Source organism: Momordica charantia (assembly GCF_013281855.1).
Source record: "Momordica charantia cultivar OHB3-1 chromosome 10 unlocalized genomic scaffold, Mcharantia_2.0 BLBB01000010.1, whole genome shotgun sequence".
NCBI classification, from domain to species: Eukaryota; Viridiplantae; Streptophyta; class Magnoliopsida; order Cucurbitales; family Cucurbitaceae; genus Momordica; species Momordica charantia.
The window spans coordinates 10435312-10507400 of NW_028275158.1; the positions used below are offsets into that span (position 1 = coordinate 10435312).

General features: G+C 35.9%; 3 protein-coding genes, 1 long non-coding RNA gene and 1 pseudogene across 10 annotated transcripts; 4 read left to right on the forward strand and 1 right to left on the reverse strand.

Annotated features, from left to right (window-relative positions):
• The first annotated feature begins 2451 nt into the window (after window positions 1–2451).
• On the forward strand, window positions 2452–37434 carry LOC111019037 (RNA helicase family protein). Of its 7 annotated transcripts, none has more exons than XM_022295325.2 (16): window positions 21021–21693; window positions 21767–21805; window positions 23022–23155; window positions 23975–24026; window positions 24135–24178; window positions 24282–24362; window positions 24448–24664; window positions 25330–25750; window positions 26028–26231; window positions 26506–26666; window positions 26778–26963; window positions 27088–27319; window positions 27825–28024; window positions 36326–36460; window positions 36639–36839; window positions 37163–37434. In XM_022295325.2, the coding sequence occupies exons 4-15, from the start codon at window positions 23989–23991 to the stop codon at window positions 36820–36822; spliced, it is 2103 nt and encodes a 700-aa protein (XP_022151017.1). In that variant the 5' UTR covers window positions 21021–21693; window positions 21767–21805; window positions 23022–23155; window positions 23975–23988; the 3' UTR covers window positions 36823–36839; window positions 37163–37434. The 7 variants fall into 7 exon arrangements, with proteins under 7 accessions (XP_022151022.1, XP_087973508.1, XP_022151017.1 ...); XM_088117381.1 differs by having other exon boundaries at window positions 23022–23089; XM_022295328.2 differs by having other exon boundaries at window positions 23090–23155.
• Window positions 28040–36319, forward strand: LOC148208521 (uncharacterized; annotated as a pseudogene).
• A 408-nt stretch (window positions 37435–37842) lies between the features above and the next one.
• On the reverse strand, window positions 37843–45353 carry LOC148208522 (uncharacterized). Its single transcript, XR_015787283.1, has 3 exons — window positions 44702–45353; window positions 44504–44613; window positions 37843–38991 (listed from the first exon to the last, which is right to left on the reverse strand). It is a non-coding gene; the product is annotated as an uncharacterized LOC148208522 (long non-coding RNA).
• A 13393-nt stretch (window positions 45354–58746) lies between these two features.
• LOC148208523 (uncharacterized) lies at window positions 58747–59259 on the forward strand. Its single transcript, XM_088119093.1, has one exon. It carries the CDS (start codon window positions 58747–58749, stop codon window positions 59257–59259), a length of 513 nt encoding a protein of 170 aa, XP_087975219.1.
• A 5621-nt stretch (window positions 59260–64880) lies between these two features.
• LOC111019006 (endoribonuclease L-PSP family protein) lies at window positions 64881–68965 on the forward strand. The gene is made up of 6 exons (XM_088119236.1): window positions 64881–65170; window positions 66311–66426; window positions 66676–66720; window positions 66793–66866; window positions 68086–68135; window positions 68680–68965. Exons 1-6 carry the CDS (start codon window positions 64978–64980, stop codon window positions 68772–68774), a joined length of 573 nt encoding a protein of 190 aa, XP_087975362.1. The 5' UTR covers window positions 64881–64977; the 3' UTR covers window positions 68775–68965.
• The last annotated feature ends 3124 nt before the right edge of the window (window positions 68966–72089 follow it).

Sequence of the window (72089 nt, forward strand, 5' to 3'; positions counted from 1 at the left end):
TTTTCTTCTTTAAAGTTTTGTTTCTTTTCTTCTTCCTTCTCCTTCTCCTTCTCCTTCTCCATCTCAACTCTTCCTCTTCTCCTTCTTTATTTTCTATTTATCATTTATTCTTAAATTTTGGTTTATTTCCTTCCCACTACTCTTCATCTTCATTGTTGGCAGCCACCTCCTTCGCTCTCTGCCACCGCCGTCGCCATCCACCTATTTTACCTTCATCAGATTGCCATTGCCAGCAACCACATCCTCATCTCTCGAAGATAAGAAACAAAAACACCAACTCAGAATCTGTATAAATCGAACTGAACCGAATATTCGGATCGGTTTATATGGGGTATACGGTTTGGTTCGATTTGAATTTTTTTTTAAATATTCGGTTTTGGTTTCGGTTCAACCCTTAAACCAAATTCAATCGAACCGTGAACACCCCTAGGAATGAGCATGACAAATCTTGTTATGAAAATGCTAACTTCTAAAAGATTTTATTCATCGTTTAGGGCTCGCATAACCTCCAGGTTACTAGACTCCATAAAAACAACTTACATTCAGGTTAGTTCCTATTGAATTGATTGCCTCTTTGATTGCAAAAGCTTCCAAGACTTTAACTGACCATCACCTCCATACAAATTTGCTCCCAAATCTCCAAATTTTGCCCGTCTAATCTTTAAGAACCATGCAGCATCGGTATTCCAGGCTTGGTTCAATTAGGTCGATTTCAGTTCATGAAGTTTGGTTTAATTTGTTTTAAATAGACAAAATCAAAGAAATTTATTTTACACTTTGTAAGGATTGATCCTACCAACCTTCTATTTACTCTTATTGTTTTTCATGTGTTAATTTTAAATACTTAAAAACTAGTTTTGTTTTTATGCTATTTTATTTCTTTGCTATTTAGTCTCAATTTAATTTTATGTGGCAAAGTCACTTCTTGATTTATTTTTCTACTGTTGTTACAGAAAATATGACAAGAACACCAAAACTGATGAGTGCAAGAGCTCAGAAGGTAAACTGAATAAGATGATAGAAGATTTATCCCTAATCAGTTTAGAATTGGGTCATGAATTAGATTTGATATACTTAGTTTAGTATATAATCCAAGTAAATAGTTAGCTTCAAATAATTATTTAGGAAGGAAGTTTGTTGCTAGGTGATAGGAGACTAAACGTTTTAAGAACACTCTTACCTCTTGAGTGCCTTAAGAATTTCTTAGATAATGTTTAAAAATCTATTTAATTTAACACGAGAGAAAAATCTCAAGTAGTGTCTGGCGCTTTATTGGTTAGCTTCTCAACAAACTTATTTCTCAGACAATTTCTTAAGTTGGCCGCTAAGGAGTCTTGCTAAACCAAAGCATAATACTGAAAGAGTTGGGTTAGGTAAATTAGTTGAGAGTTAATATGGGATGTGACTTAGACATAAGAACATAATTCTAAACATAGGTCCTCTGACCCATAAAAGTAGGTAAGTTGGTAATAACTTTATAGGAGCGTAACTAGGCGTAAACATATGATCTACACTAGGCTCTGAAACAACAAAAAACAATTTGTGATAAAGAGTAAACTTAGTTTCCAGTAAAGTGTCAAGTACCACCTAGCGCTTTTTTCACCATTGTGTTATTCTTTCCAAACAAAGGTAGGAAGCAAAAATGTTATATTTATTCAGTAGCTTGATATTTGCAATACCAAATTACGACTTCATCACCTATTTTTCCAATAAAACCCGATTACACTTTGAAATATTACATCAAATTCATTTTGAATCAAAAGTCTCTGAGGATACGAACTTGGAATTACTTTTCCCTGTATTACTTGTGACCGTATGCGCTTGTACACAATCTCTTATCTTTCGAGGTAAAGAATCTCAACAGTGAGCATCATGGTGCTGTCCTAAGATTGTGACAGACACGCAAAGCTCGTAGCACCATCACACTATAAGACAACATTGCAGCGCTGTAATTATGAGATTAGGCCCAATTTTTGTATGCAGGCGCATGGCGCTATGTGATGGTATTGTGGCACTGCTTTAAGATTTCCTTTTGTACTTTGACTCAAATTTTCCTCTCCATTAAAATCATTTATGCTCCAATTCTGTCTAATGACCCATTCCTGCAATATATATATATATATATATATAAAAGTAAGTTATGTATGTAAATATGCCATGAATAATCGAAAATTGCCAAATAATTCCCACCTAAATGTCATTAAACGTGGCTGATAAAATGCATTATCGATAGAGGTTGCTCATCTAGCATTTCGAGATCCCTAAATCTGATTTAGCATGATAAAATGCTATTTATCTTGTTATTCTCTTGGTCTAGTTTTATATTTTCTCTAATGTAATAGTTTGTTACTTTCTTTACCTATTGTATTGTTCCACGTATCGAGACTTTCCCTATATATTTAGAGTCTTATATCTATCTAAATATGACCTAAAATATTCTTATTTTGGTATAATGTACGGATTATCATTTCTTGGTATCAGAGCCCTAAGGGTCCTTTTTCTTCTCTAACAGCGTCAATGGCAGCATCTTCATCTTTTTCTTCTGGACAATTGACCACATCCATCTCCACTCCTTCCATAGCTTCTACCCCTATCCCTACTCTAGCCGCAACTCCAAATCAACCACAGTTCTGGCCGATTAATCTCTCCACTCTAGTGGCACCTCCACTCACTCAAACTCATCATCTTTCGCCCACCTGATTTCATCAACACCAGCCCATAACAAAATCAATTTCCTTTGTTCAATCAATATCCATATCTCCCATTTTACCCACAAAATTTCTTCCCTTCAGCTCCATCACAACCGCACCAAAATTCCTTTCCTAATCGTCCGATTTCATCACATTCGCACCCAAATACCAGTACAAGTCCTCAGTGCCCGCTATATTCCACTCCCAACCTAATCCATCATGTTCATCCTTAGCCAGCCCCGATGCAATTTCCGCCTCCGACACCAAATTTCTTTGCCCAGCCTCCAAATCCATTTTCGGCAAGTCCCTTTCCCAGTCTACCACAGCCTCTAAATGTCAAACTTAATGACAACAACTTCCTTCTATGGAAAAACAGTGGCCTTCAGGGATATCTTGATGGAACAATAATGCCGCCGCCGCAATTTCTGGATCACCACCAACTCCAACCGAATCCTGCCTATTATACTTGGGAAAGGTACAATCGCCTTTTAATATGCTAGATTTATTCTTCTCTATCTGAAGAGAAAATGGGTGAAGTTGTATCTCTTGAAACAACGTCAGAAATTTGGTCTTCTCTAACTAGAGTTTATGATTCTAAGACTACAGTTAGAATTATGGGCTTAAAAACATAGTTACAAAGTTTGAAGAAAGATGGATTATCTGTTAGTCAATATCTAGCTTTGCTGCCATTGGTGAACCTCTTTCATATCGTGATCATTTAGCTCATGTCCTAGATAGTCTAGGGAGTGAATACAATGCCTTTGTTACATCTATTCATAATAGGACTGATTCCCCTTCTTTAGAAGATGTTCGCAGTCTTCTTGTTGCCTATGAGGCACGTTTGGACAAACAGAATACGGTCGACTAGCTTAATATTGCTTAGGCAAACCTTGTCAATATTTCCCTTCAACACAACAATAAACGCCCTCCTCCGAAGTTCTCCTTCCTCAACCATTACAAACAATGTTTTCCTAATCCTCCTATTTCTGCTGCTCAATCTCAAAGTATACACGGTAAGCCACAGAGTGTTCACAAATGGCCTCCCAGGCCCTCTGGTTCCAAAACTCAATGTCAAATTTGTGGTCAATTTGGTCATTCTGCTACTGTGTGTTATCATAGAACCAATCTTGCTTGTCAAAATACTTCCCCTCAAGCTTTTTATCATAATGTTCAACCTTCACCCACCCATCCATCTTCTGTACATGAATTTCAACACCCTAATGAAAGCTGGTTTATGGATTTTGGTGCCACTCACCATATGACTCCAGACTCCTTCATCCTTTACAATCCAGCCCTTATAATGGTGGTAAACAAGTCACAGTTGGAAATGGTAAGAAAATGTCTATCTCTTATATTGGTTCACTGTCTTCTCCTTACAAACCTCTTATTCTCCACAATGTTCTTCACACACCTGCCATTTCTAAGAAATATTAGTATTGCTCGTTTGTGTAAGGATAATTAAGCTTTTGTTGAATTTTACTCTTATTTTCTTGTCAAGGATCTTCCGTCCAAGATGGTTCTTCTTCAGGGATCGCTTGAGGATGGATTATATCGTCTCTCTCCTGGTCTACAACGATCTATTTCCTATCCTATCCACGTTCTTCACCCACTACTGTTTGTTTGTCCTTGGTTAATTTTGCCCCAACTTGGCATGTGAGGTTAGGTGACCCTACTGCTTCTACTTTCAAGCAAATTTTGTCTCTTTGTCATGTTTCTCCTTCTAAGGATCATGTTCCTGATTTTTGTAATTCATGTCAGTTAGCTATGAGTCATCATTTACCTTTTAACTTGTCTACTACAAAAACTACCGAGCCCTTTCAATTGGTTCATTCTGATGAATGGGGACCTTCCCCTCAAACTTCTGTTAACGGAGCTCAGTATTTTCTTTTATTTGTTAATGATTTTACTCGATTTTCCTGGTTATATTTAATTAAGTCCAAACATGAAACCTTCTCTTGCTTTTTAACCTTTAAGTCTTTTGTTGAAACCCAATTTGGCAAGTCCATTAAATGTCTTCAAACTTATTTGGGGGGTGAGTTTCGCCGAGTATCCTCCTTTCTAAATTCTCATGGTATTGGCCATCGAATTTCATTCCCTTATACTCCTCAGCAAAATAGGAGGGTAGAGCGTAAAAATCGTCATGTTGTTGAAATCTGTCTTTCTTTACTTGCTCACTCTCATTTACCCTTAACCTTTTGGAGCTTTGCCTTTCAAACTGCGGTCTTTCTTATTAATAGATTGCCCACTCCTATTCTTAATTCTCTCTCCCCTTACCAAAAGCTTTATGGCTCTATTATGGATTATCACTTACTTAAATCGTTTAGGTGTGCTTGTTTTCCTTTTCCCATCCATCAACGGAGTGTCTTTTCATTGGATATAGTTCTCATCATAAATGTTACTTGTGTCTTGAACCCTTAGGATCTGGACAGATTTATATCTCTCGTCTTGTTGTTTTTAATGAATCTAGTTTCTCGTGTGCATCAAAATCTTTTTCCTTTGGTCCGGTCAAACAAACTTCTTCTCATTCTTCTTCTTTTTCCTCCACTTCTTTTTCCATTTTACCCACTTCTTTTTCACCTTCCCTGCCCATTTTTCCTCTTTCTACTCATCATGGTTCAACAACTCCTTCTTGTCTCCCTACTTTTTCTCCTACATTTTCTCATTGTGACAATGCTCACCATCACACCACTACTTCAGTTTCTGCAACACAAAATTCTTTGCCTATTACTTCCATCTCCCATCCATCCCCTACCACTAATACTAGCTCGTCTCCATTTGTTCCCTCACCTACTGCCATTTCTGAAAAACAGTGAATCCCATGCCACTCCATTTGTCTCCTCTCCCACTACCATTTCTGACAATAGTGAATCTCATGTCCCTGCCATCTCCGAAAGCCCTACCTCAGTGACCACTCAACCCCATATCACCAATGTTCATCCTATGATAACACGTGCCAAACCCGGATTTTTAAACCTAAGGCATGGCTTACCTCTTCTACCATTTTCCATCCTCTTCCAAGTGAACCCACCTCTTTTCGGACTGTTGTTAAATGTGTTGAATGGAAAGATGCTATGGCTAAGGAATATCAAGCTTTGGTTAGTAATGGTACTTGTGATCTTGTCGAACCATCATCCGTGTATAAGGTTATTGGATTTAAGTGGGTATATAAAATCAAGTTACGACCAAATGGAGAGATTGAGAGGTATAAAGCTCGTTTGGTGGCTCGCGGTTTTGACCAAGCTTGTGGGATTGATTACTTTGAGACTTTTAGCCCAATTATTAAACCGGCCACTATTCGTGTTGTTATTTCTCTTGCCGTTCAGTTCAAATGGCACATTCGGCAACTCAATGTACATAATGCCTTTTCAAATGGTGATGTTCAAGAGGATGTGTATATGTCTCAACCCCAAGGTTTTGTTGATGTAGATAAACCTTCTCATGTGTGTAAATTGTGAAAGGCATTGTATGGATTGAAACAAAGTCCTCGTGAATGGTTCTTGAAACTGAGTATATGTCTAGTTCAGTGGGAATTTCAAGGTTCGAAATTAGATACCTCGATGTTTGTTTATAACAAGAAATCTGTTTTGGTTATAATTTTGATTTATGTGGATGATATTTTGGTTACTGGAAATAGCCTCTCTTTTATACAACACTTTATTTCTTCCTTAAATTCCATGTTTGCTTTAAAGGACTTGGGTGAACTATCTTACTTCTTGGGTATGCAAGTCCTTTGATGTGGTGATTAGTTACATATATCTCAACATAAGTATTTCACTGATCTCCTACAACGAGCGAATATGGTTCATTGTAAACCTCTTGATACTCCGATGGCTACTGGTAAAGTACTTTCTCTTAATGATAGAGATCTATTTCATGATCCATCTCTTTATCGTACCATTGTCGGTGCTCTTCAGTATTGCACTCTTATTTGTCCTGATTTGAGCTTTTATGTCAATATAGTGTGTCAATTTCTCCATGCCCCAACGGTAGTACATTAGCTTGTTGTCAAGCGTATTCTTCGCTATATTAAACATACAGATAGGGCTTGGAATCACCTTTGCATACTCACCTCATAAAGCTTTAACTTGTTATACTGATGTTGATTGGGCCAGTTATCCAGATGATCGTCGGAGTACTAGTGGTTTTTGTATTTTCCTTGGTAATAATTTGGTCTCTTGGTCTTCATCCAAACAGAAAGTTGTATCTCGTTCCAATGTTGAGTTCGAGTATCGAGGAATGTCTAATGCCACTCCTGAATTAATATGGATCCAATCTGTTTTGTCAGAAATTGGTGTTTCTTTATCCTCGATTCCTTTACTTCTGTGTGATAATATTAGTGCCACATACTTGGCTGCAAACCCAGTGTTACATAAACGATCTAAGCACATCGAAATTGACTATCACTTTATTCGCGAGCAGGTGCTTCATAAACAGCTCTTAGTTCGGTTTGTACCCTCAGAGGACCAACTTATTGATATCATGACAAAACCTCTTTCTGCCCAGAGGTTCAGTAGCTAACGCACCAAGCTCACAGTGCTTAGCCTGACTTTACTTGCGGTGGATGATAAAATGTTATATATCTTGTTATTCTCTTGGTCTAGTTTTCTATTTTCTCTACGTAATAGTTGGTTACTTTCTTTACCTATTGTATTGCTCGACGTATTGAGGCTTTCTATATATATTTAGAGCCATGTACCTTTTCTAAATATGAGCTTAAATATTCTTATTTTGGTACAATGTACGGACTATCATTTCTTAAGTGTCATTGTTGTTGTTCAAGTTCAGAATCGGTCCACGACTGAAAACATGTTTATCAAAATCCCTCTACTCTCTCTAAATCTCACTTGTTATTCAAGTTCGAGAAGGTGACCTTCAATCTACAGATTTAGATGCTCTAAAACACCTCATATTTCTACCAAGATCCATTAACTATCTCTTCATAAAGCAAAGATTTATGTTTGTTTTTGTAGGAAGAAGATCGTGGTTGGGAAGAAAACTAATGAAACCTGATATATATATATTATTTTTTAATTATATATTTAGCTTTGTTCTGTCTCAATTGAACCGACCAAAAAACCTCCAATTCGAGAACCGAACCGAATTTTCAATGCTAAAAAAATTCAACCCAACCCAAACCCAAAAAAATGTAACCCAATCTAGGTTGGGTTGTTCGGGTTGCAGGTCACCAAATTTTTTTAACATCCCCAATATTCATTAGTGACTAATTTTAATGTTAAGAGCTTGTCAACTTGAGTATAGCGTAACTCGTTAAGATATATACCTCCTGAAGGGATTGAATCCCCAGCGGAAGCGGTTGATCGCTTGTGATTCAACTCGGATTAGAAAAGGAACGATACCGATTTAAAAAAAAAATAGAACATTTCTATTAATAATAAGGTTAAGCCTCTTGGGGAAGAGAAAAACTCACATTTGAAGATCGTTGACGGATTCTCTTCCTCGAGCACGAACGTTGTGACAACACGAACAATTCTTCACAATCGAAGTTAGACACTACCACAAAGTTACCTTACTATTCTCTTTAGGATCAAGATCAGGATTGTGGGATCCTTTCTACTTGGAAAGGAGAGGAAAACACAAGGAATATAATTTGAGATTTTTGAGAGAGAGATTTTATTTACAGGAAAATCAACCGAGAACTGTAGGAGTCAAAACATAGAGAGAATCTCTGTGTTTTGAAGGCTTGAGAGAAGAGAGAGAGAGAGGGAACACCTCACCACTCCCCAACAATTTTGGTAGGAGGTGGTGTGCTTGTTAATTATGGATATATATTTAATTATATTTAATTTAATAAATATATTAAATAATTAATTAAATTAAAACCTATTTTAATTTAATTAATAATTAATTAAATCTTATTTAATTAATTAATTAAATAAACATAATCTAATTAAATCACATTTAATTAAATTAATATTTGAATCATATTCAAATATACCTATCGCTCATAACCTATGTATTTAATATGAATCTAATTCACATTAAACTTTAACCTATAATATTTAGTATAAATCTAATTCACATTAAACTTTAACCTATAATTTTAATAGGAATCCAATTCATATTATTTTCTCATAATATATAGTTTTATAATGTATCATCATACATTATATTAAATTGTGTCATACAAAATTAACTCAAATTCTCTTTAATTAAATTTGAACAATTCAAATTCTTTCCAAGACTTAATGTTCTTAATTATCCTTTACGAGCTAACAAGGGGACCTAATGGACCTATAGATCAGAAGCTCCAACGTTACGAGATTAATCGGTTAAACTCATTAACCACCTTAATCAATATACGTTAACCACTAGTTACTCCACTAAAAACCCACAGCTGAACTCTTCTCATTATAGAGTATTTATGTGTTTACAGATAGCGACCATTGACGACAAGTCAATCTTTCACGAGTGTTCGTAACTACAGATGAGTCAAATTATCGTTGTATCCTTGTGTTACATCTTATACCTTAAGTACCGCTGATACTCTAATGAACAACCTAGTTAAGTTCCGCAATAACTGGAAGTCTCTCTCAGGCCAGTGAGAAGGTGGGGCCCCTTGTTCAAGTCCTAGAGTCAGCACTAAAGGAAACACTCATCTACTCCCCTAAAATTGGGAGGAGTGAATTCCATCTTGTGTAGTTATATTCCCACCTCCCCACTTGGTCTCGTCCCCAAAATGGTGGGAATGTGGAGTCGGCGACTCGGGCCACTCTCACCCATATAGATCAAAGAACAAACCCTCATGGGCAGGAGTCCATAATTCACTCATGATTGAGAATGAGTTGCCTGGTCATCTTATGAAATAGCAATTTATTAGTCAACGACGTTACATCTAAAGATCGACTATTTTGTGGTCCGGTCTTATACAAACTCATTTCAAGGATACCCTCACTCACATGTCTCCACATGAACGACATGGATTGAGTCGTCTGTAACATTTACAAAGTGAGTCGTATCCATAGTGTTGCCAGGATAAGGTATCCAGCCTTATCCATATACCATAGACCCTTCAGGTTATTTCCGAGACATTATCCACTTGTATATCGAGAGTATATCAATTATATACCCAGTATATATACTGTCTCGGTTACATGACAATAACCATGGATGTTTAGTTTATTGGATTAGATAATTGCAATGAATTCAAAAACAAATTGATTGAATATACCTTTATTGAATATAAATTTGTTTTTACATAAATACAAACTACGAGTTTAGAGCAACACACCCGACACCTCCAACTAAAAGATCGTGGGTTCGAACCCCTACTCCAATATGTTGTTGTACAAATATTTTAATTTTAGGAGCTTCAACCACCATCATTGTCGATCGCCATCTGTCCCACTTGCATTACCACCTCAAATAGGGTAATTAATCAAATAAATAAATCTCAAATTGATAAAACTTTTTTATATCTAAATCTGACTGACCTAAGAACATGTGCAAGGTGGAATAAACCGAGTTATTAATAGCGAGATATTGTGAAGGAAGACATACTCAAAAAGAACAAAACGCTACATTATGATACTAAAGTTAAATACAAATTCGATCTATAGCTCTCGGAATAAGACTTGCATACTTAGGTACGACAGTGAACGCCTATTTATATGAGAGAGATTGTGGTCTCATAGTTATATACAATTGAGCGAGATGCCTCAGTGTTAGCCTATATCTAGGCTATCAGCTGTCTTCCGGACCACGCTATTTGTAATTATTCCAATCCCCTATGTTTTTTCTAACTTAGCATGTATTTTTAAAAATTTTCAATTTAGTCTCATATGTTTTGACATTTTTCAGTTTAGTCTCTTAACATTGGTAAATTTTAAAATTGGCTTGAACTTTTATAACAAAATGTATTCGCTATGGTGTACACAGGTTGAGTTGGGTCGGGTTAGGGAGATTTTTTGGACCAACCCGAAAATTTGGAATCGTCTATTATACTACCCGAATAACCTGAATAAAGTTTGCAATCCAACCCAACTCAACCCTTATATTTTTTGGTTGGATTCGGTTGGGTTATTAAAGATATTTCCACTAGACAAGATATGAGAGAGAAATGAGAGAGACGAAAGACAGAGGTGGGGGAGGGAGACGAGAGAAATCGAAGGGGAAGGGGAGGAGGGAGACAAGAGAAATCGAGAGGGAATGAGGGAGAAGGGAGGAGGAAGACGAGAGAAATCAAAAGGGATGAGGGAGACGATCGAGAGAAATCGAGGGGAGGAGGGAGGAGACAGAAATCGAGGGGATGATAGCGGAGACAGAAACAGAGGGGGAGTGGAAGGGGGAGAGAGATGAGAGAGACACGAGGGGAGGGGAGAGAGATAGGAGAGACGTAGGGAAAGGGGAGAAGATGGAAACATATGAGAGGGGAAGTAGATGGTAGCTGGGAAGAAAAACTAATGAAACCCTAATTTAATACTCAATTTGGTTTGGTTCGGGTTGAACCGACCAAAAAATCTCCAACTCGAGAATCGAACCATTTTTAGAAAAAAATTCAACCCAACTCAAATCGAAAAAAAATTCAACCTAATCCAAATAAAAAAAAAAAATTCTACCCCAACTCTGGTTTGGTTGCTCAGGTCAACGGGTTTTTGAATATCCCTAGTATTCACTAGTGACAATGTTAATTTTAGGATCTTGTCAACTTGAGCATAGCTCAACTCGTTAAGATATATACTTCTGACTAAAAGGTTTGAACCTCCACTCCCACATGTTGTTGTACTAAAGATATATGTCAATTTTAAGAGCTTCGGCCACCATCATAGACGATGGCCCTCTGTCCCTCTTGCATCGCCACCTCGAATAAAGCAATTAATCAAAATAAAGAAATCTCAAATTGATAGAACCTGTTTATATCCAAATCTGTTTGTCCTGAGAACACGTGCAAGGTGGAATAAATCGTACGTTAATTGTATAAGATACAATTAATATAATATGTGTAGATTCATTTATAATGGATATGTATACATTATAATATACAGTTAATTTTGAATGAGATTCAAAATTAAACTTTATAATATCAGAGCTATATTTGAATAAGATTAAAATAATGATTAATATGAATTAGATTCATATTAATATTATAGGTTAATAGCACTAAAGACCAGTGTAACTCTTGCCACACAGGCTTCGATGCTTAAGTCAGAATCGGAGAAGTCAAGTATAGAGTGTAGGGTGTCATGAGCATAATAAAGAGGAAAGATTTGTAGCATCCCTTCATTATGAGTATTTACCTTCTATTTATAGAGGGAAAATCCTAAGGTCATCAGGATATTTATAGGATATATTCTCTTGAATGTAGGGGAAATCCAATACCATCAAGATTGAATTGCTTAAATAAGAATAATTCGAATCGTAGAAAATAGAGATTTTCTCATCTATAACAATAGCCCTCACTCTTAAAGTTGAAGGTTGTCAGATTTCTGCTTTGAGAGTATTTTATCGTTCATGGGTTGACTATTTTTGTGGAATAGCTCTCTTTTTTATCGTTGTTGGTTGTCATCTTTATGGGCTGGCTTCCTAGCCCCCATTCTTGTTTGTTATAGTTGACTGCAATCAAGTCTCTTGGGCTCACTTATACGATTAGTTTTAACTGTTAAATCTTGACCTTGGGATCTAACTTTTAGTTGGGCTAGTTGTGCCCCTTGGGTTTCTAACCTGTTTGCATTTTGTCCACGGTTTTATACTCTAGGGTTTACTCTTGGGTTTCCAACCTATTTGACTTTTGCCAATGATTTTAATTATACCCTAAGTTCAGTCAATACCCTTTTGTTGTTGTTAGTTGTCGTTTCATGGGCTGGCTGTCATAGCCCTCATTCTCTTTTGTTGTAGTTGATTGCAATCAAGTCTCTTAAGCACTGCTATACGGTTAGTATTTACTGTTAGATTTTGGCCTTGAGATTTAACTTTTCAGTAGGGCCAGTGGTACTTCTTTGAGTTTCTAACCTATTTGGATTCTGCCCATGGTTCTATACCTTAGGATTCACTCTTAGGTTTCTAACCTATTTGGCTTTCGCCAATGGTTTTATACCCTGAGTCTAGTCGGCCTTGAGTTTCTAACCTTTTGACTTTTGCCGGTTTTTTACCATAAGTTAATCAACACCCCTGGGTTTTTAATCTATTTTGGTTCTTACCAAATGGTTTTCTACCCTGGGTTTCATTGATTGGTTAGGCTTGCCTGCAACCTTACTGGATTTGTACGCGTGCCTTTCAGCACTTTGGGATTCTCTTCCCTAGTTTCACTGACTGACTTCTAGGTCTGTCCTAGTTAGAGGTCCTTGACCAACTGTTGATTTACTACCCATGCCCTCACTTGAGAAATTTTCATTTAGAATAAAAGATAAATGCTCAAATAGTAAAGATTTAATTACATTTTAAATGTCAAAAGTCTTATTCAAAATATAAAGAGATAATTGCTCAAGTAATAAGGAATTAATTAGATCCAGATGTTAGGAGTTTTTTTAAATCACAAACGAGTAAGTATCTTTGGAAACATAATATTTGACTTTATCAACATGCAGTTACCAAAAAACAGTTCTAAATTATGTGATCTACCAAATATGTGATTACCAGAAAATTAAACCAAAATTTTTGTAATCATAAACAACTAGAATTACACAACAAACTTACCATTGTCTGAGGTAGAATCCGTATGTTAATCAGTTGCTTTTTCTTTTCTGGGATTTACTGACTCGTTTATCCCAGAGTCTGTTTTGGAATCCGTCGATTTATTTCATTTAGGATTTGTCTTGGAATTTGTTGATTCGTACGTTCTGGATCCTGTCTTAGAACTTATTGATTTGTTTTTTTTTTCCGACTACCTCAATTAGGGAAGCCCCCGAGTCGTATGACATTCATCGTTAGAAAGTTGTGGTCTGTCTCCATAATACATGTCGATTTGTTTCTCCCGAGATCTCCTTGGATCTAAGCAGTTCTCGATCAATTCGTCATAAATTGTCATGACTTTTAGATCTTAGTCATCCCCACAGACGGTGCTAATTGTTGATGCAGAAATTTGACCTCCTGGGATCTCGCCAAACTCGCATTAATCTTCTAGAATAAAGGGATCGACGAGACCTGCAAAATAGAATAGTACTAAAAGATCGGTGTGGCTCTTGCAACACGACTCTGATGCTTAAGTCAGTATAGAGTGTAGGGTGGTGTGAGCATATCAAAGAGTAGAGATTTGTAGTATCCCTTCATTATGAGTATTTACCTTCTATTTATAGACGGAAAATCCTAAGGATATCAGGATACTTATAGGATATATTCTCCTGAATCTAGAGGAAATCCTAATGAATTCTCCTGAATCTAGGGGAAATCCTAATACCATTAGGATTGAATTGCTTGGAATTCGAATGGTAGAAAATAGAGATTTTCTCATTCATAACCGTTTGTATTGAGTTGTGTGAGAAACTTGTTATGGTTTTGGTTGGTTATAATTGTGGTTCGGTCGTATTTCTTTTCATAAGCATGTCTATTTTGTGGTCATGAGAGCATGTTGGATTTTGTCCTTTTATCATTTTGCCTTTTGTTTAATTATTATATTGGTTGTTACCATGCAGAGGTTAATGATGAAAATCAAATTAGTCTTCCCTCTTAAAGATGATCTTTTAACTTTTTTTCTTGATTTTTCCCAATTGGCACGATTTAACTTTCAATTTAACGATTTAGTTTACCCAATGATTATTTTTTAGTTGCTTTTGAAGATGGTTGCTAGATGATGATAAATCTTGAAAAATTGAATTAAATGCCAAACAACAATTGCAAAATCAATATATATCTTCTCGATAACATCAACAAAATTCCAAATATTTAACTATATCTAGCAATGCAATTTAAACTATTAAAATGCATTATAAGAATACGGGGTGTTACAAAAAAAAAACAAATGAACAAACTTAAGAAAATCTCCAACATCAACAAAATTCCAAAAATGTAAATGTTGATGCAAAAATTTGACCTTCTGGGATTCCGCCAAATTCGCACCAATCTTCTAGTATAAGGGATCGACAAGACCTGCAAAACAGAATAGCATTAAAGACCAAACCTACAAAACAGAATAGTACTAAAGACCGGTGTGGCTCTCACCACACAGGCTCCGATGCTTAAGTTAGAATCGGAGAAGTTAAGCATAAAGTGTAGGGTGTTGTGTGCATATCTTTAGGGTTTGGTTTACTTCCCTATTTATAAGAGTTGAATCCTGATCTCTCTAAGGATTGTGGAATTCGAATCCTGATACATTTAGGAAATCTGGTTATTTAAATCTGAGGAGAATCTTGAGGCAATCAGGATATCTTCTCCTTTTGAATATATGATATATTCTCCTGAATCATAAGGTCATCAAGATATATCTTCCCTTTTGAATCTCTTAAATAAGGGGAATTCGAATTGTAGAAAATAGGGATTTTCTTATCCATAACAATAGCCCCCACTCTCAAAGTTGAAGATTGTTAAAGTTCTACTTTGAGAGTATTTTGTCATTCATGGGTTGACTATTTTTTTGGAATAGCCTCTTTTTGGTCACTGTTGATTGTCATCTTAATACTGAGAGCACTTGTCATTGTCAATTGTCGTTTTATGGTCTGGCTGTCATAGCCCCCATTCTCTTTTGTTGTAGTTGGAACACTTGTTGTTGTCAGTTGTCGCTTTTATGGACTAACCTGTTATAGCCCCCATACCCTTTTGTCGAAGTTGACTGTAGTCAAGTCTCTTGATTTACTCTTGGGTTTCTAACCTACTTGGCTTTTGCCAATGGTTTTATACCCGAGTCAGTCGATACCCTTTTGTTGTCGGTTGTCATTTAATGGGCGTGCTGTCATAGCCCCCATTCTCTTTTTGTTGTAGTTGGCTGCGATCAAGTCTCTTAGGCATTGCTATACGGTTAGTTTTAACCCTTAGATTTTGGCCTTGGGATCTAACTTTTAACAGGGCCAGTGGTACTTCCTTTGGGTTTCTAACCTATTTGGCTTTTGTCCATGTTTTATACCTCAGGGTTTACTCTTGGGTTTCTAACTCACTTGGCTTTTGCCAATGACTTTTATACCCTGAGTTTAGTCGACACCCTTAGGTTTCTAACATATTTGGCTTCTGCCGGTTTTTTACCCCAAGTTAAATCAACACCCTCGGGTTTTTAACCTATTTTGGCTTTTGCCATATGGTTTTCTACCCGTGGGTTTCATTGATTGGTTAGGTCTGCCTGTTTTCTGTTTTAACCTTGCTGGGCCTGTACGCATGCCTTCTTCAATACCCTGGGATTCTTTTCCCTGGTTTCACTGATTGGCTTTTAGCTTATCGGCCTGCTTCTAGGTCTGTCCCTGTCGAGTTCCTTGACCAGCTGTTGATTTATTTACCCATGTTCCCACTCGAGGGATTTTCATTTAGAATAAAAGATAAACACTCAAGTAGTAAGAATTTAATTATATTTCAAATGTCAAAAGTCTTATTCATAATTTATAAAAAGATAATTACTCGAGTAATAAGGAATTAATTAAATTTCAGATACTATGAGCTTTTTTAAATCACAAACGAGTAAGTATCTTTGGAAACATACTATCAACATGCAGTTACCAAAAAATCAATCCTAAACTCTCGTAATTATGAACTACCAGAATTACACAACAAACTTACCATCGTCTGAAGTAGAAACTCCGTATATTAATCAGTTGCTTTTTCTTTTATGGGATTTGTTGACTCGTTTATCCCAGAGTCTGTTTTGGAATCCATCGTTATCTCATCCAGGATTTGTCCTGGGATTTGTTGATTCATTCGTTCTGGATCCTGTCTCAGAACTCATTGATTTGTTTCGAGTCGTATGGCATTCGTCGTTAGAAAGTTGTGGTCTGCTTCCAGAATACATGTCGATTCGTTTCTCCCGAGATCTCCTTGAATCTAAGCAGTTCTCGGTCAATTCGTCGTCAATCGTCTTGACTTTTAGATCTTAGTCGTCCTCACAGACGGCGCCAATTGTTGATGCAAAAATTTGACCTTCTGGGATTCCGCCAAATTCGCACCAATCTTCTAGTATAAAGGGATCGACAAGACCTGCAAAATAGAATAGCATTAAAGGCCGAACCTACAAAACAGAATAGTACTAAAGACCGGTGTGGCTCTCGCCACACAGGCTCCGATGCTTAAGTCAGAATCGGAGAAGTTAAGCATAAAGTGTAGGGTGTTGTGTGCATATCTTTAGGGTTTGGTTTACTTCCCTATTTATAAGAGTTGAATCTTGATCCCTCTAGGGATTGTGGAATTCGAATCCTGATACATTTAGGAAATCTGGTTATTTAAATATGAGGAGAATCTTGAGGCAATCAGGATATCTTCTCCTTTTGAATATATGATATATTCTTCTGAATCATAAGGTCATCAAGATATATCTTCCCTTTTGAATCCCTTAAATAAGGGGAATTCGAATTGTAGAAAATAGGGATTTTCTTATCCATAACAATAAATATATCTAACCATGCAATTTAAACTATTAAAATACCTTATATGAAATTTTGGAAGATCTGAAAGGTTGTTTCGTAAAATCCAAGCGAAAAAAAAAATAGAAGAATGCAGAAGATTCTATATAACCCAGACGAAAAAAGAGAAGAAGAAGGGAGATGATGGGACGATTGCGAAATAGGTGATTGAGAAGGAGAGCGAAGAGATATAAAAATAGAAACTAAAAAGAATTGAAAGGGAAAGGAAGAACCATGGCAAAAAGAGAGAAAAAATGGGAGGAGAAAAAGGGGGAAGAGATGGAAGAGAAACAAAGGTCATGTTTACTAACAAGAATTGGAGTGAGAATTAATCTAAATGAAATGCATCGCAATGGAGAATATTATTCCTTTGATGTTGTTTACTATAAATTTTCTAGAATCGGAATCAAAATTCCTTGGATGTTTTTTACTATTGTCTGGGATTGGAATCGGAATCAGATATATGACAATTACTATGATACTTTTTATTCTTTATAGCGAGTTACGAAATCATTATTGTGCCCATTTTTGTAAATAAATAATAATATTATTTTATTTTATTACTATTATTGATAGTAAATATATTTTATTGTAATATAGAAAATTTAATATTAACAAATAGTTCATAATTAAAATAAAATTACATCAACTAACATATTTTTCTGAGCAGAACAACCATCATTTAATATAAAATATTATTAAAATTTATTATTCTAATATTTAATAACGTTGAACTATATTTTAAAATTTTTATTAATATTAATTAATAATAACAAAGTAAAATAAAAAAATAAAGGAATAGTTAAAATAAAATTCCATAAACTAAAATACTGTTTTTTTTGTTACAGCAACTATCATTTAATATAAAATATTATTAAATTTTATTATTCTAATATTTAATAACAATGAATTCTATTTAAAAAAGTCTATTGATATTAATTAATAATAACAAAATAAATTATGTATAAATTTTTATTCAAAGAAAATTATTAGTAGTATAAATGAAAAATAAATAATAAAAGTATAAAACAATTAATAAAAAAAGTTATGGATCATTAATACATGAGAGAAAAATAGTAAAAGTAGTAAAATAACTATAATAAATGTGTATGACCCGCGTAATAAGAAATGAGAATGAAATTAACAAGGGCGTGGAAGATGAATGAGATTGTTCATTTTTAGGAAATAAGATTCTCAAATTTGAGATAGGTCCTACTATTTGATTTCTTTCCTGCAGTTTGGTAAACATCATAAAAAAAATGAAAAAATTCATTATCATTTGCTTGAGGCCCTATTTAGTTATTAGGAATCATAAAGAAAATCAATTGAAATGAGAATGTTATTCCTTTAATGTTGTTTATCAGAAATTTGTTGAAATTGGACCATAATGTATTTACTAAATCTGTCTGGAATCAGAATTTGTTATATATCAAATTACTAGTATATCATTTTATTCCTTTTAGCTAAATTGCAAATACATTGTTACGCTAAATTTTTTTAATTACAACAATAATTAATTTTATAAAAAATTTATTTTATTACTATTATTGATAATTAATGTTATGGGTAGCTTCCGAATAGGACACATGTTCGTCCCTCCATGGACATGGACCCACTATGAAATGAGAATGAGATTGATGAAGGCGTAAGAGAGAAATGAAATTGCTCTTTTTCGGTAACGGAAATGAAAAAATTGTGTGTCCCACTATTTTATTCCCACTAAATACCACGGAAAGAGAATAAAAATTTTGGTTCTCATTCCTTCATTCATTTTCTTCGAAGTAAACACGTCCAAAAAATAAGAAAATGAGAGAGAGAAAAGAGAGGCAAAAATATTTTCAAATAAGTAGGAAATCTAAGGGTGCGTTTGGTCTGTAACTAGAAAACAGAAATTGTGTTTGGTAGCATATTTGATAATTGAATCTCAGTTTAAAAAATGGTTGAAGGTCTATTTATATCTGTAAACTAAAAGTAATTACAAATTAAATATTTAGTTTAATCTAAAGTTATATTAACTAATTTATTAACATTTTGTATGAATTTTGAATAATTATTATTTAACAACGTTATTTACTTTGAAATAGATTATATATTACATGTTTTCATTTTAACAAATATAAAATAAGTTTATAACATGAAATAATATATTTATCAAAATTTTTTACTATTTTTAATGCAATTCTACCTCTTAAAATTTTCATATTGAAAACATACAAAAATCGTTTTCAGAATTTTTACTATTTGAATCAAAGAATTCGAAAATCTATACTATATTAAAAAGGTAGGATGTAGGAAAAACATTTTTGGACACTTTTGCCCTTTACTAAATTTACAAATTACAAATTATACCATTAATATATTATTACAAATATTAAATTAATTATTAACTATTAATTATCCATACTATAAATGCATGGAATATAAAAGGTTAGAATGCAAAAAGTTTTCTAACAACCTAAAATTAATTTTTTCTTTAATTAAAATTCATACTAGAATTTCAAGAGTTTTAGAATTTAAAAAGCTTTTGTAACATTTTATCCTCTACTACTATAAAAATAGGCTTTCTTCTACATGTTTTTCACAAGTTTCAATACTTTTTTATTCTTAGTTCCTTCAAACATCTCTCAAAGATGATTCAATCGTGAAAACATCTCGAAATATTTGTGACATATTCATCAAGTTGCAAGGGAGGCATATGTTGAATCTACATATCTCGAATACTAGGTTTGTGACATTACCATTCCACAATTTTACAAAGTTGAATAATAGTATATGTCAAGCAATCTTTAAGAATGAACATATTTACTCTAAAAGATGAGTGTATAGTAAGTATTTGGATTTTTTTTTTGTTACTATTGTTATTTTTCTAATTAGTGTGTTTTTTATTTGGAATGTTTCTTTTTTTAGCAATTTTATTTAGTTTAGGATTTGGATTTTTCTTTTTGTTACTAATGTTTTTTTATTGTTTAGTGTACTTTTTTTATTTGGACTGTTTCTTTTTTGAGCAATTTTATTTAGAATATTTGTTTAAAATATAGATAATTACAAGCTCATGTTCTTATTGTTGAAAAAAAAACAATCACAGAAGTCAATACATAAAAAAATGTTTAATTAATAAATTAATTATAAACAATAATTTGTATGGAATCTTAAAAGGTGGAATATAAAACTTTTGGTCATTTTATTTTCTTTTTAATTATAATATAAAATTAAATCAATAAAATAATTTATATTTAGTTAAAAAATTCAACATATATAACAAACGGTCAGTTTTAAACAAATATTTAATAAACAAACAAAATATTAAAAAAATAAAATAAAGGACCCATATTATGTTGAAATAATTTAAAAATAAAAATATTAAAATACCTATTTACTTTTTTATTAATATATAATTTTTTCCTTTACTTTTAATTTATTTATTTACAAAATATATCATTAACAATTAATTATAAATAGTATATTTAAAAAATAATTATAAATAGTACATTTTATTATTAGTAATTAGCTGTGAATAATAATAAATATATATAAAAATTAATCTTAATTATTTTTAGAAATAATTATACTTAAAATATTTTACTTGAAATTATATAAAATTTAAGTTACCTTATAATTAAAAAAAAATTTTACGTGCATTGCACGTGGTAATACACTAGTAATTTTAAAAAATAATATCTCAGATCCTGCTAAATACTATTCCCACAATCCATTTGATGAAGTGGATTTGAAAATAAACAATAGAATACGAATTTCACTCAAACATACCCTAAAAAAATCAGTGGAGGGATTAATACTACGTTGGGAAAATGTTTTTTTTTTTTTTTTTGATAAATATGTTGGGAAAAGGTTATTAATCCAAAAACTCAAAAAGAAACGGCTTTCGCTTCCTCCTGTGTAACAGACGACGCCGCCGCCCCCTTTTTCCGCCGGCCACCCCTTCTCCGACAAACGGCAGTCCCTCGGTTGAGTTGGTTGAGCAGCGGCGGCACGACGCTCCCCCACGAACCAGCAGCGGCGGCAGCTGAACCTCTCCACGGCCACCGCACCTTCGACGAACAGAAACTCCGCGGCCACGAACGGCGACGATCTGTGGTGGTGGCTCACGACCTGCGACGGTGCTTAACGAACAGAAGATACCCACGACGAACAGAGAAGTTTCGGCTCCTCCTCCGGCGTTCTTCAGTGTTCCGCCGACCCTCCACGGCGGCGCACGGCGAACAGCCCAGATCTGCGACGTATTTTTCGTTCCGGCGACTTTCGACACTTACCCACACCCAACCGAGGACTGATTTGAGTACCCACACCCACACCCACACGAAGTGTAATCCGTACCACCCTGTCGGCATCAGGATTTAGAAGCCCAAACCTCTTCGGCATTGATTCGGCCACCCAATTCGAACCCAAATCAGTTTAGGACCAAAAAGTTTGAGCCTTTTCGAACTCGATTTTGCAGTACCGAACTCATTAGACATCGAACCACTTTTAACCCAAGTGGTTTTAGCCTGAGTTAATAGGTAACGACTCACCTAAATTAAATTTTGATTTGATTAAAGTAATTTCTAACTCGAGCTTGATCACTTTTAATAGGACCCTTTCGGTGAAGCTTAGGAGCGTTAGGACCTGTTTGTAAGTGATCCTTACTTAGAGGACCTGTTTGTATGTAATTTCTTACTTGGAGGGATAATTCTTACTTAGAGGGATGTTTGTTGTGCGCTTATGTATGAATTGCACGTTATAACTTGTTTGTTTTATTAGTTAGGGCTCCTCCTCTTGGGCTTTTGTTTCTGTATGCCCTTTGTATTCGCTTCTTTTTTAATGAAAAGTTCGTTTCTTATAAAAAAAAAAAAAAAAACTTGTGTGTTTTATCATCTCTCTTAATGCTTGTTGGATATTGCTACTAGTTGTTTCTCTGCAAATGTTGGATGTTGACTATAAGTATTCTGGATGAACTAGGATTGGTTCTAGTTGTTTAAAATTGTTTGGCTATTGTTCTGTTATGGCTACAATGTTGACTATAAGTATTTTGGACGAACTATGATTGGTTCTAGCTGTTTAAAATTGTTTGGCTGTGTTTTGTTATGGCTACAATCATTGTAAAACATGCTGTTGTTGAAAATTATTATGTTGTAGAAACATATTGGTATTATTATTTCATTGTAAGCACGTTGCTTGTGGTTTAAGAAGCATGCTAAATTATTGTGAGACGTTTGATGCATGATCATGACTTAGAAGCATGTAGGACTCTGGTGAGAGTTTTGGTTTTGTTATGAAGTGAATGAGTGAGTATCCGGGTCAGAGGACTGATACGTCACTAGTTGGGAATCGAGGCTTTGGGTAACTGGTCGGGGGTCGATGCGCCAACTTTGGACAAAGATGAGTGTCGAGGTCTTAGCCATGTGTGGCTAAGAGTCAATGCAATGAGTCATAGAGGAAGGCAAGTACAGCCTTGAGAGGAAACGACAAGGGCCAATATGTTGCAAAGTCATCGAAGTCTTAGCTATGCATGGTTAAGGGTCGATGCAACCGTTCAGAGCCTTGGGTAAATGGTCAAGGTCGAATGTCAAGCGTCGTAGAGAAGTGTCGAGGCCTTGGCTATGCGTGGTCAGGGGTCGGTACGACTAGAAGGAGTAAGTCTTAGAATAGGAAAGAGTAGAGAGAGAGTTAGAGAACTCTAGGAAGGTTTGTGTTGTGGGGCTTGGGTTGGACATGTAGGATACATGTTTAGTGTAGCATATGTATAAACTGTTTCGTTTTATTTATAGCATAATGATAAGCATGATGTCATTGATAAGTAAGATGTATTGTTGTAGTGTAAACATGCTGCTTGTGTGTGACCCTTCAGGTAAAGGTTGCTGACTGAGTATTAGTGGCTGCACTCACCCCCTCCGTGTTCCTGGACAAAATTTGCAGGTAACGAGAAAACTCACGAGAATGATAATGGCGTGAAGGAGACTTGACTAGAAGGACCATATAGCGGTGCGCTGTCTAATTTTCATTTTGGTTAGGATAGTTGCAATTGTTTCTTTTTTAGTTTGAATTTGTTATTTGGTTAAGGTTAGTTTTGTTTAGTTCCATACTTAAAAGGATGTTTTAAGGTTGTCAATTTGTTATTCTATTGAGAACTTTAGTTTTGGTTATTTGTTCGAGTTGTGGGGATTGAAACTTATTGAAGCTAGCATTCGTTTTCTTTGTAACTGAAATGAACAAGATGAAAATAAACTAGCTTTTGCTTCATTGTTATTTTGAGAGTTAAGATTCGTTTAGTTGATAATTTATGGTTTTGAAACCTTTAAAGTTAAAAAGGTTTCTTTAGTTGAAGTGGTTGGGTAAAATGTAGTTCTATTCTCTTGATTGAGTTGAGCTACATAGGAGGTTTTAGTAATGTGTCCCGGGGTTTACAGTGTATTTGACATTAGTTTTTATCAAGGTATTAAAATTCTCACTGCTGTAAAAAACTTGCTGTCAAACACTTTTCTCTCCTCCTTAATCGCTAATTTAGAGACTATAAAGTTGACTTTTCTCTCCTCCTTAATCGCTAATTTAGAGACTATTGGCTCTAACTTTATTAGAAGTTTCAATGGAGGATCCTTAAGCTTCAAAATACTACTGTAACAATTATACAATGGATTTATGAATTTTGTACTTTGTTATGGCTCAACTTGTTAAATGTTTAATGATACACTTTGAAACTGTAGTATTGATTAGGTCTTGCAATGCATTACTAGTGAATTGTGCTGAGTGAAAGCAAGTTTTCAGTAATTAGTAACAACGGGCTTTTTTTTTTGGCTCCAACAGGAATAAAAAACACAATGGAAAGCAAGTTCTCAGCTAATGGTTGTAAGAAAAGGCATGCACTTAATAGTGTTTTTCTATTGTACTTTATTTGCTTTTGGCTGCTTAGAAATTCTCATCTCCCTGTAGTAGTTTTAGTTACTTGATTTTGGTTGTTATGCAGGAAACGAATTGAAGAACAGAGAAAGTCGCTTCCAATAGCTTCTGGTATTAACCAAAATTCTTTTGACCTTCTCAATCAAGTTGTTTTTCCCCCTCAAAATAAAAATATCTAAAACTTTATGTGTTGTCCCTTCTCTTATGTGGTTAGTTGAGAAACTTCTCGTTCAAAGGGTGCATAGTAACGATACATTGATTATTGTTGGTGATACTGGAAGTGGAAAAACGACACGTGAGATTCTATCTCATCTTTCTGAATCTTACAATAACATTTTAATACCTTGTTGTGCTTAACTATTTGTAATGATATATGATAGAGATACCGCAGTTCCTGTTTAATGCTGGATTTTGTCGAGATGGAAGAGCTATTGGGGTGACACAACCTCGGCGTGTTGCTGCTGTAACTGTAGCCAAAAGAGTTGCTGAGGAATGTGGTGTCGAGTTGGGCCAAAAGGTTGGATATTCTATCAGATTCGAGGATGAAACCTCTAGTTCCACAAGAATCAAGTACATGACCGATGGTCTACTACTGAGGTAGAGTATAGAAACACCATAAAATTCCTCGTCAAAATGCCATTTCGAAGGACACCCAAATGAGGTGCTTGTTACAATTTATTTGTCAGTAGAACTGTAGAAGTCAGTACTATTTTTTCATTTGAACCATTTTTTTCTTTCTTGTCTTTTGGTGTTTGTATGCATGCATGTATATTTTGAAGGTGATAATTGATTTTGAATTCATTTTTTTCCATTGTAATCTATCTGCAGTTGGTCATGAGTGATACATTAATGATTAATTACAGGTTTATTCTTTGAACTTTCAAAGCTGTATCTAATAGGATATTAAATAAAATGAGAATTATTAGTCACAAAATAGGAAGTTAGATACTTTTTTTAAAGCAGCTCTAAAAGTTTAGAGATTAAGGTAAAAAATCTAATAGGTATTTAAAAAACGAGACTTATTTAGAAAACAAAATAGAAAGTTAGATTTTTCTTTTTGAAGTATAGGGATCTATTAGATGCAACTCTAATAGTTTAGGGTCTAAGCTTGTAATTTTACCCGAACAAATGCATGAAGTAGATATCCTTTTTGATATTCTGTTTAACTGTGTGCGTCTTTTGAGATTTAGAGTAGTCATGGTAAATATGGATTTGGTGCAATTTTCTTACCAAGGTATCATGTTGCTTTTATACATTTCTAGGGAAGCATTGTTGGACCCTTATCTTTCCAGATACTCAGTTATCATTGTTGATGAAGCTCACGAGAGAACTGTTAATACTGATGTACTGCTAGGATTTTTGAAAAAAGTCCAGAGAGCAAGATCTAGATCTCTGAATGACTCTGTTATGAGTAACACTGAGAACATGAATGTTAATAGCATGATGTTAGAAAATGGAAATGGTGGTAAAAATGACAGTTCCTTCAAGCGATGTCAAGGAAGGAAACTACCCCCATTGAAGTTAATTATTATGTCCGCCAGCTTAGATGCACGCCTTTTCTCAGAGTACTTCGGTGGTGCGAGGGCTGTCCACGTCCAAGGGCGTCAATATCCAGTAGATATATTTTATCTTTATAAGCCTGATCCAGATTATTTAGAGGCCATTCTTATTACTATATTTCAGGTAGTTATTAAATTCTCACCTTGGATCTCCATATCCAATTGAGTTCAAGATTTCTTTTAGTTGGAATGATGTTATGGTTTTTATTAACGGTAACATGTAAAATATCTAGCCACTTTCTCATTTTATTCATGTTTTCCATGGCTATTTATTTTAAAGTTTGTTTTTAAATGTACACTAAAATCTAGTTTTATAGTTTGAACACCATTCGTCTTAATATGCTCTTAGACAAATTCATCTGACAATTTCAATATGTTACCACACATATCTTGTCAACTAGATTCATCTGGAGGAGAGTCCCGGTGATATACTTACATTTTTGACTGGGCAAGAAGAGATAGAATCTATGGAAAATCTTGTCAAGGATAAGATTCAGAAGTTACCTGAAGGAAGACGAAATTTAGTAACTATCCCTATATATTCAGCACTTCCATCAGAGCAGCAACTGCGAGTTTTTGCCCCAGCTCCACCTGGAATTCGTAAGGTATTTTAACCATATTGTATTTAGTTAACTCATTATATATATTTTCCTTTTCCATTCTTTCTCCAAGTCAGATATCATCATTTAGGTATACCTTTATTCAAAAATCCTTTTCATACTCCTGTTTTTCTTATTATCTTGTAGATTCCTTGTTTGTTTCATAGTTTACAATTGATGCTTCTTGTCTGTAATAACTACCCTTGGATACGCATAAGGTTCATTTGCTCTATTCTCTGGTTGATCTTCTAAATATTTTGCTGCCTACCCTGCTTTTTAGGTAATATTGGCAACAAATATTGCTGAGACATCCTTGACAATTCCTGGAATCAAGTATGTTATTGATCCTGGATTGGTAAAAGCACGCACCTATGATCCAAGCAAAGGAATGGAATCATTGATTATTATTCCAACCTCGAAAGAGCAGGCACTACAAAGGAGGTAGCATGCTGGATTAAGCATGAGTTCTATTATGAAATTGTGTTTAGGCTATATAAATCTAGCTAAAAGGATTTTAGTGAGTGTTCTATTATTAATATTCTTGTGCTTTAGTGGACGTGCAGGCCGTGAAGGACCTGGAAAATGCTTTCGTCTGTATCCAGAGATTACGTTTGATAAACTTGAGGATTCAACAAAGCCAGAGATTAAGAGATGCAACCTTTCCAATGTCATTTTGCAATTGAAGGCTTTAGGCGTTGATGATATCATAGGATTTGATTTCTTAGAGAAACCACCAAGGTGAAATACTTTTCAGGAGTTTATTGCTTTGAATATAAAATTTATATTTAGCAAGTTGTATGGTTTGTCTTTTCATGTGTGACTGAAAAGATGGGAAAGTGTGCTTGACTCTTAATTTCAACAGGCAGGCTATTATCAGGTCATTGGAGCAATTGCTTCTACTGAGGGCTTTAACAGATGACGGGAAACTATCCAATCCAATAGGACATCAAATGGCTCGCCTTCCTTTAGATCCAATGTACTCCAAAGCTTTGATTGTTGCCGGCCAGTTCAATTGCTTGGAAGAAATGTTGATAACTGTGTCAATGCTCTCTGTGGAATCCATTTTTTACAGCCCTCGGGAGAAGTTAGAAGAGGTCAGTCTTCACTTCAATACAAACCATGTTGTTGTGAGGCCACCGATTGTTAATATCTACTCTAGAAGGGGTATAGGGGGAAGTTCACAGCCAAATTAGTTAGCGGTAGAGAGGGGACTTCCCACCCAAGTTAGTTAGGCTGCTGGTACGGTTGTTTGTAGGGGTGGGGATTGTATTGGTGAGGTGTCCTCGGGATTAGGTCAAGGTTTTGTTTGGATAGTGTTAGGGAATATTTCCGAGAGTTTCCATCTCTCTCAAATATGCTGGTTGTTGCTTTGTATGCCTAAGGGCTTGTTCTTTTAATACCAAAAATCATAAGGTGATACCTTACAGTTGTTTCTTGTCCTTTTCTGTTGGTAGATTTTGTTACGCTATCATTAAAGTTATAGTGTGCAACTATTTTCTTGCTAATAACTTATAAGAGGTGATAATTAGCCCATTTATGAAGTCTTATTTAGCCTTTAATTTATCTTTATGGAGTTATATAGATTTCTTCTGTTTTCAGGCAAGAGCTAAAATGAAATGTTTTTCAAGTCCGGAAGGGGATCACCTCACTCTAATCAATGTATATCGATCTGCTGAAGAATTTCTGAGTAAGAAAACATTGACATTCAGCAAAGAAAAAGTTGAGAAAAGTTTGAGAAAGTGGTGCAAGGAAAATTTTATAAACAGTCGATCTTTGAGACACGCACGTGACGTTCACAGGTTAGCAATGCAATTTCTCGGTTTTATGTTCCTGCTTCCCATTGACGAGCTCTCTCATAGATAATTGCGACCTCTCTAACCGGACCACATTCTGCATGGTCTAAATTTGTGTTTAAATTCTATTTTAGTCTCTTAATTTTCAAATCTTTTATTTTAGCCTTAGAACTTTGGATAGAAAACCATTTTAGTCTTTGCTATTAATTTTAGAACTGGATAGTGCACATCTTTTGTTTATCTATTAGATTAATAGATATTTACATGGACATGTTTGAAGCTACATGTAATGGGTTATGTATCGAGTTTTAGACCACCACCACCCTCACCTCCCCCCTCCCACTATATTGGATCCATCCTCTTTCCTTCACTTGACTGTTCCATGGCTCCAAGCCCATGGTCTCTGCATCATGCTGATCCCATCTACTGCAAAGAAGACAAAGCCTACTAAGAGCCAGGCCAAAGGAATACGTAAACTTGCTGGTTTTTATTAACCTATCAATTATGATAAACCTTCTCCTCTTCCCACACTTGGAGGGCCATCCTCATCCATATGTTAATTATCTCATGGAATGTCAGGGGTTTGGGGGCTTGGTAGAAACGTGCCCTCATTAAATATTTCATCCTTCAACACAATCCCACGATTGTTATCCTTCAAGAAACAAAATTGGCCTCGGTTTACAGGTTTCTCATAAAATCTTAGTGGAGTGCATGAGATATCAGCTGGACGGCCTTAGAAGCGGATGGATCAGCTAGAGGCATCATCATCATGTGGAATGAGCCTACTTTCGATGTCAGGATATCATTATGGGTCTCTACACCATTCTTTAAAAATCACTCCTGCTGGTGGTTTTACATTTTGGTTGACAGGGATATATGGTCCATCTATAGCTTGTGATAGACCAGTTTTTTGGCCGGAATTATAAGATCTCCAACATCTCTGCTTAGACAACTGGCTTTTGGAGGTGACTTCAACGTTTCTCTTTGGTCCCATGAGAAATCTAGAGGTGGCAGACCAACCAGAAGGATGCAACGATTCAATGCTTTTATTGAGGGGGCTGCCTATCTGTTGGATATCCCCCTCCAAAATGGTCTTTATATATGGTCCAGCTTTCGTGAGGGCCCCATCCCATAGACTCATTGACAGATTTTTTTACTACAGACACTGTCTATGAAAAATTCAGTAACTTATTGGTTAGATGACTCAACAGGCCTACATCCGACCACTACCCCATTTTGCTTTCTTTCGGATCCGAAAAATGGGGTCCCTCTCCATTCAGATTTGAAAATATGTGGTTGAGCTACACCACATTCACCCCACTCATTGAATATTGGTGGAAAAATACACCAATCAGGGGTTGGCTAGGTCATGGTTTCATACAAAAATTAAAGGCTCTCAAACCAATCATCAAAGCCTGGAATAAAGACATTCGGATGTATAAAAGTACAACGGATTCAGCTACAAACCGAACTGTCCATTATTGATAATATGGAAGAATCAGGGCCACTACATGAGGTCCATCGTACTTGGACAACATCCATCAAGACAACTTTTGTCATTGGCAGGAAGGGAAGAATTGTATTGGAGACAAGTGCAAATCTAAATGGATCACAGAGGGAGACACCAACTCCAGATTCTTCCATAGAATTGTGGCCACTAGAAAAAGGAAGAACACTATTTGGGAGATCTTATCCAAACACGGTAATAGCTTATTTGCAGAATTAGACATTGTTAATGAGTTTATTTCCTTTGATGAACAGCTCTACACAAAAAAAGATGGCTCTAGATCTCTTCCCCCCAATCTATCATGGGACCCTATTGATCACATAACCCACTATAGTCTAGAAACCCCTATTCACCAAACAGGAAGTATGGTTAGCTGTTTGTGATCTTGGCACTAATAGGTCTCTAGACCCCGACAAATTCACAGCAGAATTCTTTAAAAAATCTTGGAACATTCTTAAGCAAGATATTATGAGGGTGTTCCAGGACTTTTTTAGGAATGGAGTCATCAACGCTAGCCTCAACAAAACTTATATTTGTCTCATTCCAAAGCGAGTGGATGCCCGTACCGTGGGAGACTACTGACCGATTAACCTCACTACTTGTTTATATAAAATTATGGCAAGAGTTCTCTCATCTAGACTTTAAAAAAATCCTACCATACACTATCTCAGAACAACAATCAGCCTTTGTTGAAGGTCGTCAAGTCCTTGGCCTCACTTATAGCCAATGAGATTATCGATGAATGGAAATAGAAAAGGAAGAAAGGGGTTGTGATCAAGTTGGACATTGAAAAAACATTTGACAAAGTAGATTGAGATTTCCTTGATATTCTTTGTGCCAAAGGTTTTGGTAGAATATGGGGGAAATGGATTAGAGGTTGCATCTCATCCACAAACTATTCTATCATCATCAACGGGAGGCCTAGAGGTAAAATTATAGCCTCTTGAGGGCTTAGACAAGGGATCCACTCACCCTTCCTATTCATCATGGTAGTAGATTCCCTTAGCCACCTTTTGACACAAGCACCAACCACAAACGTTATCAAAGGGGTTGAATTGGGACAAGATTCATTGCATATACATCATCTCCAATTTGCCGATGACACCATCCTCTTCTCCATTGACGACGATGAATCTATTCAAAATCTTTTCACCATTATAAAGGAGTTCGAAGAGGCATCGGGTCTTAACATTAACCTGAACAAATTTGAGATTATTGGTGTCGATATGGAGGAGGATCGCTTGACTGACGTTGCTACAACCTTTGGTTGCAAGATTGGTAGGTGGCCAAACACATACCTTGGTCTTCCTTTAAATGCTAATCCAAATGCAGCAGCTTTTTGGGCCCCTGTTCTTGAGAAAATTGAGAGAAGACTACAATCATGGCAACGCACCTATATTTCAAAAGGAGGTAGGCACACTGCACACTTTCATCCAAGCCACATTATTAAACCTCTCCATTTACTACATCTCTTTATTTGCCATGCCAAACAAGGTTGCTTTAGCAATCAAGAAACTTTTCAGGAATTACCTTTGGAGGGGCAGCTCTGAGTCTTCATCATCACACACAGTGATTTAAAAAGCGCGCCTAGGCGCTAAGCGCACTTGCTGCGCCTTGCCTTGAAAAGGCGAGGCGATCTGAATGAGGCGCGCGAAAAGCGCGCGCCTCATATGAAATGTCAAAGCCCATGAAGCGCCCGCTTCATGGGCTTTTGTTTAAAAAAAAAATTTAATCAACAGACCCTAAACGCAAGGGTTTTTGCGTTTAGGGTTTGTTTTTTTTAAACAAAATTGAAACTGCTGCACCGCACCCCACGTCTATTTGACTTTTGAGATTTTTTTTTTTAATAATGAAAGAATCTCAACAGATTTATTTCTTTCTCCCACGTCATTATCATCTTAACCTTTTCCTATTCGTATTCCTTCCCATGCACGAAAAAAGTTCAACGGTCACAATTTTTTCGTATTCCTTCATCTTTTCCCATTCAATTTTGACTCTCTCTCTCCATTTCTCTAGTCTTTTAAATTTCCACAATTGGACTCTCTCCATCTATCCCTCTTTGTTTCAACTTTCATCTTTTGTAAGCGATCGTGACTCTCAGCATCTCTCCCTCTTTGTTTCATCGTTTGTAAGCAGTAACAGTAAGCTCTCTTTTTCTCTGTTTCTATTCCTATCTCTCTGTATTTCTGATTTTTTTCTTCTCCAACAGAAGTACAGAACAGTCATCTCTTTCCCTCTAGGTTCTATATTTCTATTTTGATTTCTTAATTCTTCAACAGTCCAACTTTACAACATATTATATTGATCCGAGTCCTCAACCAAGCAACTTTATCTCCTCTTCAAATTTACTTGGACTGTGGACAGTAAGCTCTCTCTCTTTCTCTCTTTTTTTTTTTTGTCTCATTTTCTTTCCCTAAAACAGCACTAGAATTTCATTTATTTATAACTATCGATTAAAATTTAGGATGTCTAACGAAGGCTCAAGAAAAGATCCGGCATGGAAGTATGCTACTTTGGCAAATCCCCATGATATGACTACATTTATTTGTAGTTTTTGTTCAAAAATAACAAAAGGAGGCGTTTATAGGGTGAAACAACATCTTGTTGGAGGTTATAGAAATACAACATCATGCAAGAAATGTCCGGACCATGTGAAGGAAGAAATTAAGGAGCACATGTCCAAAAAAAAGGAGATCAAAGAACAAAGAAATCTTATCCCTGATATTGATAACGAAGATTTCGGTATGGATGAGGATGAGGATGATTTGGTCCTAACTAGTTCGAGTAAGAGACCTTATAGTCAAAGGCCAAATTTAGACCCTAAGAAGCCAAGACAAAAGGGTCCGATTGATGCATTTTTTACTCCTAATCCAGAGTCAGTAGTTCTGAATTGAAAAAATGAGAAAGGCAAACAAACGACACTTAATGAAGCTTACAAAAAGGAAATGAGGGAGCGCACAGTACAAAGAAATAAAGAATAGCGCGGTGGTTTTATGATTCCGGTATTCCTTTGAATGCTTGCAATTATGAAAGCTTTGCGCCTATGGTTGAAGCAATAGGACAATTCGGCCCTGGACTAAAAATACCATCTTATTATGAGTTTAGAGTGCCATTGTTCAAAAAAGAGTCAGAAGCAACACATGAATTGATGAAGAGTCACAAGGAAGAGTGGGCCAAGGTTGGATGTACTATCATGGCCGATGGATGGACCGATAGGAGAGAGAGGACATTAATTAACTTTTTAGTTAATAGTCCTAAAGGTACAATGTTTATTGAGTCCATTGATGCTTCATCTTATGTCAAGAATGGAAAGAAAATGTTAGAGTTACTCGATGATTTTATCGAGCGCATTGGAGAAGCCAATGTTGCACACGTCGTTACTGATAGTGCTTCAGCAAATGTAATGGTGGGTAAGAAATCAAATTCTTGCTCCTCTTCGAATTAGTATTATGTTAAGTTAAACATTTCAAGTAGGCTAACTAATATAATATATTATCTTCTTATTTTATTTTGTTACTAGGGAGATTATTATAAGCAAAACGACCAAATTTATTTTGGTCACCATGTGCTGCTCATTGCTTGGACTTGATGTTGGAGGACATATTCAAGATCCCAAATATCCGTAGCACATTGAAAAGAGGCATGGAGATCAATAATTTCATTTATGTTCACCCAGGATTGTTAAATATGATGAGGCAATTTACGAATCAGAAGGAGGTAGTTAGGCCAGCTAAGACTCGATTTGCCACAGCTTGCATAACATTATCAAGCATACATCGTCAGAAGAATAACTTGAGGAAGATGTTTACTTCTGATGAATGGAAAAATAGCAAATGGAGCAAGGAACAACAAGGCAAGCGAGTTATTCAGACAATATTGATGGCATCATTCTGGAATACAATTGTATTTGCTCTTAAAGTATCAGGCCTTTTAGTTCGAGTGCTTAGATTGGTGGATGGTGAGAAGAAGCCTCCTATGGGATATATTTATGAGGCCATGGATAGAGCTAAGGAGGTCATTGCTAAATCTTTTAATGGTAAGGAAGACAAGTACAAGGACGTTTTTCAAATCATCGATCAGAGATGGGATCTTCAGTTGCACCGTCCTTTGCATGCAGCAGGATATTATTTAAATCCAGAATTCTTCTATTCAAATCCGAACATTACAGAAGATGATGAAGTTGTTAATGGGATGTATGCATGTGTCACAAGAATGGTCCCTTCTCCAGAAATACAAGACAAGATAATTCAGGAGTTGACCAAGTACAAGAACGCTGAAGGGATATTCGGACAACCCATGGCGGTTAGACAAAGAAATAAAAGATCTCCAGGTAATATTTAATGGTACTAATTTATGATGTTTGGTTCATTACTCGGTTGAAAGTTATTAACATAGTTTAGTTCAATACTTCAATTTAATAGTGGAATGGTGGGATGATTTTGGAGTATCAACTCCAAACTTGAGGAAGTTTGCTATGAGAATTCTAGGTCTTACTTGTAGTGCATCTAGATGTGAACGAAATTGGAGTGTTTTTGAACAGGTTAGTTCTTTATGACACTGAGAAATATGTTTTTAACTTCTTGATTAGAAACTTAGAAGTATTGTTATAGAACATTTTTCTTTTATACTTTGCAGCTTCATAGTAAAAGAAGGAATAAACTTGCACAACGTTGTCTAAATGATTTGGTTTTCATAAAGTATAATAGAGCATTGAAACGACGGCATAACATGCGGAACACAGTCGACCCTATCTCTTTAAAGGATATCGATGATAGTAATGAGTGGTTGACAGGGAGAATGGATAGTGATTCTGAAGAGGATAATGATCTTGTCTTTGGTGATGACTCCTTAACATGGGGTGATGTTTCGAGAGCTGCTGGAGCATAAGAACCTGCCTATCATTCTAGAGCAAGTACGTCAAGGTCAAGAAGTAGGACTACGACTGGAGCTTCAAGTGCTTCTCAATCCACACGACCCACACCCATACAATTGATTGATGATGAAGATTACACCGAGGAGGAAGATGCTGATGGCTACAAGTCTAATGATGAAGAGAATAAAAATGATGAAATTGAAGGACTATTTAGTGATGATGAGTTTGATCTTTAGATTTTCATTTTGAACTATCATACTTATACTAGTTTAGGATCATTTTCATGTTTTTGTGGACAATTGATTCTTTATGCTAAGATCTTTGATGTTTTCTAATCTTGTTTGGTTTTTATATGTTTTATATGTGTATATATATTTTTTTATTTGTTTTTATATATAGTGCGCCTCGCCTAGAAAAGCCCGCTCTTTTTTTTGTGCCTCGCGCTTAAGTTCCAGAGGTCTATTGAGCTTTTGTGCGCCTCGAGCTTTTTAAATCATTGATCACACCTTGTCAAATGGGATAATCTTCGCCTGCCTATGGAGCAAGGTAGTCTCGGTCTACATAGGATGAGAGACAAAAATAGAGCTTTACTTGCAAAATGGATTTGGTGATACCAAGGGGAAAAAACAGCTATGTGGAGATGAGTTATTGAGGCTGAATACTTCCGAATCCTTTAGTGCCAAACTTGGATCCAAATCCATCATGCATGTGGCCCATGGAAGAATATTTATAAGCATCGGCATCTCATACATGATCGTACAACTTCTCAAGTTAGAAATGGGGCTTCTACATCTTTTTGGTCTGATTCTGGGGCTTCTACATCTTTTTGTCGGATGCTTGGCTGCTCGGTTCCCCCTTGTCGACAATCTTCCCTCAACTCCACTCTGTTTCTCTTAGAAAAACAGCATCTGTGAAGGACATATGGAACAATGAACTTGGCTTTTGGGACTTGTGTTTCAGGAGACATCTCAAGGATGGCAAAATTGATGAATAGGTTATTCTCTCCAACCAGCTTTCTAATGTTCGAGAGAAGACTCTTGGTTATGGTCCCTAGACAGCAAGGTTATTCTCCATCAAGTCCCTCCTCGTTGACTTGGTCAGAAAGGAATACCTCATCCCTTCCCCCCTTGGAAAAGCTATATGGTGTGAAATCTACCCAAAAAAGATTAAATTCTTTATATGGGAGCTTTCTCGTAAGGCCATCAGGATAGATTACACCGGAAGCTCCCCAATTTTGCCATTTCTCCCCAGTGGTGCATCCTTTGTAAAAGAGATGGAGAATCATAGTCTCACCTCTTCCTCACGTGCCCCCTTGCAACGTTGTTCTGGAATGAGATTTTACTAGCTTTCAATTGGAAAGTGGCTCTTCCGATTGATATCATAGATTTACTCTAATATGTTCTTGTGGGCCATCCTTTCAAGAAAGAGGAGGCGATCTGGAAACACATTCTTTGAACCTTTTTTTGGACAGTTTGGAATGAAAGAAACCATAGACTCTTCACAGAAAAAGAGCTCTCTTTCACTAGACTATTTGACAATATCATTTTTCTTGTTATATCTTGGTGTAAAGCATCTCCACTTTTTTACTCTTATGATATGATTTCTCTTTTGACCAATTGGAGAAGTTTCATGTAACTCTTTTGGTTTTGGGGCTTTTCACACTCCCTCTTGTAATTTCACGTAGTAATGAAATTGTTTCTTAACAAAAAAAAAAAAGAGAAGTTTTCATCTAAATTCTATTTTTTGTTAAATGGTCAATAAAATTTAACAGGAAGGATGAAAATAATTTTTTTTTTGCAAATTTGAGAGATTAAACGAGAATGGCAGAACCAGATGAGGAATTGAAGTATAACTTTTGAGATTTTACAACTGTAATTTCTTTTTTCCAGCAAGCATTTATAAACTTTTGAAGTTTCTTTTATTGCAGTCAAATTAGGGGGCATGTTGAACAAATGAGTCTTCCTCTTCAGTCTTGTGGAGAGGACATGCTTCAGTTCCGCAGATGTCTGGCTGCTTCTTTTTTTCTCAATGCAGCAACAAAGCAGCCCGATGGAACGTATAGGTATCGATCCTATCTTATACTTTGTATCGATTTCGTAATTATGCTGTTTGTAGCTTAGACTTTTAGATTGCTCAAGAATAATTGAATAGACCGTTTTATGTTGTAGGCATGATATGTTCTTCATGTGGTTCTAGTTTCTTTAAGCCTTAATATATCACACACTTGACTGAAAATGCAGGGATTGTGCAAGCGGTGAGGCAGTACAGATTCACCCTTCTTCAGTGTTATTTCGCAAAAAACCAGATTGTGTAATTTTCAACGAATTCATTCAAACTAATCATAAGTACATCCGCAACCTTACTAGAATCGATCGACTTTGGCTGACTGAACTGGCTCCTCATTGTTATGCGTTGCCGAATTAATCAATGTACTCGAACAGGTATTGAACTACATCTTGTGATTATTTTTGCAGAATGGTTCTAGAGTAATTGGGAAAAGAAAATGTACTTGGGGAGAGATTAAAGATAATTGTTAAGCTAAAAACAGTGATAAATCACCTTTCAATTGCTTCCCACAAAATACTTCTTAGTACAGTCTGCAAGTCTTGCTAAATATTTCTCATATGCCATGTCTCTTTTTTATTGTCTTGCATAACTTATTATATGTGAAATTTGCAGTTTTAAGATTGTAGCCGCAGTTATCTTTTAGTATGATTCTGTAGATGTTGGGTATAATTCTTGACTGGTAAATCACTGATTTCAGGAACTTTGTCCACAGCCAGTGAGTGTTAATTTAAAATTTTGAAGCATTAGCCAGCCATGGGAATGACAACGAAGCCCTCATGGACCTTTTTTTTTTTCTTTTTTTTCTTCCCCCTTTTCGCCATTTTTTTGGATCGGGATCGGGATTGGTATCGGAATCAGAGTAGGGTTAGTTCAGAAAATTTCCCCATGGGGTTGAGTTGTCATATTTGTAGGACAATTATGTTGTATTTATAATTATATTGGTTTTATAAATATAAATTAATTGGTCAATCTTATCCTCGCTCAACTTTTTTTAATACATTTCTAAAAAAGTGAGCATGAGTAATAGAAATATCACAAAATAACAACTTAAAAGGTCAATGTGGTATGTAATTTAGATTTTGTTTCTTATTTTTTGATTCAGCGATTACAGATTTGCTCAATCTAAAACTGTAGAATTCATTCAAAAAGAAACTTTGATAAATATACTATTTTATATTATAAATTTATTTAATTTTTTGTTAAAATTAAAACAGGATATATATTATATAATATAGTACAATAATAAGTCTACAAAATTTATAATATATTAATTAATTACTATTATTTTAAATTAAACTTAATTGGTAACTGCATTGAATTGATTTTATAATGACAAGCAACTAATGCAATAATATTAATAACATTAAAGCATATATATAAATAAAATACTAACAAATTAAGAGACTAAATGAATGATATATTCATAATTCATCAAACATCAATTGATATGTCATATCAAGCATGAAGCTAACTCAAACAAACCGAATCTCTGTGCGAGGATACGTCGGGCTTTTTTCTTTATGGGATGGGAGTCTCTCTCTGTCATTGATGGTTTCTTTAAAATCTCTTCGATTCTGCTTCTTTCTTCAAATTTCTTCCATCTCCACAATGGCAACTATCGATTTGTCGGAAGAATGGAAAATTTTCAAGCTAACTTCTAAGGAGGAGGTCATTGTCGACATTGATGCTCCTGCTTCAATAGAAACATGCTCTAATTTGAATTGCAGTCTAGTAGGTAAGCTCTTTCTCAAACGTCCTGTGTTCTTGTCCAGTGTTGAAAAGTACACTATGTATCGCCTGGAAGCTAGACAATGGCTCCTTTTAGTGGAAAATATCGATTGGAATTTATTCCTTTCAACTTCTCTCGGGGCATTCATCGGAATAGAGTCTTTCACACCGGCCCTTGGACTTTTGACAAAGTTGTGCTTATGCTGATTAAGCTAGTCTCCAGAGTTCAGCCTTCAGATCTGGATTTTAACAAACTGGCGATATGGATTCATTTCTTTGATATTCCACTGGATTGTATGAATAAATCAATGGCGCTCAAGTTAGGAAATGTTTTGGGAACCTTTGAAGATGTTGACTGTGATGAATCAGACTGCTGTTGGGGATCCAATCTCAGAATTCGAGTAACGCTGGACATATCCAAACCCCTTAGAAGGGGAATCAAACTCAATCTTGATGGTCCTATGGGAGGTGTTTGGATCCCCATCCAATATGAACGTCTTCCTGACTTCTGTTTTCATTGTGGCAGGGTGGACCATACTATCAAGGATTGTGCTCTGTGTTTTAATAATGAAGGAAACCCCTGTTTGCGCACCAAGCATCCCTATGGACAGTGGCTTTGTTATCAAGGTCCGTTAAGGCAACAATCAACACCCGTGCAGAAGAGTGGTGAACATCCGACTGGAAATTTTGATAGCAACTTGGCCCATTCTGGTACTAAGAACCCGAACGACACAATCAACCAATTAGATTCCCCTTCTCCGGCAGTAGCATCTCCGGCAGGCCCTCCGGTAACAACATCTTAAACGGAAAATTCAGCATTAATGACATCGGTTTCCAAATCTGGAATCTTCATGAATTCTGCAGCATTTATGGTGGCTTTGAAATTGCAAATTATTTCTCCAATAGTTACGGAATCTCCGGATCGAATTATAAATGCAGATCCTAATGTGGCTAGTAATGTCAACATTCCTTCTAAGGAATTCAATTTACCATTATGTTCTGACCCTCCACAATCATCAATTACCACAATGGATGCTAGCCCCATTTTTACTGGTAATTTACGTCGTTGGAAGCAAAAGGCAAGGGCTATTCACAACAGTAGTTCACCCTTCGGCCCAAGTCTTAATATTCGAGAAGCGCAACTTCAGCCTACAAATGTTGGACCATCTAAGAGGAAGGTCTCCCCACATCAAAAAGCCTCTAAACTAAAGAAGCAGAAGTTACAACAGGTCATGTTTTCAACCACGTCAGAGGACAAGATTAATGAAGCGGCGAAGGTTGCTGAACAACCTCGTCGAGTGCCATGAAGACCATTTGTTGGAATGTTCGGGGGTTGGGGGACCCACGAGCATTCCGTGTTCTATGTGACTTCTTGGTTCACGAAAACCCTCATGTTCTTTTTCTTATGGAATGAAATGTAATGACACTTTAACAAATAAGTTGAAACTTGCTCTAAATTTCTAGGGTTGTTTTACCGTGGATAGTTTGGGCCTCAGCGGAGGTCTTTGTTTACTTTGGAAGGATTCTGTTGATATTACAATTAGATCCTTCTCCTATCACCATATTGACTGTTCAGTTATGTTGAATAATATCTCATGGCGCTTCATAGGTTTCTATGGACATTCAGCGAGCCATAAACGCCACCTCACTTGGGAGCTTCTTCGTAGAATTCATAATATGGATGATTCTCCCTGGGTGATTGGAGGGGATTTCAATTCTATCTTACGGAGCTATGAAGCCTCTCAATCTAGTTCATATGATTCCACACATATTTCCGCCTTCAGGAATTTAGTGGACCACTGTGGCCAGACCAATTTACTTGGTGCAATAACTGCTTTGCTACTTCACAACTTTGGAAGCGTCTTGATCGTTTTTTATGCAATGATTCTTTCTACTCTCTTTTTCCAAGTGCTCATGTCACTCATCTCAATTGGTCAAAATCTGACCACTGAGCTATTGCAATGTATCTATTTACTCCTCCTTACAATTGTGGCTCGAGGAATAGGAAACCATTCCGGTTTGAGGAGTGTTGGTCACGGAACCCGTAATGTGCACAAATTATCAATAGAGAAGGCGTTTGGTTAGCTCCGGTTTCCTCTCTTTCTTTTTCAGATAGTATTAGTGCAACTTCTTCTGCTTTGCGTTCTTCGGGTCGGTCAAATGTCAGGGAACTTTTTAGACAAATTCGAACCCAAAAAGCAGCCATTGCAAATGCTTATAATCAGCCTCATCCGCTGAATTTTTCTATTATTCATATGTTGGAGGATGATCTAGCTGGTCTTCTTGAATTGGAGGAGATATACTGGAAGCAAAGATCTCGCGAAGAGTGGCTCAAATGGGGTGATTGTAACACGAAGTGGTTCCACAAAAAAGCTTCCATAAGGAAAGCTTGTAATGATATCCGAGGAATTGAAAATGCTCATGGCACTTCGAAAAAGGACATGGAGGAGATTGAAAGTACTTTCATCTCGTACTTTCACTCAATCTTCACTTCTTCTAATCATTCGGACACTGATATTAGTGCCATTACAAATCTCATTCCTACTCGAGTGCCGCCAGAAGTGAATTCCCGTCTACTTGCCCCTTATGGACGAGAAGAAATAGAAATTGCAATTAAACAGATGTTCCCGACAAAAGCTTCTGGTCCTGATGGATTCCCCGTTCTTTTTTATCAGAAATATTGGGATATTATGGGTCCAAAAACTATTGAGGCTTGCCTAAATGTTCTTAACAGCAATGGACATATTCGTGCTTGGAACAGAACATACATTGCCTTATTGTGAAGGCTAAATAGCCAGGTCAGTCTTTGATTATCCCCCCATCAGTTTATGTAATGTCTCTTATAAGTATTGAGTTTTATGCCCTAAACTCGTGGTTTGTAAACATAAAACAAACATTCATTCAATAAAGTTGTTAATGATAGAATTGCATTAACCCAAATCCAATAAACTAACATCCTAGGTTATGTGATGTAATTGGAACAATATATAACAGATATGCAATATGTATTTAATATACAACGTATATATTTGATATACATTATATATTCGATATACAGGTGGATAATGTTCCAGTAGTAACCTAAAGGGTCTATAGTATATAGATAAGGCTGGCTACCTTATCCTGGTAACACTATGGATACGGTCCACTTTGTAATAGTTACAAATGACTTGATTCAGGTCATTCATGTGGAGACGTGCGAGTTGGTGTATCCTATACAATGAGTTTGTATAAGACTGGACCACGAAATAATTAAGCTTTAGCTGTAATACCGTTAGCTAATAGATTAATATTTCAATAGGATGACTAGGTAACTCAATCTCAATCCTGAGTGAGTTATGGACTCCTGCCTATTAGAGCTCGTCCTTTGATTTGTATGGGTGAGAGTGGCTCGAGTCGCTGACTCAATATGCCTACCATTTTGGGGACGAGACTGAATGGGGAGCTGGAAACATAACCACACAAGATGAAATTCACTCATTCCCGACTTCAGGTAAGTAGATGAGTGTTCTCTTGAGTGCTGACTCTAAGACTTGAACAAGGGGCCTTACCCTCTCACTGGCCCGAGAGGGACTTCTGGTTATTGGTTGGACCATAACTGGATTGTTCATTAGAGGATCAGCGGTACTTAAGGGATAAGATGTAACATAGGGGTAAAATGGTAATTTGACTCAGCTGTGGTTACGAACACTCGTGAATGATTGACTTGTCGTTAATGGTCAAAATCCACGGACGCAAAATATTCTACAGTGAGAAGAGTGCAACTTTGGGTCTTTAGTTGAGTGACCGACAGTTAACGAATGTTGATTAATATGGTTAATGAGTTTAATCAATTAATCTTGTATCGTTGGAGCTTCCGATCTGTAGGTCCATTAGGTCCCCTTGCTAGCTCCTAAAGGATAGTTAAGAACAATTAGTCTTGAAAAGAATTTGAATTGTTCAAATTAGTTAAAGGGAATTAAGGTTAATTGTATGAGATGCAATTAATATAATGTATGTTGATACATTATAATATAAAGTTGATTTTGAATAAGATTCAAAATTATGAGAGATGAATATTAGAATTTGATTCTAATATAGTTGATTAATATTCATTTAATTAAATTAATGGGATATGTTAATTTGATTAAATTTAATTAAATTAATATTTATTTTTTGTAATTAATTAAATTAGATTTAATTAATTATTAATTTAATAAAAAATGTTTAAAAAAAGGGAAATAATGGGAGGATTAACCTCCCATGGTGGGAAGTGAGGAGGTTTTCCCACTTCCACCATTATTGGTGGGTAGTGGGAAGGTGGACCCCTCCTTTTATTGATCGTCCAAACGTTGGTTGATAGAGTTTCCGAAACTCTAAACGAGAAAAGCTCTCTCTCGATTTCTCGATTTCCCTTTCAATTATAAGACGGTTCCCACAAACTGAGTTCTTAATATCCAGAGGATAGCAAAGAAGACTTTATGGTGGCGTTGGTGTCTACATTGAAGAGGTATCTTCAAAGGTATGTATCACTAACTTTCTTGTTATTCATGATTATGTGTCTTTTCTTTGTTGTAATTCTAAAACAAGATCGAAGCACACGTGTTCGCGCGCTTCCGCTACGGGATCCGATCCCTTCAACAAGATCATTACTAAATCTATAACTAATTGTCTTAAGACTGTCATTGGTTTGGTTATTTCTGATTCCCAATCGGCTTTTGTTCCACATCAAGCTATTACTGATAACATCATCATTGGTCATGAGTGCCTTCATTACATAAAAGGGCTGAAGAATGGTTGTAATGGTATGGTTGCAATTAAGCTTGATGTAAGTAAAGCTTTTAACAGAGTTGAGTGGACTTATTTAGAATCTATAATGAGAAGTTTAGGTTTTGCGGCAAGTTGGATCTCCCAAATTATGCGTTGTCTATCTACGGTGAATTTTTCCATCCTCATCAATGGTTTCCCGAGAGGTTCTTTCTCCTTCCAAAGGAATTCAACAGGGTGATCCTCCCTCCCCATATCTCTTTTTACTATGTGCGGAAGGCCTATCCATGCTTTTAAATAATACCAACAGGTTGGGACATCTCACAGGTATCACTTTTGATCTTGATAGTCTGTATTTCTCATATCCTCTTTGCAGACGACAACCTTATTTTTCTAAAATCATCAAAGTTTGAATGCCTCGTTCTAAGGCAAATTTTGGATTTCTATGGTCGGGCTTCAGGGCAATGTATTAACTTCTTAAAATCAGCTCTACTTTTCTCTCCAAATGTCCATCTTGAACGGAGAAGGTATCTTCAATCTATCCTAAATGTTCGGCTGGTATCTGATTTTGGTATTTATCTTGGCCTCCCTTCCTCTTTCTCTAGACGCAAAGGTCTAGATTGGAATTTTCTAAAGGATAAACTTTGGAAAGCTATGCAAGGGTGGAAGCACGCTTTCTTCTCAGTTAGTAGGAAAGAGATTCTTATTAAAAGTATTGGCCAAGCAATCCCATCCTATCCTATGAGCGTTTTCCGTCTACCAAAGGACTTTTGTAATGAAATCACCCACATGTTTGCCCATTTCTGGTGGGGGTCAAATTCTAACACTCGGAAAATGCATTGGATGAAATGGGATAAAATGTGTTTTCCAAAGGAACTTTGGGGTTTGAACTTTAGAGATCTTGAGGGGTTCAACCAAGCTTTGGTGGCTAAACAGATTTGACGTATTCTCCAAAACCAAAATCTTTTAGTTTCGAAAATTTTGAAGGCTAAGTACTTTAAAGAATCCTTGGTACTTGATGCATCACATTGCAACAACTCATCATATTTCTGGAAAAGTTTTTTGTGGGGAAAGCAACTGCTCTCAAAAGGCTTGCGGCTCCGTATTTGTAATGGCTCTTCTGTAAGAGTTTTTTCTGACCCATGGATTCCAAGACTGATTCATTTCCGGCCCATAACCATTAATGATGGATATGATGATCTTCGGATGGCTGAGATCATTAGACCCCAAGGTGGATGGGATGAGCATCGAGTTTCTAGCTTTTTTTGTGTTGAAGATAGGGATCTAATTCTAGCCTTGCCTATTAGCCCTTGTAATCTACATGATTCCTGGTTATGGCATTATGATAAAAGAGGATCCTATAGTGTTAAGAGCGGTTACAAGCTCTTCATGAATCTCAAATTTTCAGAGGCATCAACTTCTACCAGCTGTCAGCAAAAGGAACAATGGAAATCAATTTGGAATCTATCTATCCTTTCCAAGATAAAACTTTTTCTATGGAAAGCTGTCCATGAGCATCTCTCAACAACCTACAATCTTAATAAAAGAGGTATATCAGTTTTACCATATTGCTCTCTTTGTTCGTTGAATGTGGAGACCACTGGTCATGCCATTTTTTCTGCAAACGATCTAGGGCGATATGGCGTCAACTATTTCTCTCTCTTCCTCATCTCCCTGCTGATCCACAACTTAAATTTGTTGATATATGGATGGGTATCAAGAACAATTTAAAGAATGATGAAATTAAGTTGGCAGCAGTCACCTATTGGGCAATTTGGTCCGATCGGAACAATTTGCTCAAGGATTCCAAATTCCTAATGTTGAAGCCAAATGTGCTTGGATTGGCTCGTTTCATCCTAGCTATCTTCTTGCAAACATGGCCGAAATCCCTCAATCTGCTCAATCAACCAATTTGAATCGAACCTGTCAGAATTGGACTCCACCGCTCAGAAATCAACTAAAGCTAAACATCGACGCTGTTTGCAGACAATCTTCCATGGGGTTGGGCATGCTTGTCCGTGATTCATCTGGGCATTTGATAGCAGCGAAGTCCGTGTTTCTCCCCATCTCATTTTCGCCTCTTCTTGTCGAAATAAGAGGAATTTTGGAGGGTTTAAAATTCGCAAGAACCTTGAATTGCTCCCATCTTCAAGTTGAATCTGACTCCCTTCAAGCAATTCGTTTAATCAAAGGCGATTTGGATTCTCTCCAAGGCAAACTTACTTGGTTGATGGAGGTGAAGCATCTTGCCCTAACCTTTTCTTTCATTTCTTTCAACCATGCTCTTCGTTCATGTAATAAGTCTGCCCATTTTCTTGCAAAGTGGGGGGTTTCTTCTTTAGCCATGAATTTTTTAACAGATTTTTTCCCAATGTGGCTTTTGGATTGTGTAATGGGAGGCTTCACATCAATTTCTGCCCACGTGGCTTAATTTTAATACAACTTCCATTTAAAAAAAAAAACTGAATCTCTATGTATCTATTTGCTAAGAGTCTCATCTCCTCATGTTTCTTGTTTTTCGTTTACTTTTTACGTATGGCATCGCCACTCCCTTTGGTAGCATCCAATAATTAGGAACTTAATTTGAAAGCCATATTTCGGCCCGGAAGTTTTCGAGATGCCCTAAAAACCAACGAATGGCAGAGACAAATAGAGCTTTTGCACATTTTCGTTAATCCATGAACATGATCTATATAGACACATAGGCCCATAGATCCATACATCTCGATCGGAAAAGAATCAATAGAAAAAGAAAGAATCGGAATTGATCGATATATTTCTAGAAACAAACAAAAAAGAAATGAAAGACGAAACATAAATCATGGATCAACTAAGCCAAGCCCTCTCGGGGACTTGCTTAAGAATAAGAAAGAGGAATCTCATGTAAATACCATGGAATAAGGTTTGATCTTATTTATGGGGATTCCGTAAATATTCCATTCCAAAAAGAGAAAGTTTGAAAAAATTGGGATTTTTTTGGAGATTGAATGCAGTTACTAATTCATGATCTGGCATGTACAGAATGAAAACTTCATTCTTGATTCTACGAGAATTTTTATGAAAGCCTTTCATTTGCTTCTCTTCGATGGAAGTTCGATTTTCCCAGAATGTATCCTAATTTTTGGTCTAATTCTTCTTCTGATGATCGATTCAACCTCTGATAAAAAAGATATACTTGGTTACATTTCATCTCTTCAACAAGTTTAGTAATGAGCATAACGGCCCTATTGTTCCGATGGAGAGAAGAACCTATGATTAGCTTTTCGGGAAATTTCCAAACGAACAATTTCAACGAAATCTTTCAATTTCTTATTTTACTATGTTCAACTCTATGTATTCCTCTATCTGTAGAGTACATTAAATGTACAGAAATGACTATAACAGAGTTTCTGTTATTCGTATTAACAGCTACTCTAGGAGGAATGTTTTTATGCGGTTGATTTTTCCCCAATAACCGAATACTTTTGTCGGTAAATATTGGATATTTGATTCCATCCATAAATTTTCTTCCCTATGAGTTCGAGTCTCAATAAGAATGCTAGTCCTTATTGTTCATATATTATGATATGAATATACCACACCAATTCGTTATGTATGGATGATGAGATTCCATCGATATAGAGCCAATTCCAATAGAATTATTGGAGGGTCTCATTGGCGTGCATCCAGTAGGAATTGAATCTACGAATTCGCCAATTATGAGTTGGGCGTTTTAACCATTCAACCATAGATGCTTAGCGGGGATCCTCGTACATGGTGAGTAACCAAATTCCAATTAAAATGAAATCTTTAGGATAAATCAATGCAATTTAGGAGGACTCACCGTACGACACTTTAAAATGAGTAATGCTTACCATTCCCTTATTCACACAAACCCTTAGATGACTTATCGACTGCCTTGCTTGAGGAATAGTTTCACTAAAATGGAGACGAACCGGAATAACGTCCGATCTTGTTTCTAGATTGAGTGGAAAAGGGTTATAAGAAGTTCGTTCTGTTCCTCTGTGCATCTCTGTGATCGGTAAATCCCCATGAAAAAGGGACAAATTTCGTGTAGTTTGTAATTGGATGTTACTGTTAAGATTTTCTCTCATTATACGTTAGGGAAGAAACACACGTATATGTTATATTAGATATTAACTATTTATATAGGAACTAAAGATATATGTAATCTGCCCTACTACTGTGAATTTAGATAGGGCTTACAATGGAAGTCCTTCTCTTTCGTTCTGTAATGTTATTTTGAATTGAATATTGAATGATATCCGCAAGTGACAATATTGAGGGCACTCTACTTGTTTGAACTCTACATGTGAGGTCTTCTCTCTTTCTTCTGATCATCAGTCTTTTCTTTTTTATTAGGAAATAAGAGATTGCAGCAATAATTTCAAATATGAAGAAGAAGAATGCAGCTAAACCTCCCAATCCAATAGCCATCTCTACTGCCTTTTTTCTTCTTTCAATGAGGATCAAAGGGAAAGGGGTAATCGTTGATGCTTTCATCCTCATAATAGCACAAAAAAGAGTCCCCTCCTTCGATGGTATCCATAGGAATCACCGAGAGAAGAAACCCAAAGGTCTTGAATTGCCACCCGTCAACAATGTGAACTGTTGAGCCCTATACGTTAGAGGCAGAGAAACCAAGATGCATGAAATCTTTTAATTGCTTGGAGAAGTAAATTTGGGCAACAAGGAGACGATTTGGAGGCCTAATCGGCGAGTACCCGATTCACACCCGGATCATTTTCACTGCATCTTTGTACTCAATCCAAACTGTTATCTGTCTCCCACTGGTCAAATCAATCCCCCTTGAAACAACATTAACGGAAGCCAAAGATACCCCTTCGCTTATATACCTACCTATATGGTTGACTGACATCAATACCTATATGATTCCCATTGATGTCGACAAGCGAAGGGTCGAAACTGGTATCAAATTCCACAGCGATGAATGAATCTTCCCCATCTAAGGCCAGTTCTGGGAGACCCATATATCTACGGCCTTTGTCGGGCTTTCGTCCCTTCGCCTATAGGTAAAGGCTTGGCTTCGCTATCACTCACGACTTGGTATAGAGAAAAATAGAATTGCGATTAATAATTTTTTTATTGAAAAAAGAAACGGACAAATTTTAGATTAATAAAAGTATAAGTTTTTATGAAATATAATTTTTCAAATCAAATATTAAAATTTTTTATGTTATATTTTTGTTTGGTTATATATTATGCATTTTAAAAATAAAAATAAAAATAAAAAAATAATGTTTTCATCTATGTTTTAGAAAAAATTAGAAACAAGTTGTTTCCAGAATTTATACATGAAAACATTTATTAAGAATGAGAAATGAAAAATAGTAATAGTTACCAAACTTATGTTTCTAAAAAAATTGGAAACGAAAAACGAGAAACAATAAACAGGAACTTTATATGCCAAACGGGCCTTAATGTTTTCGTTTATTGTTTCTTATTTCTCATTTGTGTTGCTTATTTCTTATCTACTGTTTCCTCTTTTTAATAAATAAAAACATAACCATATTTGATAATTGTTTCTTGTTTCTTATTATTTCAGTAACATATTTAGTAACCATTTATTATTTCTCGTTCTTTGAAATTTTAAATTTAAAAAGTAAATTTTTTTATGAAAATTTATTTTTAGTTAAATATTGATTTTTTATCTTATATTAATCTTTTAATATTTATTATATATTTTATAAGTCAGCAACGATAAAATAATACTTTTATTTATATTTTGAGAAAACTGAAAGGGAAACCAGAAACAATTAACTTGATTGTTGTTTCTAGAATTTATACACCATTTTTAAAAAAATTCTTAAAAATGAAAAAACGGAAAATACAAATAGAAAACAAGAAACGAGAATGCTTCTCCAAGGAGGAAGTAACAAGATTTCGAGAATGGAAGGAAGAGAAAAGCGTGCTTTGTTGAGCTAAAATGCTGAATTAATTTGGAGATACTGAACCTTACTTTTATTTTTCTTTTTTTCTCCTTCAATTTTTATGAGAATTTAATCATGTGTACTTTGTCTACAAAGATTAGTCCAAGGGTAGATCCACGGAGGGATCAGGGGCATGTGCTCTGTATTTTGATTAAATTTTTGTCAATACGTCGACATTTCTATTTATCTATAGATTTGATATCAACATGAGAGGTGAAACGACATTTCTATATTGGACCAAATATTAAAACAATATCAACAAAAATATCACTAGTATGAACCTAATATGTTAATATAAATCATTTTTAACTTATTTAAAAGGGATGAAATGTATTTTTATAAATTTTCTAGAAATATCCATCCATATTGACATCTTATCGATATTTCTATCAAAATGTTTTTAGAATTGAGACATAAACATTTCTATCACATCAACATTTAAAATTCTAATTGGGTCTATTTCTGAAATTTGGTATGATGTCTTCAAAATCAAATAGGAAGTTTGGATTCAATCAAATGGAACTTTGATTTCAGACAATAATTCGGTTAAACTATATATTTTAGGTTAATATACTCTTTTGTTTTTGTTTTTGTTGATGCAGAAATTTGGTCTCTAGGGATTCCACCAAATTCGAACCAATCTTTAAGAATAAAAGGGATCGACGAGACCTGCAAAATAGAATAGCACTAAAGATTGGTGTGGCTCTTGCCACACAACTTTCGATACTTGAGTCAGAATTGAAGTAGTCGAGTATAGAGTGTAGGGTATTTAGGCATACCTTTAGGGTTTGGTTCACCCTTTTATTTATTTATAGAAGTCGAATCCTAGTGCGCTCAGGAGATTTGGACGGAGTGGGTCTCATGTGGAGTCTGGGGTCGACACAAGGTCCATTCGGATTGGGCCGCACAGAGGTCGGGGAGAACCAACGGAGTTCTCGGCTGTGGGGTCGAGAACTCCTCGGTTCCAACCTCGGGTCGCCAGGTCCCGACCTTCTTACCTTGATTCGCGAGTCTCCTCCTCTTTTGGTTGTTTAATCGGATATCCTTTTATCTTCCCATAATAGTTTTGTTTTTTTAGTATAACAGGTAAGGTGGAGATTCGAACTCATGATCTTTTAATCGAAAAAAAATGCTGAGCTATGCTCAAGTTGACAGACTCTTTTGTTTTGGTCACAATATTTTGTTATTTATGTTGCTATACTATTAGAGCCTAATGCATAATTATTCTAGAATATTTAAACATCATACTTAAAAGGTGATTGTAAATGTAAAAAAAAAAAATCAAGATAAAAAGAGTAAAATAGAATTACATGGACCATATGTTGTTAAATTTAAAACGCAGTTTAGATGAGAAGAATTTTATGTGATTTAATGGTCTTCCTCAACCCTCAACTATGTAAGAATAAGAGCCCAAGCGAAATTATAACCCTGTTGTTGGAATATTTCGGGCCCGTTTGATAACCATTTTAGTTTTTGGTTCTTGATTTTTCTTATTTTTAGTTTTTGGTTTTTGGTTTTCTGTTTTTAAAAAATAAAAACCATATATGTTTGATAACCATTTTTTGTTTATTGTTTTTAAAAAACAAAAAACCAAAACATGTTTGGTAACGATTTTTAGTTTTTTGTTTTTAAAAAAGTTAAACAATTGAAAATACATATTAGAAAGAGAAAATTTTATGTAGAATAGAGATGATGTGGGTGCGAGTGAAGATACTCTCCCCCATTATCGGGCTCGTGAAAATTTTTAGTCTCCGTCTCCACCTCATTCTTTGGTCCGAGGGATGTTCTCGAGAAAAATTATCAGTTTTATAATTTTTTTTAATTATTTTTAGAATTTAAATATAAAAAAGTGTAATAAATATATATTAATTATTTAAAAAATGGAATCGGGGATGGGAACGGAGTCGGGACATGCATTTTCTATTTTTGGGACCCAACCGTGCGGAAATCTTTGTCTTTCCCTGATGTAGAAACAGGAAAATATATATGTAAATAAACTTTTAGAAGATAAATTTTAGAGAGATAAATAAAAATATTTAGAAAAAAAATAGGTTGAGAAAAGTTAAAGACAAAAACAGAAAAATTTTAGAGAAAAAAATAAAGTTGAGAGGAAAAGATATATTAAAGAAAAAAATTATAGTGGAAACAAATTTAGAGATAAAAACAAGATTCAAAATATAATTTTTATATAAAATAAATAAAAACAAAGATAAATAAAAGTTATAGTGAAAGAAAATTGAACGAGAAAATAAAATATAATTTTTAGAAGATAAATAGATTACGGAGAGACAGAAAAGTTATAAAACATGAAATTTTCGAGATAAAAAAGTTAGGAAAAATATTAATTTTTTAGAGAGAGAAATGAAACTGGTCCGTTAGAAAAAAAAACAAATATACAGAAAATGTTGGAGAGAGACAAATAACAATAAGTATTCAAAATATGAAAATTTTAAAGATACAAAATACAGTTTGTAGAAAGAAATTTAGAAATAAAAAAAATTTAGAGTGAAAAATAAATTTTTTAGAGATAAATATGAGAAAGAAACCAAAAAAAAAAGGGTTGAGTATTAGAAGAAGAAATGAGATTTTGAAAAACTGTTTTTGAAAACTACTTTTTTTTTTTTTTGAATTTACATAGAATTTCAAAATAAATTTTGAAAAACAAAAAACAGAAAATTGAATTGGTTATCAAACGATACTGTTCCACTTTTAGACATCTAAATCTAATCTCTATTTTAGACAAATCTTTAAAATAGTCCTACTATTAGTTTGTTATTGACTTTCATCTAACATGCCAAAATATGTTGTCCAATTTAGTCATACTTCGTACTTTTTGTTAGTTTGGTCTTCGTACTCTAATATTTTATAATTTTTCCTTTTTTGTTAATGTTAAAATTTTGCATTTGAACATAAACACATATACCGACTAAGATGAATCTTTAAAAAATTTAGGAGTAGAAATAGAATTGATACATAGAGACAAAATATAAGGGTATGTTTGGTTAGAAATCTGAATTCCGTTTTTTGTTATCAGATTCACTGAATCAAATGGATTCAGCGAATACGCGTTCGACAGGATTTTGGAGATTCGTTTTTGAAAAATGTTTTCGAATTCTGTGATCCAAAAAGTAGAAATTCTGAAAACGATTTTTTTATGTTTTCACTATTTTATATTCAGAATTTGAGAATTTTAAGATGCAGAATTATATAAAATATGATAAAAACTTTGATAAATATATTACATCATATTATAAACTCATTTTATGTTCGTTAAAATTAAAACAGGTAAAATATAAGATATTCTAAATTATATAACCTTATAAGATAATTATACAAAATTTATAAAAAAAAATGTTAATAAATTAATTAATATAAGTTTAGATTAAACTAAAATTTAGTTTGTAACTACTTTTATAAATATATTACTAAACACACATTCAACAGTTTTTTAAATTGAGATTAAATTATCAAATCTGCTACTAAACACATATCTAAAAACACTGAAAACAAAGAATACAATTGTGGTTTTCATTGAATCCCTTGTTTTTGAATTTCTGTTTTCTGATCACCAATCAAACACACCCCAATGTAACTCCATTTATTAAAAAATAGCTCAAAGTAAACTAATTCACATTGAATTATTTAATTTTTTGTATAGACTAAATTAATTATAGCGTTGAAGAAGAGATATCGCTCTTGAATGATAAACTTTTGTTAATTTTCAATTTTCAGGTAATTATTTTAAATAAATTTTGGCTAATTATCCTTCTCCTCAAGGCAACTTCAAAGGATTGTGAAGCTATAAATAGAATTCTCAAAGTCTCACGAGGGGCATCTGAGCAAACAATAAATTTTGAAAAGTCATTTCATGACAAGCAAGAATACAAATAATACCTTAGGAAAAAAAAAAAAATACAAATAATAAGACTATGGTTGAGGAGGATTTTAAAGAATCCAGATAGCCTACTTACGAGGATTCGTATCTCGGATTTTGAAGGAATTCAAAATGATGACGGATTTCAAATGAATTCCACTGTTTGGTAACAAATGATTTTGAATGAAATGGTCGGATTGTGCAGGATTTGATAGACTTTTGAAGTAAATTACCTATTTAACTTCGTCATATTTTAATTTCTAATTAATAAATTTAAAATAAAAGTCTAAATCAGTAAAATTTCTATTTTCTTTTTCTTTCGGGTGAATACCCAAACAAAAAAATCTAATTTAATTCGTTTCAAATCATTCTTGTTTCAAACAAGATAAAAAATTTAAAATTATTTTTCGGATTTCAAATAACAGAATTTAAAATCATTTCATCAACTTTCTTGACGTCAAATAGAGAGTAAAGGAAAATACTATAAAAATTCGGAATTTTATGAAGGCCAAGATTGGTAATGGCCCCTTCTTATACACGGGGAGTATTTTATGTGGTTGTGATTTATTCGAAAAGGGCTATAGATGGAGGATAGGCAATGATTTTTACATTTCCATCGGTTTGGATCTTTGGCTTCTAAACGAAGGTAACTACCAAAGCCTCCTCTACAGCTATGATTTCATTTACTCCTGTTTGGAACTTCGGATTTGTAGGGATGGATTTTGAAATCTTTCATGTGTTTGGATAACTAAAACGAAAGAATTTGAAATCCTAAATGATTTGAAATTCAATTTTTAGTTCAAATATTTTCGGTTTCAAATGGGTCGGATTTTAAGTTTAAACTTAACAAATTCGAATTTTGCCCTATGGAAAAATAATACATATCCCTCCAACCTCTTTGCACATCATCATCAATCAAATTTCTTTCAAATTTTGATTTGTCCTATTTTTTTTCTTTAATTCTAATAACTATAAACCGACTCTTCCTATGCATTTTTTTTCATCCCCATTCAAACAAACTAAGGTTTATTTTTTATTTTATTTTTGGTGTATTTAATTTTCCTCATATTTCAATATTGTTTAAATCTTTATGTTTATGTTTTTTTTATGTATATTTTTTCTTCTTTTTAATATTTGAATCCAGAGTTGCTAAAAAAACTGAATCAAGAGATTTTCAAGTTTTTTTTTTCAGTTTAATTTTTAAAATAAATGTGACATTGACTCATTTTAATTTTTGTTAGGTTTATTTGATTAAATTATTTATGTTTCCATGGTTGAAATTACTAGTTTATATTAAAATATTATATTATTAATAATGTAATATTCTGCAAAATATTAAGGGCATAATAGTAAAATGTTATACTTTATTTTCATTTCTCGTGAACATCCAAACAATAAATTTTAATTTTAATGATTTAGAATCATTTTGGTTCCCAACGCAATTAGGAATTTGAAATATTTCCGTTATTTAAAATCTTGGAATTTCAAATAATTTCCTATCAATTCTAGAGGCCAAACGAAGCATTAAAATAGAATGTTTGCCTCCCTAATGAGTACAAGGGGGAGGTGGGATGAATAAAATAGGGCAAAATACACTTTTGGTCTCTGAAGTTTGAGCTAGTGTCCGTTTGGTCCCTATAGTTTCGAAAGGTACACTTTTAGTCTCCAAAGTTTGAAAAATAGTTTAAAATGGTCCATGAGTTAGATTGACCGTTAGTTGACTAACGGAAAAATGACATGGCATTGTTGATGTGTCGTTTTTACGTGAGGTGTCATTTTTTATGAATTTTATATTATTATAATTTTTTTCTTCTTTTTTTTTATTATGTGACTTTTTTTTATTTTGTTTTGTTCGTTTCTCTCTTCCTTACCTTCTTCCTCTTCTTGTTCATCTTCCTTCTTCTCCAACAACTTTCTTCTTCTCCGGCTACCACCGATTACCGCCAATCGCCACCGACTACTGCCGGCCATGGTCATCGCCTTCGTATCTGAAACGTGATGGTTCAAACTTCATAGATCTGAATGTTTCTAGACCATTTCGTTTCAGATCTAGAAGTGATAGCAGCGGTTTGTCACAGAAGGGAGGGAAGGAGTAGAGTACAAAATCTGAAATGAAACAATTCTAAATCTAAAAGTTTTGTTTCAGATCTTGAACGACCAGATCTGAAATGTAGATGGAGGCTTCGGCGGCGGGCGATGACGGCGACGGTAGGTAGTGACGATGACGGCAACAAAACGACAACTAATGTTGTTCTTTAAATGACCTCTCTTCCAAAATGGGAAATTTGAATTTGTGACCCCTTCAATAACTGAAACTGGATAAATGACCCCATTTTTAAAAAACCTAATTTGTGACCTCATATTCTATTAATTATGACCCCTTTCAAAATATGACATAATGAAATTACCATTGTACCCCTGTTTTAAAAAAATTCATCCCCTCCCTCCCCATCCTTCGTCTCGGACATTTCGTGGCACTCCCATCCCATCCCAAGTAAAACCCTAAACCCCCATCTCGGAGAATCCCCGTCTCGGAGAATCATTTCGCACTCATCCATTTTTTCTGAAGATCATTCTTTCGCACTCATCTGTAAGCGTCGGATTCATCTCAGAGGCTGCAAGGTTAGTTTATATCTTTTACAATGTAAGAAAGTTGCTATTCTTTATTGTATTAGCATGACCGGCGCTATCTGAAGCGACCGTATAGATTTAGGTTTAGTTTGACGTTGTCATTGTAAGAGAGAAAAAAAAATCCCTCGAAGGCTTCAATCTCGGACTCTATCTCGTATTCAATCCCGGACCTCAGTGGTCTGGGATTGAATACTGATCGCATCCAAGATTGAAGCCTTCGAGGTCCGGGACTGACTTTCATCTTGGACTTGTCCCGGTCCGGTTCGGTCCGGGACAAGTCCAAGATGAAAGTTAGTCCCAAGACAACTCAAATCTGACTCTCATCTCGGACTTGTCCCGGTCCGGTTTGGTCCGGGATGAGTCCGAGATGAGATGCAGATTTGAGTTGTCTCATTCTGCCTTTCATCTCGGACTTGTCCCGGTCCGGTTCGGTCCGAGATGAAAGGCAGAATGCTGTTTTGTTTATTTTTTTTTTTTAAGTTCCTTGTCACTTAGCTTAGTCTGTATCTAATATGTTTTATTTCAACTTTGTGATGAACGTAGAATGGATTTGAGACTCATCATAGATCGTAATGACTGGTTTCCGGCCACGTTGACGAACCTTGCCCATGTTGATAAAACCACTACTAGGATTAAGGCCAGGCTAACCCTAACCCAGTTAGACATGTTTAGGCAAACATGTTTCAGTCCTATTTTGGACATGGACGTTGTTTTCAACGGTCCATTGATCCATCACCTATTGTTGAGAGAGGTTGAAGAGCCTAGACAGGACGTCATTAGCTTTGACTTGTTTGGGAAGAGGGTGTCTTTTGGTAAGCGAGAGTTCGACCTAATCACCGGGCTCAGTCATAGGATGAATAGGGTAGATAATCATATTCCTGGACGAAGACTTAGAGCACGTTACTTTAAAGACAGTGTTAGGGTTAAGTGTAGTGAGCTGGAGAAGATTTTTTTGGAGGACGTTTTTTACGACGACGAGGATGTTGTGAAGGTTGGCATAGTTTACTTCATAGAATTTGCCATGATGGGGAAGGAGAGGAAGCAGTTCATAGATACGGCCCTGTTAGGTGTTGTGGATCGGTGGGAGGCGTTCTGCAACTATGACTGGAGTTCGATGATTTTTGATAGGACGATTTGGAGTCTCAAGAACGCTCTGAAGGATAAACTGCCGCCGTACCAACAGAAGGCAACAGCGGACCCCACACACGTTGAGACTTATAGTCTGTATAGGTTTCCGTACGCATTTCAGGTTAGCGAGGTTTAAGTCAATTGTATAATTTTATACATTATTCAACTGCATCATTTATTTGCCTTTCATGGATTCCAGGTATGGGCGTATGAGATGATCTCGACGTTGAGCCTGCGAGTAGCCACGAGGTTGAGCGATGACGTCATTCCTCGACTTCTCAGGTGGTCGTGCACTTATTCGCGCGGGTTTCGTGTGCTGGCGAGTGAGGTTTTCGATAACACGCGGGTAAGTAATTCTCTTTTGGCCGTATGATTCATATTTGGTTTTTCATTTCGATCTAATCATAGGTTTTTTGCAGTCCAAGGTTAAGGAACACTAGTTGGCGACGGATGCTGAGGAACAACACATGGTTCGTGTCATTCTTCCACCAGAAGTCCGTGTTATACCTGATCCGCCTGCTGTACCTGATCGGGCTGTTGTACCTGACCGGGCTATTGTACCTGATCCGCCTGCCTCACCTGAACGGGCAGCTGTACCTGATCCGCCCGTTGATGTGGAAATGGGTCCTCTAGAGGATCCGATAGTAGATGCACATGCGGTAGACGAGGCTAGACCCAGTGCAAACGACGGTGAAGGGTTAGAGAAGAGATCGAAGAAGAATAAATTCAAGAAGAGGATCAACATACGATTGAAGAGGCTGGATAACCGTGTCAGTGCTATCGAGGACACACTGGGTGACTTTGGAGTTGCCCTGAAAGGTATTCAGAGATACCTAAAGAAACCGGCGAAGGTACTAATTTAATATGTATACAAATTTGTTTTTAATTATTACAATAATGCTCATGGGCCAGTGTTTTGGGTGCAGGGTAAATTCCCTGATTCGAGCAAGTATTTCGGAGGTGGGGTTGGGCCCGATGATGACGGTCCATCGGATCAAAGGCCTGATGAGTCCCCGAAGCCAGATGGAGGTCGGAAGAGTATGGACGAGAACCAGAGGCCTGATGAGGACCAGAGGACGGATGAAGACCTGGAGACTGAAAAGGAACCGACGTTGGGACATGGTCCGAATAGTGTCGATGAGGATCCGAAGAGAAGGGACGATGATCCTATGATAACGGAGGAGGATGATGGTATGATAACGGATGGGGACGAGGATCCAAATCAGGTAACTCGTACTTATTTTCCTCGTCGGATTATTTATGACCTTGTCTTACATCATGTTATTTAATATCAGGACATTACGATCGGGAGACCACCTGATGGCTCGGAAGTGGATCATGCAGATGACCATGTACCTCAGGTGGCCGTAATTCAGGTAACCACCTTCTGTAATGCTAGTATACATCCCTGATTCACATATTGTAATGTGATTAATATTTCTTGTGCATTAGGATCTCACCGTTGTCAGGCAAGAGCCGGATGCTCAGCCAGATACACAGCCCACGAGACGACGAGTTAGGCGTCCATATAAGGACTGGGCACCCGACGCGATCGTTAAGGTAAACTTAATGTCATGCATTTCGTCAGTTGTCATTACTCGACCTTACGTGTTTATTGTGGTTTAGGTTGAACCGTACCTTGACCAGGACGAAACTGACCTTCAGCATGCCCCAACTTGCCGGGGACTACGCAAGCGCCATTATTCGTGGAAGCTGAAGGGTATATACACACCAACCGGCCGGCGTAGGATCACCGTGGACGCATATGACCCAGCATGTCCTATTCCTCCACAGCTGGACGGTCAGTTCCAGACATGGATGGATGACCCAGACACTGATGGACGAACTCGGTCTACTGCAGCTGGCTTACTAGGGAAGGAATGATATCGCGATGTACTAGACCCTATTGTCCAATTGAAGGACGAGGTAAGTACCTCTTATTCCACTATATAGTACTACATTTGTCAATAATATTTCAATATCAACTTGTATTTCTTAAATGCAATAGGTAGTTGATGCTCTCGACCTATTTACGGCCAAAAAGTTGGAGAAGTGTGTACATCTGTGTCGCAAAAAGTTTGCGATAGGCGACGTGCTACTTTCGGTACAGACTTTTTACCATTTTGTACTAAAAAATACTATTTTAATTATTTGTGTAAGTAATATCATTTTGTACTTCTTGTACAGACTCTGCTGAACCGAACAGACGGTCCGTATGCGGCCATGAAACCAGGGGTCCTGTCCACGAGAATCGAATACCCCTGGAGCCAAGAGAATACAATATTTCGGTATGTGTTCGGTAGGCAGTTGGACCAGAATGTGGCTTGGACTGATGCAGACACTGTGTACACCCCGATCAACATAGGTGGGAACCACTGGGTGATGCTCGGAATTGATCTTGTGGAAGGTGACTTAACCGTATGGGATTCACTCCAATCGGCCACTCCACTAGATTCACTTGAGAAGGAGCTGAAGCTCATTTGTACGATCCTACCTGCGGTACTACATCATGGCGGGATATTTGCATCACGACCGGACCTACCAGTGGTGCCATGGAGGGTGCGTCGGGTTCGCACACCCCAACAGAGTAACGCCACAGATTGCAGAATTTTCTGTGTACGCTTCTTCGAGTACGATGTTACCGGGTCAAAGCTGGACACTTTGACCCAAGATAATATTATATTTTTTAGGCGTCAGTACGCTGTACAGATGTGGGCGCGCCGTCCCATTTTTTGAATATTTATGGAATTTCGATATTGTCTTTTCTAATTCGTATTTCATTCTCGAAGCATGATACATGAAACACACAATAATAATACAATCCAATCCTCATAATAATAATAATAGTAGTAGAACACATAGAGTTGCAAATGCATGCATGCATGGTTGGTTTCTTGAGATACAAGTTACCTTGCCAATTTCTCTAAAATCCACTTCATACATGTTTAAAAGTAAATGAACAACAAAAGCATACATTCACAATGTGATAAGAGGTTCGCTACATGTTTTGCGATTGTGTCCCCACGCACCACAGCGACCACACTTACGTGTTTGTCGTACCTCACCCGTGGAAGGAATCCTAGTTGTCTTCCTCCTCCCAACTCTTGGAACAGTCTTTGGTGGTTCCACCGGTATGTTGACAAACTCTGGCGAACTGTTCCATGTCGAGACGTGTCCGACTGGAAATATGGGTTCTGCATAAGCCAATATCCAGGAGTTCGTCGTATATGCCTCGTCGCACAGACTGTATGGATTTATATTTCGCATCATCGCCGCCGCAATAGCATGAGAGCACGGAATCTTAAAGTAATCAAACTCCTGACAACTACACGTCATAGCGTTCAAATCAACAATCCCGTCAAGGTTGCCATCCCGTACCTGGAAATGGAACTAGTCAATGTTGTCTACAACGTGTCTCCGCACACTATCGGAATATTCGGCATACATGTTTTCTGCGTAGTCGGACAATATGGTTGATCGGGAAGCTGCAAGCGTCCGTCGATCATAGAACCAATTCTGTAACTTACCTCTAATGTGGTCAAGTAAGGCGGTAACCGGCAACTTACGGGCGTGCCTGAAGAGGGCATTTACAGACTCTGCGATATTTGTAGTCATCTGTGTGTACCTCAATTGAGTTTGGAAACAACGAGCCCAACGCTCCTTCCCAATATCATCTAGATATTCCCGTACACCGGGGTATGCACGAAGTTGGGCCCAGATTGAGTTGAAATATGACTCGCGATACGCCTTTGCAGCCTTTAAAAATAGTTCCTCGACTGCCTTCGCATCGTTTTTAAATTTTGCTATCAAGTTAACCTTGATATGCTGTATACAAAAGCAATGAAATGCAGCAGGAAATACCTTGTCGATTGCCTTGCAAATGGTTTGATGTCTATCAGAAACGAAAACCAAATTATCAACTCCAGCGAGCGCACGTTTTGTTTGAGTCATAAACCACACCCATGATGCTACCGTCTCACCGTCGACAATCGCAAATGCTACTGGGTAAATCTAGTTATTCGCATCGACACCAGAAGCTGATAACAATACCCCTCTGAACTTCCCCTTTATGTGGGCCCCGTCAACAACCAACACTGGTCTAATACAACCCAAAAAACCTCGAATCGATTGACCCAATGTCATAAATACATATTTGAAATATTTGCCACCTTCTAGTTCTAATTCGAAAATAGTACCTGGGTTCATGATTTTCAAAGCTTCACCATAAGCTGGAAGTAGACCATATGACGATGCTGGATCACCTCTAATAAGTCGGAGTGGTTCTTCACTAGAACGCCATGCTCTATCATAACTTAAATTGACACCATACTCCTTCCTCATGTCTTGTATAATGTCCTTCGGTCTATACGTGCGGGAGACGTCTGTGAACTTCTCTTGCACAAGATGTCCTACCACCCAACTTTTGGCTTGCCTATGATCATGTTTTAAAGCTCCACCATAGCACGTATAGGCAGCACAATATTTTTTTATCTTGAACAAAGTGTATTCCTTTAGCTTGGTAGCTCGAAGTCTCCACGTGCAATCAGCATGAACGCACCGCAGTATATATAGCTCCGGCGTCGACTTCTTTACTTTAAATTGAAAATTCTTCCGCATTGCAACTAAATGCATTTTCAAACTCAACTCCTTCTTATTATCAAATACATCGCCCTCATTAACATCATTTGTCCCAGAAGACTGTACTATGAGTTGCAATTTCTCATCATTAGGGTCTCCGGTGAGACCATTACATCCCGGTGCCCGGACCGCTTCTTCATCCCTGCGAATCTCAGTGTGCACTTGTTCGACATCAGACTCAAGCTCATCATCAAGCGCATCGTCATGCTCTTCGTTCCCATATTCTGCTTGAGAGTGTCCTTCTTCAGACTCTGCCAACGGGTCATATGATTCACCACTTTCATCTTCGTTATCATTCCATACTCCCGGCACATCCCAATCACACACCCTATCATCTCCTAGATTACATGGAACAACATCTGACCCCAATGGTGTTAAACCCTCTACATCATGACCTATATGCCCGTAGGAGGGGTGTGGCTGTCGGGAAGAAGAGGGGTTCGATGATGAGGAAGGAAATGAGGGTATGGGATATGTGGGTCTCTGGAATGGGGGAATACAAGCTGCGGACATAGGAATCGAGGACACGTTTTGGCCTAAATAATATGGGAAAGAAGGCATGTACGTTTCATTCCCATGTACCTGCTTTGGCACATTAGATATATATATATAGGCAATTCAGATACATCCTCACCAGTAAAAAAAAAAACGCAAGTCATCGTCATCAGTTATTTCCATCACACAAACTTTGGTTTTAAAATGATACACGCGTCTAATTATAATATCAAACTGTAGGGGGTTAATGTTACTCAATCTATACACGTGACCTAGAAATTCTCTGTACGTGATTATACTATCCACTGTCAATCCCCTCGTACAACCGCCGACGTAATCTTTTTCACTATCATTCCATTCTCCATCGAATGTTATGAAAACACGAGGCATCCTGCAAATAGATAAAACTAAGTGAGATAGGAAAATCGATCATTCAAAAATAAAATATTAAAAATTAAGAAATAAAAAAAAATGTCTTGGATGAATCTTGGACCAGTCTTGGTCCGAGACATGTCCCGGACAAATCTCGAAGCAAGACTGGTCCAAGACATGTCCCGGACTAAATATGCTTCGAGATTAGTCCAGGACATGTCTTGGACCAAGACTGGTCCGAGATACATCCGAGACAGTCCCGATACGTGATGCACCGGGATTGTTTACATTCAATCCCGGACAAGGTATAGATCTGGGATTGAAGTAATTGCAACAATCTGATTTTTTTTTTCAACAGCCAAATCTAGTAGTTAAACCTAGTAATGGGAAAATATTTCAAAAAAGTTCAACAATTATAGAGTACAAAAGTTTGTGTAAAGGTAACATACCTCAAGTGAAATTGTGGGGACAATGATTTTGGATAGTGTGGGGACAAAGAAAGATCAAACACGTACGTAGTTGAGCGGATTTTGAAAACGTGATCTGTGAGTTATATATAATCTAAAATATTAACAAGTTCAAACATATGTAAAATATGGGTTTACAGTTTGGTGAAATGGTTAGGTGGAAATCATAAATGCACATTTATTAACAATGAGGGTAAATTGGTCTTTTCCCATGAATAAAATATTTAAGGGATCATAAATAAGGGGTGGAGGGGTCACAAATTAGGTTTTTTAAAAATGAGATCATTTATCCAGTTTCAGTTATTGGAGGGGTCATAAATTCAAATTTCCCTTCCAAAATGTGGTTAGGTAACCCACTTTAATATTTAATTGAATTTAAAAGGAAATGAAATTACACTATTATCCCTCTTTTTAAAAATCAAACTATTTATTGGACGTCTCTTTCTCTTCTCCTTCTCCATTCAAAATCGCTTCTGTTCCATCGTCTTCTCCGTTCGAAATCGCTTTCGTTCCATCTCCTTCTCTGTTAATTTTTGTTCTTTTCCATTGATTTGAATGTTAGGGCTTCGATTTTCATCGTTGTTGAGGAATTAAATGTTTTGTTTTTCCGGTGTTTGGGTGAACGAATACACGAATTACATTGCATCGATTTAAGTTTTATTTCTCGTGTATTTCATGTTTTGAAAAATAGGAAAACTGATTATTGTTTGTGTGTTCCTTGTTCTTAATTTTTTAGTACATTATTATGTCAATTTTGAGGTCTCTAGTCTCTGTGTGTGAGGATGCGAGGTTTATTTGAAATATTTGTGGTGGGAGGTTAAAGAAGAAGGGCGAACTCGGGCGAAGTGAGATGGACCTCGAGCGAGGTTGAAGAAATTTGTTCTTTCGCTCAAGGTTTATTAATTTTGTGTCAAAATTCTCAGGAACGACCTCGGGCGAAGTTGAGCCTGAGGTAATTGAAAGACACTAAACCTGGAGCGATGTTTGGAAGAAATTTCAAATCTTGGTCGAGGTTCTAGGCCTCTGAAAAATTTCTCGAGCGCGGTCTCACCCGAGGTTGAGACCGAGGACTTTTCTAGATGCTTAGAAACCTCGAGCGAGGATTTAAATTTGAAAGTCGCTCGAGAGTTTGTGCTCTCTGTTATTTTTCTCGAGTTCGACCTCGAGCGAGGTTGAGCCCGAGGTATTCGGAAGAGGCTGAACCTCGAGGTAAATTCGAGGTTGAGCCTGATGTTACCTCGTGGTTGAGCCCCTTCAATTACCTCGTGCTTAACCTCGCCCGAGGTCGAACCCGAGAAAAATAACAGAGGTTCAACAAGAGTGATGTTCCTTCTTCTTCTTCAACCTCCCACCACACAACTGAATTACTATCAACGTAACCTTCCACATACCTTAATTTTAACAGTACAATAACTAAGGAAAAATCAACAAATAACATGAAACGAAAAAAAGAGTAAAATCGAACAACGAAATCGACGGAAAAATACCAAAATAGATACATTAACATTCATGTATTCGTTCATCTAAACATATGAAAATATCGACGGAAAAAAAGTCATTTAACTCCTCAACCCACAAAAAACGAAGCCCTAACCATTCAAATCGACGGAACAATGGAAAAATTGAAAAAAATGAAATTTACCTTGAAGATTAAATCCATTTCTTTCACTTTGTTTCAAAACGAATTGCCAAGAAAAGGGGAGCAAAAACGGAGAGAAAGAGGAGCGAACAGTTTGACTTTTTGAACTAAGTGGTAGTACTGTAATTTTGTTTCATTTTAAATTTAATTAAATATTCAAGTGGGTCATTTGGGCACATTTTGAAGGAGTGGGTCATTTGAGCATTCCATAAACTTTTGAAGATTATTTAAATCAATTTTCGAGGAAAGGAGAGGAGTGAAGGAAGAGAGAGAAATGAAGAAAATGGTAGATAAAGGAAGATGAAGGGGAAGGAGAAGAAGTGTTGGAAGAGAGAGAAACGGAAAAAAGAAAAACAAGCTACATAATAAAAAAAAAACCCACCTAATATTATAATAACATAAAATTTATAAAAAAGTGACACCTCGTATAAAAATCACAAATTAACAATATCATGTTATTTTTCCATTATTCAGGAATCATTTTAAACTATTTTTTAAATTTCAGAGACTAAAAATGCACATTTGGAAACTATAGGGACAAAATGGACACTGAACCTCTCAAAGAACCAGAAGTGTATCTCATTTTACCTAGGTTGTTGTCCACTGCTGATAAAGATGATGAGATTATCTGGGACATGATAAAAAGAAGGAAAGAAGGTTTTTTCTCTGTTAAAATCGCCAAAGGACAAAAAGAAAAAAATAATAGAAAAAAAAAATCCAAGCTTCTTTTATGGTTCTCTTCTCAAATTGTAATTTAAATGAGACGTTTTTGCTAATTACCAAAACATAAACACAGCGAGGGGCTCAGTGCGAACAGCCAGAAGCAGAACGAAAGCGACACAGATGGCTTGGTGTGCGGCTCGGACCTTCCACATGCCGGCGTTCGACGTCACTGCGCTCCGCTCCAAGACCCCGCTAGCCGTCGGCGTCGGTTGCGCTTCCGTCGCCGGCACCACCTTGTGGCGATCTTCATCAACTTCCCCTGCTTCCAAGCGCCAAATGCCGTTCGCATCCCTTGGCATTTCCGCGGATACTTGTACGCCCTTTCTTCTCTCCTTTTTTTTTTTTTTTCTTTTCGTTTTCTGTTCAGCTGCTGAGAGAATTTTCGCTGCTATCTCAGAGAAATCGGATTGTTAATTACCTTTTTCTATTGTCCTTGGACGGATTTTGTATGGTTTGATTTGAGTTTCTACTGACAAGTTATTAAAGCTCTGATATCTGGCCTTTCTTTGGGATTAGATTTAACGCTTGGTGGTGAAATAATAGATTATTGGTATTCTTTCCCCTTTCTGTGCAAGAAAACTGTAATATCGGGAAACATTGTAATTTGTACGAAATGTGCAGCTAATTCAGTTCTTTTCATCTTAAAATTAGAAACCTCATCGTTAACACTCTAGAATGGTATGGTGCAGGCAGCGGGTATAAACTTGGGCATTCACATCCTAAATCACCAAAATAATTTTGAGTTAGAATTATGTACTTGATTTAAAATTTTAATTTTGATCATCCATTTTTAACTAAAAACTAATTAATTTCTAAATGTGATATGAAGATATGTATTGAACACAATATTATTAGTCAGTTCAACTTACTCGTACAAAATTAGTTCTTCATAATAATAAATAAACAAAAATCTGATGGGCAACCAAGACTTTCAGTGCACCATACGTATACAAGGAGGATGTTGGATAATGTCGGGAATAAAGGGGACAAGGTGTAGGACAGCGGTTATGAGAGAGTATGCGGAGTGCTGTATACTTGTCCTTCCCTGATTGTAATGTGCTAGAATGGGAATAGGCCACATAGGGATCAGCGTATTTGACGTGGGCTTGGAGCCTTGCATGTGTATCAGATTATTTTGTGTTTTTGGCTTAGAATTTCCTTCCAACGAAGAGAGCATCTGACCTCTCTAAGAGTTAGTAGACTTGTTCTTGCTGATTTTATTTCGTTAAATGAATTTTCATCAATAGGCCTTTTCGGTTCCCATCAAAATCTAAATAGGCATTAAGTAAATTCAAATAGACAACACTTATTCAATTGCCTCCAAGTGTTTTGGAGATATACAGGCTGTTAGTATCTCTTTTTGGATAGTTTTCCTTCCCTGATTGTTGTCGTGTGCTGAATGTTTCAAAACAGACGCATAACCACCACTTAATGTCAACGTCTTTTGTGGCAGGTATCAAGGAAGCTGTTCAGACTGACAAGGCTCCAGCAGCATTAGGGCCATATTCTCAGGCTATCAAAGCCAACAACCTTCTCTTTGTGTCTGGTGTCCTAGGTCTAAATCCTGAGGTAGCTTCATCACTTTATGATTGTTATTCCCTTTTATTTGATTGTGCTTACGTGTTGATTCAACCTAAACATTGCTCGAGGGATTAGGGTTAGACATTAGTGCCTCCAGTATAAATCTCACAATCTTGATTTGTAATTGATATTGTAAAAAGGAAAAAAAAGAAGAAGGATGAAGTGGGTTTCTCTTTGTGTGCGTGTGCATGTTGTCATGATGTCTAACATAATGTGTGTCCTCATGTTTGAATGCAGACAGGGAAATTTGTCTCAGATGATGTTGAAGGCCAAACTGAGCAGGTATATCCTTGTCCTTGTAGATCAAAATTTTGAGCTGAATATCAAAACTTCTAAGTTAATGAAATATTGCAGGTCCTCAAAAATATGGGTGAAATATTGAAAGCTGGAGGTGCTAGCTATGCTTCAGTGGTTAAGACGACCATTATGTATGAAAATTTGGCCTCTTTGCTTTATGATCTTAATATTTGAAGAGTAGGGAGTTGTTTGGTAGTTGTTCTAAAAAATGGTTTCATGGTATTGTCTACTTTTAGGAACAACATTTGAGTGGCTGATAAAAGTTAAGATTGTTTGACCCAACAAGCACTATTTACAATCTCATAATTTTGGAATGAAGAACAAATTTAGTTATTCTAAAGGTCTAGGTCATATTTCCCAATTTTTAGTAGCTATTCTCTAAATGATCTTATTACAAGTTGGAAAGCTCTCTTATAATTGCCCATGTGGCCTTTTGTATATTTCATACCATCAATGAAATATTTGTTTCATATCAAAAAAAAAAAAAAAAAAGGTCTAGGTCCGATTTTAGTCTAAAAAATTTCATGTTTATTGTATTTTACTTCCATATTTATCAACCTTTTGTTTTAGCCTCTTACACTTTATATTAAAAGTCATTTTAGTCTTTATAATTATTTTTGCATAAATCACTTTATGGAAGCTTGACAAAGTATATCTTTTGATAATTTACTTGATGAGTAGACGTCCATGTGAACAAGTAGTATTTGAAAGTAGATGTAATAAGTTATTTTTTGAGGATCAAAATGGATGAAGACTTTTGTTAAATAATTAATTGAAAATCAATGATATGAATGAAAAATACGTTTATAGAAGAGTGTAGGGACTAGAATGTTTAAAATTCAGAGACTTGAAGAATGAGTATCAAAAGTTATGGACAAAAATAGGATTCTATTCTAAGAAATATGTCATCTTTATGAGAGAACAATTCTTAGACGATATTGATAGAAACTCCTTTTTATTATTTATGATTAGAGGGATTACAAGGGTCTAGGGAGAATTGGAGAGCTCCCTGATCTCTCCCAAACATTCCTACAGACAATAGCCTGAAAAGATAAAACACCTACCTCTCTACAAGGAGTATATACCTTAACAGCATGCCCAAAATACCCTTTCTTACCCGTACACTGGTCCCTCCCCTCTAACAGAATTCTTACTTTTTCTCTGCTATACCCGCGTGTCTCTTCCTCCTATAGTAAACGTTCATCACCCTAGGTCTATCAGATATTTACCTAGACCCATTTTCAATAATGGATTGTTCTAAAAGTATTGAAAAAGATCTTTCAGAACATAACCAAGCAGCCCTACGTTTTTCCACTGATTCAGTTATTTATTCACAATTATTTCTTGCAGGTTGGCTGATCTGAAGGATTTCAAGAAAGTAAACGAGATTTATGCTAAATGTAAGTTTTGTTAAACTTAAACTGAATCTCTAATCTCTCAGTTATCGGATGCTGAGCATTTAGCTTAGATATGCCTTTATGATCACCCTCTGTGCCCATTACAGTTCAACTTTAGTTTCTAGAGTATAGTTATTTTAGTAAATTTAAAATTTGCATCTTCGATGAATTTGTATATGATTCTACTTGGAGAATAAGATGAACTTTTCTTTTTACCTATTTTTCTGGCTGTGTGAAATTACCCACATGGTGGTTACTTCGATACTTTGATATATTGGTTCATGGTTTTCTTTTGATCCAATTGTTGCGGGTCAGTTGATGAAAAGTGGATGTTCTATTTACTGAAGGGTAATTGAAATCACGATGAATTGATGATTCTATGATTCTATCCATATTGCTTTGATATATTCTCTTGAGATAAGAATGTATTCTTCAACTAAAAAATCTGTGATTTCCTCAGATTGATGACATTAACTTCATTTTTAGTGACTTCAAGCTGAAGTTGACATGGTTTTCACATTGGTTTTGTTTGCTAATTTTTATGCAGACTTTCTGTCCCCTGCTCCAGCTCGGTCAACATTTCAGGTTGCAGCATTGCCTTTGGATGCTAAGGTTGAAATCGAGTGCATCGCTACACTTTGAACTCTAACCTAATTTCAGGTACCCAGTTTTCAAGACATCATAAACTAATAAGTTGGAGATAGCAATCACACAAATTCCCACATTAAATTTTGCTTCTGTATTCTCTGAGACTTTCTTGTTATAGCATTTTGTGACCACTTGACAGTCATCTGCATGCTTTTTACCTGTGGAATAGAAGTTAGATGAACAAACCAACTGTCCAGGTTCTTTGTTCTTTAATAGACCCGCCAACCGTACAATTGATAGGAGATAAAAGAAAAACCTTGAACGCGTTGGCCCCTAGAATCCACTTGTCCGTATAGCCCCTTCCAATTCTCCATTTAGCCAGCCCCCTTCAAAACCAACTCGCTTCCCGGAGAACGCTTCTCGAAGTATAAGATTATCAATATTAGGAAAGTATTTGGCTTTTAAGGATTTTAGCAAGAAGAGGTTCAAGATCATTGATAATTCTTCGAGAGTGCTTCGCAAGAAGTACTTTATTAGAACACTTAATATCCTTAAAACCCAACTTTATTAGAACACTTAATATCCTTAAAACCCAAGCGTTGATGTCCACGCTCTCACCTTACCCGGTGCATTTTTTGTTCTAGAAGCTAAGTATCTCGTGCATGCTCGTCTAGGAGTGTTTGCCTATGATCACATACCCAAACTATGCCCAACTATCCTTTCAATGCCATGTATTTAGTTTTGTTACTATTTGTATAGAGTTTTGCAAGTGAGCAACTCCTGCTGTGTCTAATGTTGAACCAGTCATTGCAAATTTGACTTAGAATATAAGGCCCGTTTAATAACCTTTCCGTTTTCTGTTTTCAATTTTTCTTAAGAAATCTAAACATCATGCAACAACTAGGTTTCTTGTTTCTTTTTTTTGGGAACATTTTCAAAATTGTATAGAAATTTTGGAAATAACCTAAACAAGTTTCTTCTTTCTTGTTTTCGTTTCTGTCTACAACTATCTCTTTAAAAATGTTTTCAAATGTTCTTTTCTACTTATATTTTATAAACCATGTTCTGCTAAAATATGAGCTGAGGCTAGACCCGTGATCGAACATTGTCCGCGAATTCTAATTTTGCTCGAGTTACTTGAAGCAAGTTTCACATAATCACTTGACCACCCGTCATAAGAAAGTGCTACCCCACCTAAGACTCCCTTGGAGTTTGATTGATTTCCATAAAACATGTCGGAATGTTAAAAAAAACCTCATAGTGTAAGTTGGAATTACTTGATTTCATTCCCAGCTCCCTTCTACCAGAAGAAGGGAGGGAGGGCAAGCTAATTTCTAAGGTACTTCACTAGCTGGACAATCAAAACATTTTTGTTGCACTATGAAGTAATTTAAGATGGATTAATAATTCTCTCAGAAGCGTTTCCTTTGGTTCTTCAGTAAATCTTCAATTCGACAAAACTACATAGAAAGCCTTAAAATAATAAACCTAACAAATTTTTGCTTTCAAATTTGTTTAAGACAGAGAAACCTTCCATTCTCTCAACCTTTAAGTATCAAAAAATGTCACCGTTTCCCACCTTCATATTTGGCTGACTCATCTTTCTCATTGAAGTCTAAAAAGAACACCACTCCACACTTCCAGAGATGCAAGGTTACCACGTAGATAGCCAATTAACTCTCAGTTTTGAAGAATGACCACGGGATAATTATCAACTAGCAAAATCAAGGGAGTCCTACTGATTTGTTTTCCAACCCATTTTTATAGCAAAATCTCTGTTGTGGTGCCTTTAGGTATAGGGGAGCTGAGCTCTAACTCCCAAGCAACAAAGTCATTTTTAAAACTGTTATTTAAAAATGATGATAAAAAAAATCTTAAAGAATATATAATAAGGATTAATAAAAATATAATTAGACATAGAAATACTAACCCATCAAGCTAGAGCCTTATGAGTAGAGAAAATATAATGTATTGTAATATTATATAAAGAAAATGGCTTCTTTTGTATACCCAAAGCTGTGTCTGCCTGCCATTACAAATGAATAGAAAAATATGAAACACATAACCTAAAATGTAAACGAAGAGGTTCTTCTACCTCCAAACCCTAAAGTGATGCAAACGACTCGAAGCTCAAGTATGTACTTGTCAATTTTATCGGCTCGAAGAAACTCGAAAGCTTAACATGCAATTAACTAGTTTAATATCATAAGAAACATTCATCTAGTTGCATTCCTCCCTGCAATGTATTGAAAGATACTTTTCAGAAACGCATCAGATTGTAATCAGAAGAAATCCTCACTAATACTTTCTATTTTTTCCCCCTAAAAGTACTTTCTTTAATCGACTTCAATGATATGAATTAAAATACTATTTGCTTCAACTTCTAGATCCTTGATGTTCTTCGGTGTTTTCAAATGCTCTCTTTTGTATTCCCGAACATTGTGGATTTAGATGCAAAGTTTTTTAGTTAGTAAATAATATTTTAATTTTAGTTTAATTAGTCTATAATTGATCATTTTTAACTACCATATCTAAATATATAAGTAATATACTTGTGGAAATGTTGTCGCGATGAAAACGTCGAAATACAATTATGAAAACTAATAGAAGTTAATTGAATTAGTAAACTAAAGTTCAATGTTGTTGGATTATGTTTTATTGATAATTTATAATCCAATACAATCTTTAGTTACGTAAAATCTGAACCTCAACATCTTCATCGATGTCGACATTTCGAACTTTAGATATAATATGATATTTGGTCCATTGACCTCAAAATCTAATAGGGAGAAATTTATTGTACTACTAAGGTACATATCCTAGCTATTCAATATTCGATCACGTAATTATTAATATATTATTTCATTATAAAAGGTTCATACTATTTATTTGCTTTAATTGGATAAAGCATGCCATATGATTTCTTAGAAACAAATTATGTTACTAATAAAATATTTGCGTAATATTTATATATATTTAAATAATATATTTCTTAGTAACATTATATAAGTTTGAGGAGGGGAATCAATCAATTTTTTTTTTTGAAACATAGGAATCAATCAACTTAAACAAAATTCATATCAACACTTATTTATTAATTACTTTTATGAATTTAATACTATTATATAAGTTAACTTAATATTTATAAATATTTGTCGTGCCTTGCCGTTATAATGTGAACGTTTTTTTTTAAAAGGGTATAATGTAAAAGTTTTTTTTGAATTACGATATATTTGCTTACTTTTCTTAATAGAACATTTTTTTAAAAGATAAATCAAAATGTTATTAAGGGTCATTTGATAACCAATTTATTTTTGGTTTTTGGCTTTTTGTTTTTAGTTTTCTAAAAATAGGGGTATTTATAACTAA

Excerpts from the sequence above, each read along its gene's own strand:
- LOC111019037 (XM_022295330.2), top strand. The coding sequence starts at position 23,989 with ATGGAAAGCAAGTTCTCAGCTAATGGTTGTAAGAAAAG. Across the intron at positions 24,179-24,281 it reads GTCGCTTCCAATAGCTTCTG|TTGAGAAACTTCTCGTTCAA; the intron begins GTATTAACCAAA and ends TTATGTGGTTAG. Across the intron at positions 27,320-27,824 it reads CTCGGGAGAAGTTAGAAGAG|GCAAGAGCTAAAATGAAATG; the intron begins GTCAGTCTTCAC and ends TTCTGTTTTCAG.
- LOC148208523 (XM_088119093.1), top strand. The coding sequence starts at position 58,747 with ATGAAACCAGGGGTCCTGTCCACGAGAATCGAATACCCCTGGAGCCAA.
- LOC111019006 (XM_088119236.1), top strand. The coding sequence starts at position 64,978 with ATGGCTTGGTGTGCGGCTCGGACCTTCCACATGCCGGCGTTCGACGTC. Across the intron at positions 66,427-66,675 it reads TCCTAGGTCTAAATCCTGAG|ACAGGGAAATTTGTCTCAGA; the intron begins GTAGCTTCATCA and ends GTTTGAATGCAG. Across the intron at positions 66,721-66,792 it reads TTGAAGGCCAAACTGAGCAG|GTCCTCAAAAATATGGGTGA; the intron begins GTATATCCTTGT and ends GAAATATTGCAG.